At 36.2% G+C, this 72,089-nt stretch overlaps 1 protein-coding gene across 1 annotated transcript; it reads right to left on the bottom strand.

Annotated features, from left to right (window-relative positions):
- Positions 1-39,882: 39,882 nt before the first annotated feature.
- LOC139857565 (probable aquaporin NIP5-1) lies at positions 39,883-43,272 on the bottom strand. Its single transcript, XM_071846378.1, has 4 exons — positions 42,748-43,272; positions 41,347-41,772; positions 40,369-40,430; positions 39,883-40,276 (listed from the first exon to the last, which is right to left on the bottom strand). The coding sequence occupies exons 1-4, from the start codon at positions 42,964-42,966 to the stop codon at positions 40,081-40,083; spliced, it is 903 nt and encodes a 300-aa protein (XP_071702479.1). The 5' UTR covers positions 42,967-43,272; the 3' UTR covers positions 39,883-40,080.
- Positions 43,273-72,089: the final 28,817 nt, after the last annotated feature.

Below are 72,089 nucleotides of genomic sequence, written 5' to 3'. Positions count from 1 at the left end.
ATAAGCAGTTTTCTGATGTCTTTTCACAATAAGAGATCTATTCTGGGTAAAACAGGCAGTATTCACAGCTTCTGCCCAGTAGGAATTCATCAACCCAGACTCAGCCAACATAGATCTTGCTGCTTCAATGAGAGTTCTGTTTCTTCTTTCTGCAACACCATTTTGCTGAGGTGTTCTCACAGCAGAGAAATTTTGGGAAATACCTTTGTCAGCACAAAATTCTTCTAATGTAGCATTTCTGAATTCTGTACCATGATCACTTCTTAGTTGCTTCACCAGTTGCCCATTCAAAAGCTCCATTCTTTTGATAAAATTGATGATTTCTTCAGCAGCTTCACTCTTTTGCCTCAAAAAGAACACCCAAGTGTATCTCGAGTATTCATCAACAATAACCAGTGTATACTTCTTCCCACTACAGCTGGCCACATTCACTGGACCAAATAGATCCATATGAAGTAAGTGAAATGGTTTCTCAACAGATGAGATTTGCTTTGATTTGAACGAGGCATGGTGATGTTTCCCCTTTTCACAACCAGGACACAATCTGTCCTTCACATAAGACATTGTGGGTAGCCCAGACACCAAACTTCTACTGGATAATTTGTGAATATCTTTGAAGTTGAGATGTGAGAGTCTCTTGTGCCATAACCACTTCAGGTTGTCTGCTGCCTTCGAATAGAAACAAGTATCAGTTGTTGTGACTGCTGTGTTCATGTCAATTTGATACATGTTTTCATGACGTTTTGCAGTCAGCAGTGGCTTCCCTGTCTTATCAAAAATAGTACCAATTTTCTTTCTGAATTGGACTATCTTATTCTTGCTTGTCAGTTGGCTTATGCTGAGTAAGTTATGTTTAAGCCCAACTACATATGCAACATTTGAGAATGTGACATTCCCATTTGTCAAAGTACCAAAACCCTTTGTGTAACCCAACAAATTATCTCCATACGAAACTACTGGACCATCCTTTTCCTGATAGTCCATCAGCAGGGACTTACTTTCGGTCATATGTCTCGAACAACCACTATCGAGATACCAGATTTGCTTGTTTTGAATGCCCTGCACAATAACTTAGAGATTAGTTCTTTTTGGGAACCCATCCAAGGATGGGTTCTGAAGGAGTCACCTTTGATGACTTCTTCTTTTCTACTGGCTTGCTAGAAGAAGCAGCAGATGGGGTTTGGGTTTGAGTACACTGGTTAGCCAAGTGAGCTTTGCTGCCACATTTGTAGCATTTTCTCACTTTTGGCTTTTGTGGCTGGTCATGCACAGATCTAATAGGGGCAGTAGGATCGGGTCAACTTTTGGTTACTGCCTCAATTAGCTGGTCAAGCTTGGCTGTCATTATCTCAGTGATAGACAGCTCATCAGTCGAGTCAATTATTGCTTTTCCCTTATGGGCAGCTTTCCTTTTGGAACCAGTACCATGTCCATGGCGAACTGTTTTTCCTTTATCATTTGACAAGTTAGCGTGGGAAGTTGCTGGCTTGTCTTCTGATTCTGATGAACCAGTAGGAATCTTAACTGCTGCCTTAGATTTGCCAGTATTTCGTTTCACTGGCTTGTCTGCAGCTACTGGGTGACCAGTAGATTGGTCATCAGCTGGCTTAGCACTGGTAGAACTCGAACACGAAGGGGAATCAGTTGGTTTAACTTTTCTCAAATTGTTTTCAGTGATTTCCCTTTTAATACGTCTTTCTTTCGGAGTCATGTAGTAGATGCTTGAGGGGTCAGTAGTCTCATCAATTGAGTTACTGGCTTCTCTTGCTCTAACTTCATCCTCCAAAATTTCTTTCATGGCAGGTGGTGGGGACACAGTAGGTCTAACAAATTTGTTCGTCACAACCTTTTTACCTTCAACTATCTTGGCAAAAGTATTTGGCAAGACAGCTTCAGGATCAGTTTCAAGAATCGGGTCCATGAAAGTAACTTCTGCAATAGCAGCAGCAGCAGCATAGTCACCAGCAAAGAAGGCTTGAACTTGGGCAGGCACCTGCTCGTTAACACATTTAGCTGTGCGTTGAGCAGATGTGCACCATGAAGCAACAACTCTTTTGAGATTGTCCAGCTGGGCCTTGACTTCTGCTGCCTCAACGTGAAGAGTTTCTAAAGCAAAGTTTTGTTTTTCAAGTTTGGAAATTGTATCTTTTAAGATCTTAATTTCATCATTTTTGCCTTTGAGTTTTTCATTTAAAGATTTGTTATTAGATTTCAAACTCTCTTCACGTTTGCAGCTTCTGCATAAATCAATTCTTAGGTAGTCAAACATTTCAGCTTTTTCATCATCAGTATAAGTTCGAAAATTATCAACCTTATACATCATTTCAGTTTTCCATTGAGGAGAATCTCTGTTTTGATCAGCTTCCCTCATATCAGCCAAAAACGTACTACCACCATCATCCTCATCAGACTCCTCGACCTCTTTGGCCATCAAACACATCTTTTTACCAGTAGCATAACCAGCACCATCATCATCAGTATCACTATCAGAAGATGAGGACGTGCTGGCTTCATCCCAGTCATGATGTTCAGCAACTAGAACCTTTTCTGGCTGTTTACCCTTCTTGTCAGTCTTTGCACTTTCCTTCGTCTGAGCTTTCATAGCTTTGTACTTGTTTTTGTACTTATCAGCTTTTGAGAAAGAATTAGCATGTGACGTGGAAGGTTTCTTGGACATGCATTCAGCAGCAAAATGTCCAACCTTCCCACAATTAAAGCACTCAGATTTAGGACCCTTGACTGACTTGCTGTTGTACCTAGCATTTGGCTTTTTGCTCCCTTTGTATGACTTGCTGGTTCTACTACGATTGAACCTTTTGAACTGCCTAGCCAGCAGAGCCATACCTTCAGCAAACCCTTCTACATCACTTTCATCTGTACTGCTTTCTTCAGACCCAGTACCACTTTCCTCAACACTATCAGCTGACTCTTGTTCTGCCAGTAACTTTTGAACCAGTAGAGCTTTTTGAGCTTTCTTCCATTTAGCAGCAGCAATAAGAGCAGCATCATCATTTTTAGATGATTTTGCAGTGGTGGGGGCAGACCTAAAGTTTTCTTTCATGTTAAGTTCAAACTTGGCTTCTGCCTTCTCATGATTCCAAAGGGAACTGTAGAGAGAAGACAGGTTAAAGTTCTTTAGGGTCTGTGTGGTTCTTAATGGGTCAGTAACAGGTTTCCATTTACATGGCAGTGCATCAATGAATTTGTTCACTTGTTCAAATTCAGTGTAGGTCACATTTAAAGTGGTCAGGTCTGCTATCAAAGAGTTAAACCTAATGAAGGTTTGCTTAAGGGTTTCATTCTTATAGGCAAAGAACATTTCATATTCTCTTTTAAGAGCAATCATCCTGTTCTGCCTAACTTCTCCCATACCCTCATAGGTGACATCTAGGTAGTCAAGCATAAGCTTAGCATTTTCTTTTCCCTTGATCAGTTTGAACAGTGGGTTAGGCAAAGTTATGGCTAACAGGGTTCTGATTTTTGGTTCAAGACCAACTCGACGTTTATCCTCATCATCCCATCTAGAGGGAGTGAGAATAACCTCTCTGCCAGGGATGGCAGGAGTGTCAGCTGTTGCTGGTGCACTACCAACTGTCTCAGTGGGAACGAAAGGGCCATCTTTGGCAATTCCAGGCATGAGTGAATCCACAGACTCAAGATGGAGCATGAACCTTGCCTTCCAGGTTTCATACTCATCTTCATCAAACTTAGGTGGTCTGTTAGACGAGCCATTCTCAAGGTAAGCTGAGTTTGAATACGAAGCCATAAGAGAATTCAGATCCAAGATATTAATTATCAAGACTGACGCTCTGATACCAGTTGTTGGTCCCTTAATAACAACAGGAGTATTGTAGAGGGGGGGGGGTGAATACAATTCTCTTCTTAATTAACTAGTCAGTTAAACACGATTTGTATTCTGTAGTAAATAAGATAGAGTCACAGGTAATTTTCAACGGTTATTCTTTATTGATTAAATCAGAAAGAATCACAACTATCCTTGGCGGAAATGATAGTTGGTTGATACAGATTACCTAGATTATAGCTAAGAGATAAACTAAAGCTATTACACGGTTTGGACTCTAACAGATAAACCCACACCACTCATTTTTTACAATAGTGGATACAACAATATATATAGTAGTTCTATTAACCGTGTAATTAATCTATTGTCCACTAGTACATTGGATGCCTTGTACTTGTGGGGACAATTGTGTCAGAAGGCGTGCTCTCCTTCTTTCCTCTTAGGTAGCTATTTGCAGGAACACACCAATTCGGTTTGGCATTACCATTTGATTTAAACAAATGGAATGTTGTGTTCCCTAGGTATGAATAAAGTATAACACATGTCTGCACATGCGTTCCACTTCTGCATTCCCACGTGGTCTTGTAAGGTCACTTGTCAGCCGCCGACTCCTGTGCTTTTCTGTTCAACTTTGTCTTCGACTTCTGTTGAATAGTGCGTTGATGTAGACCACTCTGGGAAACTACCATGCTTGTAATGGAGCATGGCTGTCTTGTGTTGTATGCTGATATCCAGACTTACTGGTCCTTCATATGCTGAGTCACTTGATATTCTTGATTTGCTGGGTGCTCATCCTGTGCTGATTCGAAGAATACATTTCTACCTTGTGCTGATAGACTAGGCAGCATACTAAACACTCGACACAGCTATATTAGCTGACTATACATAAACAAACTTGTGCTGGCTGCACATCACACTTTAGTGCAAATAAATATTGTTTTGTCATAATTAAATCCTTAATTATTTTGGGGACTCAACAAAGATCACCAAGGAAATCCATGGAATGAAGGTGGGGTGTGAATACTGTGGTGGTTTACATTTAGGAAAAGATTGTGATGCAGGTTTAACAATGGCTCAGAAAGAAGAAGTGGATTTCATAAACCAAAGGAATAATAACCAATTTCAAGGAAGAGCCCAATTTAACCGAAACTTCAATAACCCTTACAACCCTCAAGGTCAAAATTCCAATTTTCAACAAGGGTCAAGTAGTGGGTTCCAACAACAAACTCCGGGTTTTAATCAAAAACCCCAACATGAAGAGAAAAGTTAAATATGGAGAGTTTGTTGGAGAAGTTAATTGCATCACAAACTCAACTTGTTACCAATATAAGCCAAACGAATGAGAAGAATGAGCAACAATTTAGAAACCAACAATCTTCCATTCAAGTATTGGAACAACAGATGAATAATCTTGCTAAATTATTAAGCGAAAGAAAACCGGGGGAATTGGCAAGCAACACGCAATCTAATCCCCGAAACGAGCAAGCAAAAGCTATCACCACCCGAAGTGGAGTAACCTATAATCCACCAAGAATGCCAGAAGTCTCTGACTTTCGTGTTCCATTAATGAAAGAGAATGAACCAGGTAGTGTAATTGAACCGGAGAAGGAGAAGGAGCCGGAAAATGTGGTAGAAAGTGTTGACAATAAGCACACAGACGGTCAAGAAGACATGGTGCGAGTCAAACTGGTTGTTAAAGCGTATCAACCACCACTCCCATTCCCAAGAATACAAAGATTGGAGAAACTCGAGGAAGAAAAGTCAAGATTCATGGAGCTCATCAAGAAATTTAACGTAAATTTACCTTTTATTGATGTTATTGCAGGAATGCCTAAATATGCTCGATTCTTGAAGGACATGCTCACCAACCGCAAGAAGATGGAAAGCGTTTCATCGGTCACTTTAAATGCTAGATGTTCAGTGCTGGTGTCTAATACACTTCCCGAAAAGCTTCAAGATCAGGGTCTTTTCACTATTCCATGTCTAATGGGTGACCTTGATTGTATGAGGGCATTAGCCAATTTGGGGGCTAGTATCAATTTGATGCCCTATTCGATTTACCTTAAATTAGCCCCTGGGGAACTCAAAACCACGCGAATGGCTATTCAACTAGCTGATCGCTCTATAAAATTCCCTCGAGGAATAATAGAGAATATGTTAGTTAAGACCGGGAATCTGATTTTTCTGGCAGACTTTGTGGTTTTAGACATGGAAGTTGATGACAGAATACCAATTATTTTGGGTCGACCATTTTTAAATACTGCTAGATGTGTCATTGATGTTTATGATCAGCAGTTGACCCTTAGAATTGGTGAAGCTAGTGCAAATTTTGTAATTGACAAGTCATTAAAATATCCTGAATCTTCAGATGATACTTGTTATTTTATGCAAAGCATAGATTCACAGTATGAGTTCTTGCAGGAATTTCCCGAATCGGATGAAACAGGTACATACGATTTGGCAAGTGGAGATGAAGAATTTCCTGAAGAAGAAATGGATGTGATAGCCACATTGATGGCAAATGGGTATGAACCAACTGAGGAGGAGTTAGAACAACTGAACAAGGATAGCGAGTACCGGAGTAAACCCTCAATTGAGGAACCTCCAATTTTGGAGCTTAAGCCACTCCCTGATCATCTTGAGTACGCTTTCCTTCAAGAGGATTCGAAGCTTCCGGTAATTATTTCCTCACTTCTTTCTAAACATGAAAAAGAACGTCTTGTTTCCTTGTTACAGGCCCACAAACCGGCCATTGCATGGAAAATTCATGATATAAAAGGAATTAGTCCTTCTTATTGCACTCACAAGATCTTAATGGAAGAAAATTCCAAACAAGTGGTGCAACGTCAAAGGAGGCTAAATCCTCATATGCAAGATGTTGTCAAGAAGGAGATCATTAAATTGCTAGATGTAGGTCTAATCTACCCAATCTCAGACAGTCCATGGATAAGCCCGGTCCATTGTGTTCCTAAAAAGGGTGGTATAACTGTTACCACCAATGATAAAGATGAGCTTATCACTATACGGACTGTTACGGGGTGGCGAGTTTGTATTGACTATCGTAAGTTAAACGATGCCACTAGAAAAGACCATTTTCCGCTACCATTCATTGATCAAATGTTAGAGAGACTAGCGGGAAATAGCTTTTATTGTTTCCTAGATGGATTTTCGGGGTACTTTCAAATTCCCATCTCCCCCGAGGATTAAGAAAAGACTACCTTCACATGTCCCTATGGCACCTTTTCATACCGCCGAATGCCCTTTGGTCTATGTAATGCTCCTGCAACATTCCAAAGGTGCATGATGGCCATTTTCCATGATATGATTGAAGAATGCATGGAAGTGTTCATGGATGACTTTTCAGTCTTCGGTGACACTTTCGATTCATGCCTTCTAAATTTGGAGAAAATGCTAATAAGGTGTGAGAAATCGAATTTAGTTCTAAACTGGGAGAAATGCCACTTTATGATTAAAGAAGGCATTGTCTTGGGGCACAAAATCTCAAGTGTTGCTATTCAGGTGGATCCAGCAAAGGTTGACGTCATTGCCAACCTTCCACCTCCTTCAAATGTGAAGGGTGTGAGAAGTTTTCTTGGGCATTCCGGGTTTTACCGGCGATTTATTAAGGATTTTTCAAAAATTTCAATGCCATTGAATAAACTTCTCAAAAAAGATGCACCCTTTGTTTTCACAAGTGAATGCACTAAAGCATTCAACATTTTAAAACAAAAACTTGTTAACGCACCAATAATCATAGCTCCAAATTGGTCATTACCATTCGAGCTAATGTGCGATGCATCGGATTTTGCAGTTGGTTCAGTTTTGGGCCAACGGGTTGAGAAACATTTTCAACCCATTTATTATGCAAGCAAGACTTTACAAGGAGCCCAATTGAACTACACAACAACGGAAAAAGAGCTCCTTGCTATCGTCTTTTCTTTTGACAAATTCCGATCATATCTTGTCCTATCAAAGACAATTGTCTTCACCGATCATTCGGCATTGAAATACCTTTTCTCTAAGCTGGATGCCAAACCTCGATTGCTAAGATGGGTCTTGCTCTTGCAAGAATTTGATATCGAGATTAAGGACAAGAAAGGTGCCAAAAATCTCGCGGCTGACCATCTTTCTAGACTTGAAAATCCCAATCTTAAAGTACTCCATGAATCGATTATTAAAGATGATTTTCCTGATGAATACCTCATGCGAGTAGAGAAGGTGGAAGACCCGTGGTATGTTGATTTTGCCAATTACATTGTTGGGGGATACCTAGAAACCGGTTGGTCACATCAGAAAAGGAAGAAATTCTTTAGTGACCTAAAATACTATTTTTGGGAAGACCCTTATCTATTTAGGCGATGCGCAGATGGAGTTATTTGCAGGTGCATTTCGGGGAATGAATGCACTCAAATTCTTCTTGATTGTCACCTTGGTCCAACAGGTGGGCACTTTGGTCCCCAGATCACGGGGAGGAAAGTTTACGAGCCCGGTTTCTATTGGCCTATAATATTCAAGGATGCTCACGCCGTTTGTTAAGCTTGTAACGCGTGCCAACGGGCCGGTCAAATCACTAAAAGGGATGAAATGCCTCAACAAAGCATCCAAGTATGCGAGGTGTTCGATGTTTGGGGAATTGACTTTATGGGGCCCTTTCCAAAGTCTCATTCTTATCTCTACATACTTGTTGCCATAGACTATGTTTCAAAATGGGCGGAGGCAAAACCTCTCCCAACAAATGATGGCCGAGTTGTAGTAACCTTTTTGATGGAACTTTTCTCAAGGTTTGGCACACCAAAAGCCCTTATCAGTGACCGAGGCACCCACTTTTGTAATAAGCAATTAGAAAAGGTTTTGAAAAGATATGGAGTGATCCATAAAATTTCAACATCTTATCATCCCCAAACAAGTGGGCAGGTGGAGAATATCAATTGATCTTTAAAACGCATACTTGAAAAGACCTTTGGTCCAAATCCAAAAGAGTGGTCTGTTAAGTTAAACGATGCATTGTGGGCTTTTCGCATGGCCTACAAAACACCTATTGGAACCACTCTTTTCCGAATGGTATACGGGAAAGCATGCCATCTCCTTTTGTAGATTGAACACAAAGCGCATTGGGCGCTAAGGGCATTTAATTTGGATTACAAAGAGGCGGGTCGGTTACGTTTGACCCAATTGAATGAATTAGACGAGTTGAGGCTTGAAGCCTATGACAACTCTCTAATTTATAAAGAAAAGACCAAACAATGGCACGATAAGCGATTGAAAAATCTAAAAGAATTCATGAAAGGAGATCGTGTCCTTGTTTACAATGCCCGTTTCAAATTATCACCAGGAAAACTCAAGTCTCGATGGTCGGGACCATTTGTTGTTAGAAGAGTGTACCCTTATGGTACAATTGAAGTGGTGAACTGGAAGGGCGACATTTTTAAAGTAAATGGCCACCGGGTCAAACACTATGTCGATGGTCCCCTGGAAATCGAAGATGAGGTTATCCTCAACTTCGAGAACAATGCTTAAATCAAAATGGGGACGAGTTGGGTGAACGACTTGTTAAAAAAGAGTTCACGAGTGTAAATATTATGAATTGTGTGTACGATTTTTTTTATTTTGTGCAAAATGATATACGTTGGGATTTTTAACTTACGAGTGTCGAAAAATTTGATCAGAACTTTTTAGTACATTTGGACGCCGTGCAAAAATACTGGACGCCGTCCCATTCTTAACAACTGGACGCCGTCCAAAAATTAGGACGCCGTCCAGACGGCCTGACCCAGAAAAAAATAAACGCGTTTTAAGACTTATCCACCCCAATTTTCAACCACAAAACACACTCCTCTCTATTTTTCTCTCTCACAAACGAACCAACTTTCAAAAACCCTAATTTCTTCTTTCAATTTCGTGATTTCTTCCTTCAAATCCAAGCTTGAATCATGTTTTCTAGGGTATTGCTACTCCCTTTTCACACTTTTCTTTCTTGATTACTTGATTTGTATGCTTATATGTATGATTTAGTGAAAGATAAGTGTGGGGTGTTTGATTTGCCTGATTTTTGCTTAGTTTAACATGCCTTAGTTGTTTAATTACCCATTATGTCTTGATTTTGCAATAATTACATGTTTAATGGGTGTGTTCATGAATCTAGGGTTTGTAGTGATTAAATCCGAAATTAGGGCTTTTACTTTAGACTTTTGGGTTTGTTTGTGATGTTTATGAAGATTGTGAATGCTTACTATGTTGATGGTGTTAATGATTTCAAAATGGTCGGGTCATAAATTGAATTTTCTTGAATTTCTAGCATGCTTTGAATTGTAATGTTCGTATGAAAGATGTATGCTTGATTTTCACATGTTTAGGCCTATTGAAGTGGATTGATGGTATGGCATGCTATAATGTAGCTGCATTATGGAAAGATAATGGTCATTTTGAACTAAATTGTGATACTTGTGCTAGATTTATGAACGCAACATGCTTGAGTCCTAAGTTGATGCTTAATTGTGAATTTTGCGATCCATATTTTTGAAAGTGTATTTGCGAGCTTATGTTGACTTTGGTTGACTTTGATTAAATATTTTGAGACATATGCTTTTGCTTATATGAATCACAATGCTTATGAACTTTGAATGGAATATCTAATTTCCTTGCTACTCGGTTATGTTTTTAGCTAACACTAACACAACGGTTTCTATATTCTTTTGGTTTGGTGTTATTATGTTTTGCAGGGACAATCTAGCCGAGGTGGACAACTGAAAAGGGGCAGAACATCAAGAAACGTTCCACCACCACCACCACCACAACAACATTATACATCATCTTCTGAAGAAGAAGAGGAGGACCTAAATGATCCTCAAGTTTGGTTAAGACAAATTCAAAACGACGAAGATTACACAGAGACTTTTAATAGGATAAACAGTAGGCCAATAAATGCCACGTGGTATTTTATTTGGGCCCCATTGGATGAGGCGGGTTTGCACGCCCATGTTTCCCGCCTATTAGCCATTCCCTACGATAGGATAATTTCCTACGCATGGGAGCATGTTTTTAGCATCCGCGAACCAATTTATCCGGTGTTATTAAAGGAATTTTACTCAACTTTTAGGTTTAATAACGTTTGTGATCCTTTGTCAAATGACTTTCTTCAATTTCGACTAGGGGGTGTAGATCGAGGGTTAAGCCGAGTTGGGTTATGTAGAGTGTTGGGCATTTTTGAGGAGCTTAACGACAACCAATTGAGAATTTACTTGACAACTTCCGATTACCATGGTCAAGTTCCCTTTAATGAGATAGGTTTTTGGCGAAGAATTTGTGGGCCGAATGCATCTAGGACATTTAAATCAAGTAGGCACCGGTATAATGAAATTGCAAGCCTCGATGATAGACTTCTTCATCGACTTATCGCATGCACTTTCAATGCGAGAGTCGAGGGAAATGAAAAGGTTAAAACATTGGATCTATGGATAATGGATCAAATAAAACGAGGTTGCTATATGGATATTCCGGGGATGATAGGAAACTAGTTTCTAGCCATCGCCACTGAGACGCGGAGAGAAAAGCCTCTTCTTGGAGGCTACTATATCACGAGGATTGCTCCTCACTTTAACATAGAATTCAGCCAATTGATGGAGTGTGATCACTCCATGAAAGCTATAAAGAAAGTTTCTTATGTAAATGCTGATATTCTTATGTACGACGGAAATAGGCGTTTAGTGCCTTTCGTCGCAGGTGGAGCAAGTGGTAGTGGAGCGAATGTTCAACAGGAACAACAAGAGGAAGAGGAAGCAGAAATGGAAGCTCAAACTAATGTTCAGGATCAAGGGCCTTGGAATCCATCCCAAACTAGTTGGGATAATTTGGTTAACAGTGTGAACAACATGAGGTTGAGTCCGAATGAACAGAGGACTCATAATGATCGTATGTGGGAAACTATGCAGAGAATGGAGCAACACCAGATTGCTCAAGTACATGATCAGGGGTGGAACAGTTATGGTATTGATTGGAATAACCATAACACCGAGTTATTTTATTCCAACCTCGATCAGTACTATGGGACAACACGCCTGACACCCACATACTACACTGATCCTGAAAACCCACCTCCTCATTACCCAATTTATGATTCTAACGCTGTGATGCAGGATGCCAGGAACAGGTTTGAGCAGCAATACTCGCAGGGACGCCAAAGCAGAGATGGCTCAGGAAATTACTTTTGGCCGTACGATAACTGAAGGCCTGCGTGCCTATTATCATTTTGTTACATTACTTTGAGACTATTTATTTATTTCTTGTGGTGTGTGTTTAAACAATGTTTGGTTTGTAATATTAACTAATTTGAAAATGGTTGTGGTTGTAGAAACACCATTATTTTTAGTATTATTTGTTTGGTTTGTTATTTTGTGCAGCGTTATTGAACTTCAAAGACATACATTAAGTTCAGCAACATTTGATATTATGATGTATGTTTGATGCTAATCGCAGAGTGGACGATGCTCTTATGCTGGCAGTAAGTTCAGCGGCATCCGTCTACATGTTCCACGATTTACAGGGTAAAATTTTTAAAATTTCTACAATCACCCTATCACTTTGCCCTCTAAATTTAATCCTTTTCTGATTTCATGCAATGAGGGCCTTGCATGATCTCAAGTGTGGGGTGGGAGATAGAAATTTATCGGGAATTCGTTTTACAAAAATTAAGGCGTTTATGATTAAGTCCAAAAACCATGTTACATACATTGTGTTCTAAAAACTAGAAAAGAAATGTTGAGTTATGTTTTAACTTATTAATAGTCTTTGAAGTTGCACTATCATTTAATTATTTGGATGAAAATCCTACTAGTTTAGTAAAGCTAACTTGTAGGTCACTTGTACCAAAACGAGTGCAAACCGTGAGAGAGCGGTGATTGCATAGCTTGGTTGGAACTAGGGCAATGCATGTGCTCGACCACTTTGTATAATCCATAGGAGTAAAGTCTCCCAATCGACACACTTGCTGATTTATTTCAGAAGTTGTAGTCCAGACCAGTTGTAGGGTGACGAAAAATCTTGAAAAGTCATTGCTAACATCGACTGGAAATCTACCAGGCCTCAACATCAAACAGGGAAACTGGTAGTCAGACTTATTTCGATGAGGGAGATCTATCTTGTCAAATGGAGAGCGCACCATGATACATAAAATATCTGTGATTGATCAGATCCTCAGTGGATAACCTCCGGAAATGTAAAATATCAGCTTTTAAGACTGATGAACCTCAATCTTCATGATTGATTTAACGGATTAGATGATTACTTCATGATTATCAATGATATCCGGACGTAATGTGTATCCTCTTAAGCACATTATTTTCTTACCAACATCTCGTGATGTTAGGTACTGTGGAAGGGATTGGCTTGACCAATAGCGGGAAAGTCGCACTCATTTTTTTTCAAAATTCAGAAAATCCGACAAAATCGGAAAACGTGCCTAGTGTAAAAACTAGCACTACATTTTCAAAAACATAAAACGTTTTCATAAGATCCTGATTTTCGTAGGATCAAAATTTTTTGGATACTTGACTCTAATCTCCCAAAAATGTGTGCGTGTGTTCTCATTGTGTATATAGTGTGAGTGTGATTCCAATATAGGTGTGTTGTACTTAAAGCGTGTGTTTCATATAGTGTGAGTTGCGTTTCAAATAAATGTGTGTATTTCGTGTGCTTCGCATGATTGGTGTGATGTGTGTACTCTATATTGTGTAAGTGTGTTTGATATTGTTCTACTTTATAAGAAAGATTTGCTTGAGGACAAGCAAGATTTAAGTGTGAGGTATTTTGATATTGCTAAATTACATCATATATATATCTCTCGCAATATCGTGAGAAATACTCTCGAATCAAGGATAGTTAAGGCGGTTTCTACAAGCAATGCACGAAGGTATGTAAATTGTATCGGAAAGTGGTTTATAAAGAATTTTGATGATTTATGACCATTATATAAAGTTGTGATATCATCATGGTCGATCCCGATACAAGTTAGGGTCAAATTAGCGCTCTAAAATGATAAAACAAGGATGTTGGACTCCGTCCAAAATGATTGGGACTCCGTCCAAATGAAGGGAGAACATTAAAAAACGAGACAGTGAACCTTAGTTCATTAAGAAGCCGTCCAAGAAATTGGGACGCCGTCCATTTCTTCACACCTGGATGTCGTCCAAGAAATGGGACGCCGTCCAGACCTTTACAACTGGACACCGTCCAGAGTCTTGGACGCCGTCCAGAAGTAGGTTTCAGCTGACTTTTTGACTTTTGACCCACTTTACCCACTTTAAAAGAAGATGATTGATAGGCCAGTTAGGGAGATAAGATCATATACGAACCAGAGGAGTTAAAAGACGATTTTAGGTGCTATTTTAGAGAACTCCAAGCTCTTTGAAGAGGCTTAACATCCAAGAATCAAGATTCAACACCTTCTTCATTCAAGATTCATTCTCTAATAGGTTGATTTCTTATTCTTAACAATGAATTCCACTTATCTCTTGATTGCTCTGTTGTTTATTAATATGATTATTGGCTAAACTCTATAATATTTGTCTAGATTAATAACTGAGGTATTGGATGTAATCTTATGGATTGAATGTATTTTGTGTGATAGTTTTAAGTTTGATTCAAGAACATGCTTATTGATGTTAAAAATCATTTTTAACTAGTTAATTGATATGTTGTTGATAAAGAGAACTCTTGTTGATTTATCATATTGATTTACAATCAGCTTGTCTTAGATTGATTGTTTACTAAATCGGACCAAGGGGTAAATTAGATTCAATTGGTTAGACGATATAGAGATGAATTGTATGCAAAGAACGTTTGTACAATTATTGATAACTATGAACATAGAAGTCAAGTTTCAAGCCTTAGAACTAGTTAAGTTATCCGATTACAAATACAAGAACTATAATGAAAAGGGAACCCTTGATCTTGTAATTTTGTTTGTGTGTTTACTTAAGAGAACTCTTGGTGAACCTATTAGATAACTTACACACATAATCATTCAATCGGGTTTTAATATCAAAACTTACATCCAATACCGAGGGTAAAAGATCTAGATGAACATTTCGTCTCTTTGATCTAAATCAAACTATCTTATTTGCTTTCTTTGCATTTGTTTTCATTATATAAACTTAAAAGACCAAAAATATTGTTTTTACTTTTAATCTTCTCTGATTTGGTTAATCGTTAAATAGCTACAAAAACATAATATCTTGTACCTTTAAGTTTCATTTACTTAGTTAATCATAATATAGTTTCTAATTCTAGTTTGACTAATACAATTGTCTTTGGAACGATACACGGAATTTATCATTTACTATACTACTACACGATCGGGTACACTGCCCGTTAGAATGTAACAATCTTTAATCGGTATTTTTCCATACTATTTCATACATCAATTCATATACCACATTTTGCACATCATGAACCATAGGATTTCTGGTGTTCTGCTTTAACTTGAGCACAAACATGACATCTTTCTACCAGTTGAGCAACATCTTTCTTCATTATTGGCCACCAATACATCGGTTTCAATTCGTTATACATCTTGGTACTACCCGGATGGACAGGCAATCTTGATTTGTGCGCTCCATTTAAGATCAATTTTCTTAAATCTCCAAGTATAGGCACCCAAATTCGGGTCTTAAATGTCTTAAGTCCTCTGGAATCGTCAGTCAATTAGTCTTTTATTTTGGTCATCAATTCAGTTTTTAAATTCTCCTCCAATAAAGCTTGGTCTTGAACTTGTTTTATCTGTTCAATAAGGTCTGAAACTATTTCGGTTCTCATAAATTTCACGGTCTCCACAGTTTTCTTACAACTTAAAGCATCAGCAACAACATTCGCTTTGCCCGGATGATACTTTATTTCACAATCATAGTCTTTTATAAGCTCAATCCACCGTCTCTGTCGCATATTCAATTCTTTCTGCGTAAAAATATACTGGAGGCTCTTATGGTCTGTACATATCACAAACTTTGTACCGTATAAGTAATGTCTCCAAAGCTTCATCGCAAATACCACTGTGGCCATTTCTAAATCGTGAACCGATTAATTACGTTCGTGTGTCTTGATAAGCGTACGCGATAACTTTATCTCTCTGCATCAGTACACACCCTAACCCGGCAATTGACGCATCACAATAAACCATAAAGTCATCTGAACCCTCTGGCAATGCTAACACTGGAGCCTAACACAACAACTGTTTCAGAGTCTGAAAGGCCTGTTCCTGTTGGTCACTCCATCGAAAACTTACATCTTTTCTGGTCAATTTGGTTAACGGACCCGCTATTTTACAAAAATCTTTTATAAATCTGCGATAATAACCCGCAAGACCCAAGAAACTCTTAACTTCTGTCGGTGTCTTCAGTGAATTCCAACCCATTACCGCTTCAATTTTTGACGGATCCGCTTTAATACCTGCCTCACAGATAAAATGACCCAGAAACTGCACCTCTCGAAGCCAAAACTCACACTTCGAGAACTTAGCATATAACTGTTCTTTCTTTAACAACTCTAACACCAATCAAAGATGTGTTGCATGATCAGCCTCTGTCCTGGAATATACTAATATATGATCGATAAACACAATAACAAACTGATCTAAATACGGTTTACAAACCCTGTTCATTAGATCCATGAAAACTGCCGGAGCATTCGTCAACCCAAATGGCATAACCAAGAACTCGTAATGCCCATATCTCGTTCTGAACGCTATCTTTGGTATATCTGAATCTGCAACTCGAACCCGATGATACCCGGATCTAAGATCTATTTTCAAAAAGTACGACGCACCCTGAAGCTGGTCAAACAGATCATCGATTCTAGGCAACAGATACTTATTCTTAACCGTTCTCTTATTCCATTTTCGATAATCTATACACATTCTCAGAGTACCATCTTTCTTTTTTACAAACAACACCGGCGCACCCCACGGCGAAGAACTCAGTCTTATAAACCCTCTGTCTAACAATTCTTATATCTGAGACATCATCTCTCTGATTTCAGAAGGTGCTAACCTATAAGGAGACTTAGCCACTGGAGTTGTTCCCGGAAACAACTCAATCTTATACTCTACTTCTCTTACCGGCTGCAACCCCGATTATTCGTCAGGAAATACCTCAGGAAATTCTGAAACCACTGGAATAACAGTAACAGATCTTTTCTCTATCTTAGCATCAATAACATAAGCCATAAAATATTCACACCCTTTAGAAAGTGACTTCTTCGCCTTCATCATAGAGATCAATGGAAAACTGAACCCACTTCGTTCCCCTCGAGTTACAATACGGGTTCCATCATTCAAACGAAAAGTAACAATCTTCTTATGACACTTAATGTGGACCTTATGTGGGCTCATCCAGTTCATCCCTAACACTATGTCAAAACTAGGGATAGGCAACACTAAACAGGACATAGCAAGCGATCTACCATCAATTTCTATACTAGCCCCAGACACATACGTTGTGACTGGAACCGTCTTACCATCAGCTACCTCTACTCTAACAGGCTCAGGCAGCATAGTAGCAGGTAACCCTAACTTAGTACAGAAATCTACAGACATAAATGTCCTATTTGCACATGAATCAAACAATACTCTAGCAGGTATTGAGTTGATCAAGAACATACCGGTTATGTCATCATCATTATTAGTTGCGGCCTCAACTGTCATCTGAAAGGCCCTGGCTTCCGCACTCAACAAGTTCTTTCTCTTCTGTCCACTTCAGGCTGTGGAACCCCCGAAAGATGCCGAACGCGCCCCTGACCATGCCCCAGAACTTGCGCCCTTTGACGCCTGACAACTTGCTGAACGATGACCCGGTTGATGACAACTCCAACAAACATTTTCCCTGAAGTAACACACCTGAGACTCATGACCTACCATAGCGCATCTTAAACACCTTCTCGTTGCCTCGGAGCACCGCCCACTGTGAGAATACTTACAACCTTTACACCATTCTCTCTTTCCAAAGCCTGAACTTAAACTACTTTGATTACCCTTATCCTTTTGTTTAAACCCAAATGATTTCTTAGACTTAGAACCTGACTGACTGGTAGCCTGACTACCCTACGATATAACATTTCCCAAATTCATACCCCTTGCTACTCGTACATCACTTTCTACAATCTTTGCCATCACAAAAGCCTGAGATAATGTCGGTGCTGACCTTACAAAAGTCTTGTATTCCGACAAGATCATATTCACAAAATGCCGGATTGTTGATTGTTTGTCAGGCACCCATTGTTGCACAAACCTTAACTTGTCCATGTATTTCTAAATCACCTCATCAATTGACATATGCGGTGTCATCCACATTTCTAGGAACTCCATCTTAATTCTGTTCATATCGAAAACATTACAGTACTGTTTACATACCTTAGCATAAAACTATTCCCAAGTAATCATTCTAACTTGCTCTGGAGGGACACTAGCTATTATAGAATCCCACCACACCATTGATCTATCTTTCAACAACCTACTTGCGTAAGTCACCTTTAATTCTGGATCACACTGACAAGCCTCAAATGATTTTTGAACCTCCCTTAACCAATTGAGAGTCACAGATGGGTCTGAACTTCTCGGGAAGGGAGGCGGTCCACAATCTCTGAATTATTTAAAGGTGCATCTTTTTGGTGGCTGTTATGGTTGTTTGAAATATTGTTATGGAAATGATTGTCGATATATGGGTGGCTGAACTTGGTTCATCATCATGGAATTTTGATACTGGTAATAATTACGTGGTGGCATGACATGCTGAGGGAATTAATTCTGGAATGGGTATTGGTACTGGTTCTAGTGTATTTGTGGTACAGTGTGTGATTGAGCAGTGGCAAAACCCGACGGTGAATCCTTATTAGCCGACTGTCTAGCTAACTCAAACTCAGCAATCTTTTCTTGAGCTTCCTTAAACTTACTTTCAAGCTCATGCACATATTCAGCATCGTAAACCTCTACCTCATCCTCCACATCTGGAGCACTGAACGTTCTAGGGTGGATCGGGTTTGTAGCGTTCGCATCTCTATTATCTTCCATCTGTGCTACAAAATACTCGCACAAAACCTTAGTGGATAACTGTTAATTTACTAAACACTAACATGCACAAACATCCTACATTCACTTAGCCTCCATCCCACTGACATGTTTGACTTAGCTCAGGATTTAGGAATAAATACGTGCACGTACGTGTTGCTAAACCACGCTCTGATACCAAGTTGTAACACCCTGATTTATTTTATAAAACAGTGGAAGTATTTACATGATTACCAAAACAACCTTAGTTAATATTTACAAACCATAGTTAACAATTAACTTAGTTAACATTCCAAAAGCAACGGTGTTACATAAAACATTGCAAAGAGAAAACATCAGAGTCCAGCTCGTAGTCAAACATGTCTTCTAACCCGTTCGCAACACTCGTCCTAACTAGCAGTACCTAAACCTGCAAGGGGTGGAAATGTGAGGGAATTAGCACAACTGCTAAATGAATGGATACTATGTAATAGACTAAGCATAAGCAACTAAACATGCAAAGGTCACATCCTGAACTAGAATACAACAATACCTGATAATATGAGGATCGGCGGCTTGTACGAGCACACGACTTAGCTGATCAGGCTACAGTCTACCGACAATCCGCTTTACTAAATCTACTGCATAACCGTCCAGACACAACACATGCATCCTTCTATGCTATACTGAACAAGCAGTAACATCATGACCCGACTAGGCTACCACAGTCGACCTCACATCAACCCTACCTTGCCGCCTCGTTTGGTGTCCAACTAACAGTGCGCACATAAGATCACAGATAATCGGTCATCCAATCGTCCTAACTAGCATGGCAATATCTAACTACACATGGTATTCATACATGGCATAGACATAAAAGTAAAGAGTCTAAAGAAGTAGCGTGTCAGCTACTTAATACTCTATCCGGAGATAGACCCACTCACTGAATACCAGCAACTAGCTCAGATAATCTATCACTGAGCTGCTTCCTTATCCTTATCACCTGAACATAAGGCAAATCAATTTAGTTTCTGTCCGTTAGCACAGTACAACAAATCAGTCACAAAAAGTGTCACTAAAGGTCCACCTAACACTTATGCATTTTCAGAATTTACAATATGATTATCATAAGTCATGCGGGCAACATAACGACTAGACATCAACACTTGGTAATATATTCTGCACATAAAGACACTCGGTCGACTGGCTCACACAGTCAGTCAACTGTGTCTACACACTCGGTCGAGTGTCCCCTCACACGGTCGACTAAGTAAAAATAAGTTATCTGGTCAGAACTCAGACACACTTGGTAGAGTGTGTCACTCAACCGGTCGATCGTCTACACGGTCTGTCGAGTGTCAAGAGACACTCTACCGAGTGTGTTCATTTGATGAAGTAGATGAACACAGCTACGGGTTTAACCCAAAATTTGCCATTTCTTGCCCTAGAGCTCGTTTCTTACATCAAAACTGACCAAATCGATTACACTAGACATCAACAAACACAAACCCACAAGATTTGGACACTAACAACATCAAAATCAACCATTTTGACCCAATTTGCACTTTTAACAAACTTGACACCAAAATCTCAATTTCTCAAAGATGAAAGCTTGACACACTTTAATTCTTACCTCAATGAATTTAGTAAATCGTAAGGAATAAGATGATATGAATGATTTGAGCTCTAGAACACAAATTGGAAATCTAGGGTTTGATGGAATGAGATGAGAGTGTACGGGGTGTTTAGAATATTCAAGAATAAATGAAAAGAAAAAGGACAACACTATACACTTAATTGGGGTTAATCCCATACCCCATCACACACGGGTATTTACCAGTTATCTGATAACTTTTGTACTTAATTTGACTGCCCTAACGGAGTCCAAATTAAATAAACGAACCTATTCTATGACCCTTGTCACTAACTGGTCTTAACCAAATAATAAAATAACCTTACATATGTAAATAAAATAAAAGCATAAATAATCACATAAATATGTCTAATGGCAAAATAGTCATCTTACATTTAAGCCCTGTCTGAGGATGTTACAAACCTGACGTAGAGTTATGTAATTCTCCCACTACTACCACCGAGACTCAGCACTTAACCCTCACGGGGTCTACTCCCGGTGTCACACGTCACCTGACTACTCAAAGTCACACAAACCTAACAAACCTTACCGCTCACGCCCACAACTTTCTAGCGACACCCGCTAGTCACCATCCACCTAGGCCGCACAGCTAGCATATTTACCTTTCAACTCATCACTAAGGAGATGCTTGGGATCACCAAGACTTACACCATTTCCAATATCATCATAACCATTAACACGGTTACTCTAACATCAAATCTAATCAACAACCATGACTCTACTCGCATACGCACGTGGTCAAGCAAAAGCGCCTCCCAACATGGCATTACCACGCATACATACTAGGAAAAGTGGTCGACAAATACTGTACAACACTCACCACATAACTTACACGCAAAAGTGGCCGACGAAGAGTGAACAACACTCGCCACACACATTAACCGCCATCGTGGTCAATCGAAGAGTGAAATCTCACGGGATCACTCACCACACTACATCAAGTGGCCAACAAAGAGCGAATCCTTACACCAGGATGTCACTCGCCACCTCATTCACAACGAGCATAAAAACACAACACTCTAGATAAGACGATCACACATTTACCCTCACATAGTGCTAAAACACCCGGTACAAACTAACCCAATAACACACGCACACCAGGGAACGGTACTCGCACAATGACCGAAAGTGTACATACGCCTTGTAACACTAACTCCTATGTGGTATCGAACTCGCGGACTTAAACCCACCTCGCATCCACACTCTTTTGGCCTTAATTACTCAACGAGTAGTGTATCATCGTGCCCTGCTACACTATAATGAATCCTGGCAGATAACACTAACCTACACACGCTCTTTTGGCCTTGATCACAACGAGTAGTGTAACATTACGCCCTGCTACACTATAGTGAATTGACGGATATCACTGACCATACCACCGCGAACAAATAAATCTTATACATATACGCATAATCACTCTACTCACAAGGACACTATCGCATCCAATGTCCTACGTAGGGATGGCACCCGCGGGTAATGGGCACGAATTCTATATACCTACGACCCACCCGTCAGGTTTCTTTTTTGCACGTTGATACCCGTTATCCGCCCACGGGTAAAACCTTTCGCCCATGCCCATGACCCGCGAATACCCGGGTAACCCGCGGGTAATAATAATATACTACTTTTTATTAAAAAAATCCAAACTCTTTTATTAATTATAAAGACATATGTACAAGCTTGATATGGCCGAAACGGACTGTTTTATTTGTGCGGTGTCGTTAGGTCACAACACGTCAGAATCAGCTACCAAGAGGGGGGTACTGTTTTAAATTTATATTTAGCGGGGCCTAAATCGTACTACTCCTTATTATGAGTAAGGGAAGTATGACCTAGAGTCGTATTTTTAAGATATCAGTAGAATCGAACCTATATTTAAAGCTAAAGATAGTTATGAAGGAGTAGTGGTTACCTAATTTTTTGTTTTTCTAGTTTATAAGATAGATAAAGTAAATGCAATAAAATTCGTAATTCAGATAAGGTTAAAACAAGTGCATACTATGATTTCATCAGTTATTCTGCCGAGATTATGGAATGTTGGCTCATGAATAGGCAGAGGCCTTGTATTCATTACACTGGTCCTAAACGCCCCTGTCGTAAGACATGTCACTGGGTAATGAGATAGGCTTAAAGATTCTGAATAGATAGCAACATCCCTTACCCTCGACGCCCGTGCAGTCTGACTACAGGCATACACATTCAGACGACTCATCTAATTGAGCGACTCGGTTGGGTGACGTATTAACATTCCATAAAGGTCTAAACTTTCTTAAGCGTAATAGAATACAGGGTTTACCATATCCGAGAGACGTGATGTGTTTCAATGCTTTCGTTAATAATTGGTTTTAAAAGATAGTTAGGCCCTTAAAAAGAGTTCAACCATAAAGAACACTATGGCTTCGGTTATCCTAACGGTCCAATCCTTTATGTGTTTAAACAAACAGTTCCTTAATTAACTAAGAATCCCTCAAGTGGGGTGCAATTCTTGAGACCGCGTTATGGTGCAGTGTACTAATCAGCACTGACAGGGTTCCATGGCCTTACTTAGTAGAGGTACAGCTTACAACAACCGATGTACTTCAGCATGCATGTAAGAAGTTTATATGCTTAGTGACTACACTAGCATGGTCTAGGACCGACAATGTACTAAGGGTCTAGTCAGATGTTTCACTGTGAAAGAGTCCTCAGTCGGAGTTCAAAGCTTGATAGACTTAATACAACAGGTGTGCCTCGGTCGATCTTACATTGTATCCGATAGACTTCTCTTACCAAGGGGTGACACAGATAGTGTACTCTGAATCGGGGTTCGCGACTTCCCAATAACAGAGCCAATAACTATGTTCTATTAGTTGGAAAAGCCATTGAGTTTAAAGCATAATCGAAAAGTATATTAACAACATACACAAACCATAACATTATTTCAGCATTATAACTGGTTACATCATAGCATACACTAAAGATAACTACTCGATAATCATGGCAACAACATCACAGAACATAATGAAAGAAGACATTATATAAAGATAAAGGATAGAAGTACCAGTAGATTAAACGAGTTCCGAATACAAAAGTGATAACTTCAAACTCCAGATCGCTCATAATACAATCTTCGGCGTTCTTCTCCGGGTACTAGGTTTCCCGCACGGAGTCGAAGACCTTGAAAGTATGACTAATATTGTACAAGAGAGAGAAAGAAGTGAATTGAAGTGTGTGTTGGAATGAATGACAAAGACCCTTTAAATAAGCATGAATTTTGCCAGAGCAAGCCGTTTGCAGGAGCCGTTTAACTTAGGCATGTGGCAGGCCATTTGAAAGCCAGGCAAGCCGTTTGGCAGGCCGTTTGGCTTGCTGATTCCCTGGATCATAACTTGATTTCTTGTCTTTCACCGTTTTCGCTTTAGAATCTTCGTTTTAGCTCCGATTCTCTTGATTCTTTTTGTACCTTCTTCGTAATTACTTGTTCTTCAATTATAATCTACGAAGTGGGTATTTTGCCGATAAAGTTCGAATCTTTCTTGTTTTTGGGCCTTAATACTGGAGTGAAAACGTGACTTTTTAGCTGATATCAAATATCCCACACTTAGACTTTGTTTGTCCTCAAGCAAACTCTCATTTTACCTTAAAAAATCTTTTCGGAGTTTCTTTTCTAATAGCCTAAGCGGTTTGCTTTTTATTATAAGAGCGAAAGATAAGGTGACTCATCTATGTTAGGATTGAAACTATCTCTGCAAGCATGCGAGGAGATTACATGACTTAGGATAGCTTTCACGGGTCACTCAAATTACACAAGTATTTAGAGTTCCCTATAGATCTAAGAAATGAATTCACTCATAGCCAGTCATGCTGCACCCATCGTCATAGGCTTGATAAAAACTCAAATCCTTGCTACTAATGTGAGAACGGTAGTAACCATAGCTTCTAGGTCATTTGTCAATGATGGAAAGCATTTTGAAGTGGTAGTGAAGTTGTTTTTGAGGGATGAGAAAAAGGGTAATACAGTCCTTACGCAGACTTTTATTCGGATAGATAGGAGTGCTGAATTTTTTTTTTTAGAAGCACTTTTGAAATTTTCTTCATTTGATAGTCATTTTTAGACAAGTTCTTCTTCAACGTTTCTCTTTATAAGTTCTGCTCCTTTTTTCAGAACTTTGAAATCTTTTTTTTTTTTTTTTTTTGAGATTTCATCTCGAGAAACTTTTTGTCGGTAAACTTTTTCAAGACCTTGGCCATGATACTTGAGAGGTTTATAATATCGGGTTTTCGGAAGAAATCTCATTTTCTGGATTTTTTTAGTGATAGTAAAGATGATGTGCATGTGGTGGTGAAGTAGAAGTAGTGGAGGTGCGAAAGGCTTATTTTTGACAAATGGCTAGCTCTTCTGATTATAACCGAATCACGTTTCGCTGCTTTGGAAATGTAGATCTAAAGCAAGTTCTGATTCTGAGCACAGACATCGGCACTCTCAATGAAAAATAGTGGAGCATTAAAGATGAATGCTGGTCTTATTTAGGTGCCTCACCATAATCAATTTAGGTCGATAATGCCTTAGTCATGCAATGCTCTATTAGAGATTTGGTTTAATCTAACAAGATTTCCACCCTACTTAAGCCTTACTTTTATTTACAAACGTTATAGGTTTTCAAAATTCTTTTTCGGAAAGGCTTTCTCTTGTTAAAAATTTTGAAATTTGGATTAAGAACTTGGAATCTTCGTAATGGGTTATTTTAATACAGCATAAAAAGATTATACCAACATCCCACATTTAGACGAACATTGTCCTCAATGTTCCTAGTGTATCCCACACTTAAGAGTTTTAGTTAAAGATTTGAGAGTATTTGTCTAGTGTTTATTTGGGATAAGATCCCACACTTAATGATAAGCTAGGATGTGGCATAATTTAAAGTTTGAGCTAGTAGCGGGAAGAAAGAAGTACCCCTGGCGGATATTGCTTGATACTACCTGGCTATCAATCCTTGCGTCCTTTATTGATCGGCTTATCTTCTACTTTATTGCACGGGTTGCCTCCCTAGAAGTGCTTTTGTTTAAGGTCGTTGGCTCGACCGTAGTGATGCTTTAGAAAGAAAATGTTCCTCGCAGGTGGTTGTAATCTAGGTCTTCTCGAGGGAATGTGAGTTTTGGTGGGTAAATCCTGAGAAAGTGTCGGACCAATAGTGGTACTAGATCTGGTATTCTCTTCAAGATCTTCTGAAAGATAAGTAATGTGCATTTTCGGCTCGTGATAAATCTTGAAGTCAGATGAGAATATAATCCACGGCTCTACTAGTTGACCCATGAATGTCAATCATAGAGGCAGTGCTGGTGGTGATTATTTCTTTAATGGGATGCTCATTTTGGAGGTCTTCAAACAATGTTAGAAATTGTATCTTTAGTATCTCGAAATCTTCGGAATGGTGATCTCCACAGTAAGAGTCTGTAGCTTTACACAGATTAGTCAAAAGGCGGAGCTGAAAAGAAGTGAACAGTAATCCTGACCCGAGCATCAACGTCATAGTTTTTAAGTATATCTCCCGACATCCGGCATTGAATGTAAAACTTGGATCTGTGGATTCGTGGAAGATATGTGATATCTGCTTCGTAACATAGGTGACAATGTTGACTCGATCTAGTTCAAGATGAGAGAACGGATTGTTGTGCCTTACTTCCTCTGTAACTGCGTCTCGTAACTCTTTGATAATCAAATCAGCATGGTGATCAATTGTTACGTAAATCACTAGCCTGTCTGGTGTGCTTTCGAAATTATCTCTTTCCAAGAGAGCAAAAAACCTGTGAATATCCTCGATCATTTGCAAATCAGAGTTGTTAGATCCCTTGCTTCACTTGCTAGGATCATTTGATCAAGGAACAAGCATCGATTAGCAATTTGAGATTAAACTAGTGATAAGAGATGATGAACAAGAAGAACAAGCATAATAACCCATTTAGATTAATCAATAACAGCTGATTCAATGCCAAAATTACATGTATTAAGGATAATGAACAATTACAAGATCATTACATGAATTTAAACAAAGAAACATGGGTTATCAAGGTGATTGGAGCATCAATTCACCTTGATTCCTCCCCACCATGAAGGTGAAGAGGAGTGGAGAGCTTCTCTAAGCTTCCATTATGCTCAACTCATCAAATGAACAAGGAAAACTCTATTTATAGTGTCTGTCATCTGTCAGCTCACACGCAAGGTTGAGGTCTCAACCGTACGGCTGACAGTCGACAGACCTATATTACACGTTTGGTCATATATGCTCCTGCGACATGAGTTTTCTAGTTCAATACTAACCCTAGGTGTACAACGTAGACCTAAACCATTCTTAGGTTGTTCGACAGCGACGGACAACTCCATTTTGTGCCCTAACAAGAGTGATAAGTCGGGCGTCCGTGGAAGATCCATGCTTCCGGATGAGAGTCAGTAGTGCTCGTTGGTTTGCTGAGAACGGAAGTGCAGATCCGGCTAAGGCGTTGTAAACCTTAGAGTAAATGATCTTCTGATCCTGACAGAATCTTGTCTCAAGAATAGTGCGAACCACTGAATTGTGCTCTCGTTGCCTCTCTTCTCGGTAGATATGATCGTGAAGAGTGTTGATAAAGTCTTGAATGCGTTCTTCTAGGATTTCAACATCATTGTTTTCTCTTTGGAGATAGATGTTGTATTCTTCTCGAATAGCCATAATTCGTTCCGTTAAGCGTAGCATGTAATCAATTGTTGATTTACGGATGGCTTCGAGAATATCTTCAAATTCATCAGTATCATTGTTGAAGGTTATCATGTCTGCATGTGTAGATATGACCAGAATCTGATCTGAAGAAGAGTCTGGCTCCCCTAGATCTGGTTCGGTTGGAGAATGTTGCTCTTCCTCGTCATCATCGGTATAATGTTCTTCTGAGGATGCGTCTGATGAACATGTTTCTTCAGTATTCTGGTTCTCCATTTCTATATCTTTAATATCAACCTTGTCAGTCTTCTTCTTGAAACGAATGATTAAACTGTGATCTTCTGTCTCATGCCTCATTATTTCTTCATGACGCTTAATGCTTTGAGAGGGTATTGTCGTAGTTTCTTTTACGTCTTCCATTTCTTCTTCCTCTTCAGATTCCTCCTCTTCCTCTATTTCTTCGTTGGGATCCTCTTCTTCCATTTCTGGGTCATCTGCAGACTGTGATTCGACACTCATTTCGACATCATTGGCTAGTGGTGAAGACTCGTCATCGAAGGTGATCCGTCTGATGGAAATAGCAAACAACTCTGCCTGTCCAGAGAGATCGGTAGGTCGGTCAATTTTGAAGGTAACGCTCTCCCCATGTGATCGCAGGATCAAGGTTTGATTGTACACATCAATGACAGTCCTAGCCGTATTCATGAAAGGTCTTCCCATCACTACTGGTGTGTGTAGGTCTTCCTTAATGTCCATTACTACGAAATCCGTAGGATACAATAATTTGTCAACTTTCACCAAGACGTTCTCAACTATGCCATTAGGATATCGAATTGTGTGATCGGCAAGTTGGATTGTCATTTTAGTTGGTGACAAGTCTCCTAACTCTAATCTCTTGTAGCGAGAGTAGGGGATTAGGTTGATACCTGCTCCTATATCTACTAGTGCATGAATGGTTCCAGATTGGTAGATCGAGCACGAAAAAATGAATCGAACCGTGTCTCCTAGCTTTGGCGGTAGAGAGTTTCTGAGTAATGCTGAGCATTCTTCACTCAGTGGAATTTTTCTAGAATCTGGTATCCTCTCCTTTGTAGAGAGAAGCCTTCGGATGTATTTCTTCTGGTTGGGAACTTTAGACATGGTGTCCAGGAATCTTTCATCTAGTTTGAAGTAATCAAGCTTGGATGGTTCCTCTTGTAGCCTTCCAGGATAGGGTACACGAACTGGAGTTGCAGAGGTCAGCTTCTTAGTATATGTCGATTTGTTCTTGAGCCTAGATGACCTTCTCCGTGGTTCTTCCTTTGGGATTACGGAATCCATTTGCTTAGCTTCCTCTATGTGGGAATTTTGGATAGTATTACTATGTAACCTTCCCTGTGGTCGGGTTTTAAGGCGTTGTGATAACTGTCTGAGCTACGTCTCCAGGCTTTTGAGCAGAGCCAATTGATTTAGTATATCCGTCTGGTCTTGTCTGGCTGCAGTTCTCTGATTTAGCTGTTGTTATCCTTGAATGAACTGAGTCAATTGATCATTAGCTCCGAGAGTGGGGTTGGTTACTTTTGTAATTTAGGTGGTTGGGGAATTTTCCTCGACTTTCTACGTTCAAGAACAGTAGCAAATAAATCTGGCCACGTAAGATTAAATTCTTCAGAAATTAAGAATCTATCGATCTTGCTAAATTTGATGCCGTTATCGCATGCCCTTGTGAATTTTCGACCACCGAGAGGGATGTCTAACAGGCAGGAGTTATTGATGAATTCATCAAAACGATTAGCCCACGAAGGATTAAAAACTGAATTGAATCTTTTACTTTGGTATCTCACCTCATTGAAATCCCCGTTTATTAGCCATGGCATGTTGATATTGTAGTTTAGAAGCTCTTCTAACTTCTCCCAGAATCTCAGTTTCTTTGAATTGGAATGTGAGCCATAGACATTTACAATCGCTATCTCTTGATTAATTCCTTCCCAGTGTCCCTTTATGGCTATATAAAATTCTCCTTCAATTGCCTCGTTTACTTTGAAATCTGAAGGGTCCCACATAAGAAGAAGACCACCTGAAAAACCCACAGGATCCTTTTGAATGTATTTATAATTATCCGACCCCCAGAAGTATTGTATATACGAATCATTTATACTCTTACACTTAGTTTCTTGCAGTGAAAGAATATACGATTTTTCCATACGACATAAATCCTTAAGGCACTTAATCTTACCCTTATGCCCTATTCCTCGAATATTCGGAGAGATAGCTATCATTATGAAACTTGTTAAAACGAAAAAGATCGGACCAAACAAGTTATTGTTTGGTCACCCAACGGACCCCTAGCTTGCTTCTAAATTCTTTAAGACCTACACTGTTTGCTGAGTCCGTTGTTTCCATTCTTTTGTTTAAAGACCAGCTGCTAGACTTTGACGAGTTGTTTTTGCTGGTTGTGACTTTGGATTTTTGTTTTTTCGGTTGTTTGGATCTGGCTAATTGTTTGAGTTGTAAGAATTTAGAAGAGCCTGGTCTTAAGGGAGTTTTGATTGATCTTTGGTGATGGGTTGTTGACGAATTTGGAACAGGATCAACAGCTTGTGGTTTGTGGTGTTTGGAAGTGTTCTTGGTCAGGTTACGATTGAGCTGATTTGTGGGGGAATTTCGATTAGGTTTTGGATTTGAAGGATTGTTTCCATCTGTTGAAAATTGTGTTTCCTCTACTTCATAAGTATCTAAGATTGGGGATTCAGATATATCATGAACTGGGCTTGAATCACTTATGTTTTGGGGTGTTGGGCTTTTGGTGTTGATTTCATTGCCAATGGGTTATGGTGTTGGGCTTTTGGGATCCTGGATTGGGCTTGAATCAATCATTATGTTTTGGATTGTTGGTCTTTTGATAATGGTTTCGTTGATAATGTGTTGTCGTGTTGGGCTTTTGAAATCCTGGACTGGGTTGGGCTTGGTTTGGAGTTGTTTTGGACTGGAGGGTTGGTTTTCGATAAAGGGAGAGTCTGTATTGTTTTCAAATGAGCTAGGTATAGGTGATGGGCTGTTAACGGGGTACCGATGGCCAGAAGGATTGGTTTTAGGGTTTTCAGCTGAGTTGGGCCTGGAAGAATTTGGTGTTGGGTTAGTGTGTGGGCTTGGGCTGATATTTTGGTTAGTGTTTGAGGTGTTGTGGGTTGACTCGTTTTGTGTTTTGAAATAAGTTTGTTTTAGAAAATTAGTTTTGTAGAGGTTGATGGGCTGGATTGGGGAGTTGGGCTCATTATCTAAATGGGTATGTGGATTGGGTGTGCGAGGGGTATTGGGTGTAGTGAAACGATTGGTTGTTTTAAATTGGCCGTTATTTATTTTTTCTAGGTTTTTGGGACCGGAGAATGAATCATTAATGTCAGAAAAAGCATTTGTGGTTTCAAGGTGTCTAGGGCTTCGATTACCTTTATGACTGCTGGACTCTTCATCTTCATTTTTCCGGCTATGATTCCGGCAAGGACTTTTACCGATATCGACATCTTCATCCCAATCTTCATCAGTATTCCAGTTATCTTCGAACCTTTCATCCTGATCCTCATTTTTTCATGGTTTTTGAAGAATGATTTAACAGATGAATCATCACATGAGGACTTTTCATCATCCTCGTTCTGTCTTCTTTTTCTTCTACTGGTTTTACCTGCATCTCTATCTCAACTACATCACTTTCTGACACAAAGATCGGGTACTTTTTATTGCCAACTACCAGTAGTAAATTGTCCCTGATTAGGTTGGGTTGTGAAGTTTGGATTAGAGCTTTGCCAACGATTAGAGATTGGTTACCCTCTAGATTGCAGTTACTCGTGGCTACCACCTTGCCCCACCATTTAGCAATGGATTTAAAAGTGTTACAATTCCATACTGTTATAGGGACCCCTATAATGCTTATACATGTCAGCCTTTCAGAACTCCACTGATTAGGATCCCATAATTTGATGTTTACTAACCAGTTGTATAGAAAATGGTTAGGGTTTTGAACAATAGATTTTGCTATCTCAGGTTTATTGAAGACTAGCATGAGATTGAAACCACCAAGATACTTTATATTGAAATTGAATAGTCCTTCTGCAACACAAATCTCCCCGAATTGTTCTAAATACTCCACTTTTTTAACTGAACCAGTGATAGCATGATTAAGAATGAAGTTGATTGAATCTTCCTGCCTTGCATGAACAATATAACTTTTTGTATCTTTTCTTTTTTCGTTTAGAATTTCTCTTGCATCGACAACATGTTTGTATGATCTGCCATCGTTGAGGTTGTTTATGAAATGTTGGTTGATGGTTTTTTGGTTGGTTTGTGGTTGGTTGACGGTTTGGTTGACGGTTTTTTGGTTGGTTTGAGGTTTGAGGTTAGTGTTCATCTTTTCGTTGTTGGGGTTTCTTTCTTGATTGGCGACATAAACCCTAAGAATCTGATCACCTGCAGATGCAGTACTTAGAGTTCTAGCAAAGAGTTCCATGTTACATTCAGCGATTCCTTCATATCTCACAAAACCGAAGCGTAAACCGCTCTTCAAACGTTTGAAATGGGGTACAAAAATCTCTCTAACCGACCCATACTTCTTGAAAACTCTCCATAAATCTGTGATATTCCAGTTTTCTGGAAAATTATAGAAGAAGAATGACTTGATTCCCTTGTTACCCGTTCCCCTCGTGAAGTGATGCTCAGCATTGCCCCTTCTGTCTTCGTCTTTCCCACCGTAACCTGCTGTGCGTGAAGCTTCATGAAGCCCCTTGGTTCTCTCACTTGATTTTCTCTCACCACTCTCTCTCACCCATTTTTTTCTTGTGTTTAGTATATCTGAGTTACAATTTCTTATCTACATTCGATATACTCTACATTTTGACCGAGTACATAGTTTTGGAATATTTTACCAATTTTAATTTTCACCAATTAACTATCATCTTTATTCACTTAATACTTTTTAACAGGTGTATGAGTTGCAAATGAGAGGATACAATATCAAAATTATCCTTTTGATTATTATTATTATTATTATTATTATTATTATTATTATTATTATTATTATTATTATTATTATTATTATTATTATTATTATTTTGTTTTTATGATTGATCGATGTCGTGTTATCATACTGATCTTTAGACCCACTTTTTATAGTTCAATTTTGTATTTCTCCAATACGTTACCAATTACGACACGATTTTAACTATATTACCCATCTTCTATTAGAGGAACTAAACTTTGCAACCCCATTGGTACATGTGGCAGCCCCCTCACATACTTTTACTGTTCACGCTTGGACAACTCTCCACCACACAAGAAATATTTTATCAACAGAAGAAGGCGTGCTAGGGTAAACAAAAGGCCATATCCTCTGATCTTCACCATCTCCTCTGATCCATCACCATCCGACATCTATCATCATATAGAGGGTAAAATAAAAAGTCGATCTATCATCTTCTTCGATTGCATACACCATCTTCAGTTCTTTTTTTTTTTTATAAATAGATACCACTTTTGCTGGAGATATATTCTCCCATCTTTTGTTCTCCACAGGTAACATTCGCTCCTTTTAGTTTAGGGTTTGTGTTTTTAATTGTTAAGTTTATTGTTAATTTTCCACTGCGAATCCTTCTCATCTAGTTTCCTAATTCCACAAGCAGTTGACACTTCCAGCAACGAAGCGATGACAATCGATTGTCACCACAACAACAATAGTAGATCTAGGGAATTTACTTTGCTGTTTGATTTGGGATTGGTAAGTTTAGGATTTCTTTGAATGATTTTGATTTAATTTTGGGGTTTATGTGTTTTGAAAATGTTTATTAGCATGTATTTCTGAAAATTGTTTCAGGTGATGATGATTGTTTTTTTAGGTGTTATTCATGCCGTTATTGGAAGTCTTCAAGTTGTTTTCGGCTGTCAATGTTTCCAACGAATTTACGAACTCAAAGAGGTAATGTATCGTGTTGGTTTTTAATGTTGTTATTCATCCCATTTTTCAATTTGATTATTAAATAAAAGCTCGGTTAGATATAGATTGTACGCTTGGTAATGTTAGTTTATGTGTTTTAAATTTAATGTTTTCTTTGTAGGGAACATGATTAAAATAGCTACTAGAACAAAATTTTTTATATCTATCTATGTAAGAAAATTTATTGTTTTATAAGCATACCAAGTTAAGATTGATGAAATGCCTAAATGCATGACTAGAACTTACTACCACATAGTAATACACATTGAATATTTGTTTTTGTTTTAGCTACACTGAACTAACCAGTGTTTGATGAATCAACAGTGTTTGATCGTGTAATAGAATGGAAAGTATCTACTCATGCTGGTTTTGGTTACTTCATCAACTATGTAGAGTGTTGGTCAAAATATTTATGTCATTGTTTGTTTAGTCTATTATATATGTAACGGAGACATTTATGAACCTGTAATCTATTCTCATGAACTGCTCCTGTTTTTACATCTACGAGTGGACAATTACAAATTTGAGCATTGAGTATAAAGGTAATTAGAGAATGGGTGAATGAACATGATTATTGTACAGATGTCATAAAGCCATGGTAATTATCAATAGCATATATGCAATCTCTTAACCATCTCTTAACACATGAACTCTTCTTATTCACTCACATTCTTTGTTACTTCAATTGATGTTTGTTTGGTTTATGCGTTTTGAAACAGGGTTTCTGAACATGTTCATAGCAAGTCCAGTCTGTCTCGATAAAAAAGTAGAAATGCATAAACTGTTTCAAGCCTGTTAGAGTTGCCGAGCAATGAAGAAAAACCATGTGGTATGTATTAACTGGTTGCTCACATCCTTAGTTCTATTTATTAATCTACTGACTAATTTTTTGTTCTTTTATGTGTTTCTTAATACAAAAACTGATCAAATTTAAATGATTATTGGTGTTAGATGAATGCCAGAATAGTGTAAATTGGAATTTCATAACAATCCGAATTTCATAAATTTCAATTGTATTACATACTCTTGTTAATTAAATATTAAATTTAGTTTTTTTTTCGGGTCTCAGTTACATACATGCTTAGGTTCTTTTTTAGAGTGTTCATCAAATTATACTTTCCTTTGTCGTTCCTTTTTGTCGTATAATGTATGTGCTTATATATATTGGTTGTTGTGCAGGCTTTAATGAGTCAAGGTCTTCTTTGTATGTATAGATAATTCAGGTGGAAATATTCAGGACAATAATGAGATGCTCAATGACCCCGTTATTTCTTATAGACAAGTCGCGATTAGGAGTATGATTTGATATCGTAACACTCTTTAAATGGGTCAACCTTTTATGGTTACTGTTAATGCTTAAAATTACCCACTTATTTTTATGATATATTTTCTTATCTACGCCTATCATGTGGTCCACTATTTAACCTCTGTTTGTTTCTTTATTTACTAATAGGGACGAAAGTATCAAGATTGTAGAACCAAATGTGCTCATGTTTCATAAGTTTCGAAAGTATCGTAACTTCTACTTTATTAATTTCAATTTCAGTTGTTTTCAAACAAATTTTGTAATTTCTAGATGAAAGCACGTCCTGTTTATGGCACCAGTGGAAAGGCCAAAGATCCAATTTTCGATCTTACAATGGGTGGCAGTTCTCAATCATCCACAGATGTTTTTAGCTACTTTTAAAAGTATTTATGCTTTTTTTAAGTGTCGCCTCCATCATACGAAGAAACTAATCTATATTTTATTAATATTAACTATTTTTATCTTATGTTCGTTAGGCTTATTCGTGTCACAAGGTGTTACCACTGCTATCCAAGGATTATCACACTATCGCTTTTGATTGGTTCGGTGAGCCATTACATCATGTATTTATCTTTGAATGTGCCTGGTGATTGTTTTTTAGGGCAGAAGTTCACATTATAATGATAATATTTGCTTGGTCCTTGATGATATCTTTTTGCTTTTTGCAGGCTTTAGGTATTCAGATAAGCCGCAACCAAAATATGGATTTGATTACACCTTATATGGTAATTTTTAACTTCATAAACAAATGAAATGATAATTTTACTTCAGTTGTGTTTTGTAATGTGATTTCATAGACAAAAAAGAGATTAAAAGCTTTAACATTTTGAGTATTTTCAGGTATGCAGAATATGTGTCGACTCTAGCATCTGTTATTGATGAACTTGGTGTCATCAGGTATGCTTGATCGATTTCATCTCGATTTATATTTAACGATCTGTTTTTTTTTTTTTTTTTTTTTAAATTTTGTTTGTTATTGTAGTCTGAAAATCGAAATCACTTTTGAAGCTGAACGATTTCGTTACAGGTATGCTTAATCGATTTCATCTCGATTTATTAACTGTTTTCTTTTTTGTCTCTCACTTTGCGTTTCAGGTTAACACGGATAGTTGTTTCTGTGGTGTTTTAAGGTTTGTTGCGCCTTTCATCGTTCATGCTGGTAAGAACCTTTTTCCATAATTAGTATAAGAGATAAATAGTTGTGCTGTTTTATTTTCCCTTTTGTTGAGTATATTTTTATCTATTTTTTCTTTGATCCTGTAAAATCGGCTACCCTGGGAAAAGTGAAGATCCTCCCCGAAAGGAATGTTGTTTTAATGGCTGTGACTAGATGTTGATTTAATATTCATTGTATGAATGAGGTTTTTTGATTTGTTATTTCTTCTATAACTCAACACCTCTTAGTTGAATTCTCAACTTCATATGTAATATGTATGTAATCTTAACTTCCATCCATTTTTGTTTGTAAAAAATGGACTTTGTAGGTGATGTATGAAAAAATGGATGCGGCCACAATGGAGCCGTTTTATGCACTTTCCTTTCATAGCTTGCATATGTACCTAGAAGTAGAACATAATGCTTTTATTTATTTATTTAGCTTTTGTAATTAACCTTAGTAATAGCAATTGAATGAAATCAACTATATGATGGTAAATTTTGAACCGTATAATACTTTGACAAGCGTTATGTTTAAAAAATAGCCATCAATAATTTTATCAATAATATTTAACCGCGTAGCGCGTACCTTCAATCTTGTTTGACCCGTTACCAAAACCATCAAAAAAAAAAAAAAAAGTATTTGATGGCACAACTTATGAAAGTAGATTTTACTAGACCCAAACAAAATGAGCATGGTCACTTTGTATAATTGCTTAGAATTATTTGTTTGTTTCCTCCTTTATTTGTCTTGTCAAAATAAACATCTTCTTCTCGTAACATTAGCCATAACACCTGCTCCAACTTGCATTATACAGGCAAATTCTTTTTTCTCACTTTTTTGATATTGATAATAAATTAAATAATAGATAAATAAATTACTGCATCCTAGAACGTCGACTTCACATTATTCTTACGATTATTTTCTTTCCGAACCGTCCATTTAATAAATAAAATTAAAGTACATCAGTCGTTAAATGACTTGTCTTTAACTAACGAAGAGAAAGGGATGACTTTCTCTACCTTTGAGAGTGTTTTCACTCTGGGTGGAGAAATGACTTGTCTTTATTCTTCGGATAAGAGAAGGATTGTCTACATCTCACCTCCCCATACACCACTTATGTGGTATTGGGTTTTGTTGTTGTTGTTGTATCAGTCGTTAAATATGATCATGATGTAATATCAAGTGGGATTACTTTTAGTCTTTTGACTTATTTATTAGTAGAAAGAGTAAAAAGAAAGCTCACCATGCTTACAATAGCATATTATTATAAAACTAGTGAAATGACCCGTGGAACCACGAGTTTGTTTAAACGAAACAGTCTAATGATATGTTTTAGGTATTAAGTGAACGAAAATGCTAATGTCATTTAGTTTAATGACCCGTGGAACCACAGAGTCCGACTAAAAAACTCGTCAACTGAACATTTCATCAAACATCTAAAATGCATATTAAACAATACACATCCATTCATAAGAGATAATATTGGTTGTCATTTTATTTTAAAAGTGTAAATTTAAATATAAATTTAAAATTAGTTTTCTTCTGCCTAGCGTTTATACCTTCTTGTAGTCAATTCAAAATAATTAATTAAAATAATTCAAAATTATTTAATTTTAATAATTTAAATAATTATTAATAAGATGTAATAATAATAATTAATTAATAAGATTTAATTTTAATTTAAAATTATTTAGATTAATGACATCACTCACCATGCCTAGATTTTTTTCATTTTCTTTTTAATTTTTTCTTAACAAAGAAATTATCCTAATAATGACATCATTATTATAGCATTTTAATACTAACTATAGATTATGTTACTGATGATATCTTAAAGTATTGCTACATTATCGGTTAACACCTTCTCTCTAGAGTATAATAAGGAAAAAGGTGCTTCTTTAATCATTGACTAAAACCTCCATTGAAAAGAAAAATTAAATAAGTTGATAGAAACCAAAGACAAATCAAAAAGAGCAAACTAACTTATAAAAAATTGGTTGCTCACTTGCCAATTTGATCATTGGCGCATTGTTCTTTTGATTTGGACATGCCAATTCTCAAAAAGATGTAAATAAATAAGGTTTTTATCTGTTCGAGTTACCGCAGAATGACAAGAAATTTTACTCATATGTACAATGCTTAAATAGTGTGCAATTGCACATGGTCCAATATCCAAAAGGGCCCAAAATAAGCTCAACATTACATACGTAGGTTCATTTGATGTGATATTACGTTTTATTCAACTGTTATTTTGATTGATGCTAATATTTACGACGTTTTTTAGTATTATTGAACTTATTATTATTATATATATATGAAAAACTTTCGTATATGAAATACCCACTTTTATGTATTGAACACGGTCTCGGAGACCTCTTATAATGATATCGTAATCCAAACCATTTAGCTATCTTAATAAGATAAATGTTGACAATTTAAGTCATGTGTTATGTGGTGTTGGACTTGAACTTGTGACCTTTTGATGGCTAAATTATTTATATATTACTAAAAAAATGAGGACAATTGTAGTTTGCATTGGATATAGTGCAATTTAATGATCATGATTCATGAGTCATGTATGCTGATATAAGTAACTTCATAACCGAATTTGGTATCAGATCCAGACAAGTAGCAAGGCAAACCCCATTTAGGCTCCACTAAATCACTGCTTTTAAGAATGATTCCAGCCACTAGTAACTAATCTTCTGTTCACAACAAATTAACAATGCAATAGATATTAGCATATGTGATACATAACTTGGGCCATTGGCAATTCATTTGATCATCTTTTACTTCCTTTTTTATACCTCAGAACAGTTCTTTCTATATGTTTAAGCTACACAAAAGTCGGTTAAGGGCTTTGCTACTGAGATAACTTGTAATAAATAAAAAATTTTACCATTAGCTAGAGAGACTCATTAAATGTCACATGATATGGTTAACGGATTCACAAAAGTAGTTTATAAGAACTAAACTGTCAGCTCAACGTCACATCAGCACTTCATATATTGTTAAGTTATATATATTTCACAGGGCCTATGAAATACATTTGGTACCCCTGCAGTCTAGCATGAAGCAGAGGATATAAAGATATAGCCAACGTTTGATTTTGTCGATTTGTATGTCTTATTTAACATTCTAATTAGGTGTTCTAAGAACATATTGGATAGAAGAAGAAAAAAACATGTCAAAAGTTGGTTGAGACATGAGAATTATAGCACACATACTTTAACAGGTAACAATTGAGTTATAGTCAATATAATATACATTAGGTGTTCATAATCGCAACCTTGTTAATACTCATCGTTTTATCTTCAACAAGATCTCACAGCATCATGAGGGATTAGGTCAAGTCTATCTGTTTTAATCTTTAAAGATTCAGCATGATCAAATTAAACGGCAAGTTTTTTTATTTGCAATTAATGTATGAGCTGTGAAATAGAATTGTGTATCTATGCCAATACATTCTACTACAGGATAAGTCAACATACTTGTATACGCGTACAGCAAAATTAACTGTAGTTTAAGGAGTTAGATATTAAAATCTGTAACTTTAGTGCCTGCCTGCTCTAAATATATTTATATTTATATATCACAGATCCTAGTTAATCTAATAGGAATTTTGCTGTTAACTAATTGAAACCATTAATGAAATGGCCTGCAAGACTTATTTTAAGGGGAGAGTACTAAGATATGTGTAAAATAGGAGTTTTATTCAACAAGTTATCATCTCCAAAAACATTTTAGGCATAATTAGACAACAAATGTACTCATCAATTTAAGTAAGCCTTCTACTCATTATGTAGATAATTTCTCTTATAGATTAGAAAGAACAAAAATACCACTACTCATAACATATGTAGATCATTATGTTTGAATGTACTAGCTAGAAAATAGACTATTACCATTAAAATTTGAAAGAGTGAAATACACTAATGGTTATGTCCTTTTTTTCCTTTATAGCTATGTATGATTCCATTTAGTGGTGGCCAGGGAAGCGCTGAAAATAGCCACAGAGAGTGATCTTGTTAGGCTGCGTACATTAGAGTATGAAGACAGATTACTCGGTCTTTCGGGTAGCCTGAACAGGGAAAACCTTCTACCTTTATACTATGTATGATTCGATTATAGCGATATTGGAAGGCGGATCATATGGTTTGCGTATTAGCTAATTTTATCGTTTAGGGAGGAAGGGCGTTTGTACTAATTTACCATTCATCAGCAGTTTAGCACATGTACGTTGTAACTTGTAACTAATAGGGACATTTTTAACGGAAAAACAAAGCGAAATTACGTAGTTACAGAACACAAATATCATAACATAAATTGTTACATGTGAACATGTCCATAAACTCTTTAATTAATTACAACGAACATCACATTAACAAGTAAACGATACAAAATACATGTCTATCTCGCGTCACACATTCGGCCAAAGTAAACACATCGATCAAACCCCTTTTATTAGTATTATGCATTCAAATAGCTGACGTGGCAATACTTAACGACGAAAGCTTCGGACTTCACGTGGTAGCTCACCCTCAGCTGCTTCAAGTTTGACCAAAGTGTAGACTCCAGCTCCAGTAAGCGCTCCAAGTGTCGGTGCCAATAAGTATACCCATAAATCCTTATAGTTCCCTGTTGCAATCGCTGGACCCAGCGTACGCACTGGATTCATCGATGCACCACTTGATGGCCTGCCATAAATACGATTTTTATTTCATGAGTTAATCGGAACATGGGGATATTCATGAATAAAAATGTACTGCAATTAACTAGTTAACCGTACCCTGCAACAAGAATGTTGAGCAAAACAGTTGCTCCAACTGCAATACCCGCCAATTCTCCCACCTGAATATACACATAAATTATTTAGACTACAGCAAGATCTATAAAAGATTACTAATTTTAGGGAAAATGGTATGGGATGCTAGCAGTACAGTTCGTAAGTATTGTTACACATTGGAGTGTGCACACTCTATGTTGTAACCAGTGGAGTAAGATTGTGTCACCCAAAAGGGTCTCCGGTCCACCTGAATTTAACGGGGAAAATTTTTTTGCAAATTATTTATCTATTTTTTTTTTTCAAAAAATAAGGGTTTTTTCTAGTGTTTACCCCCTGCTCACAATGAAAAATTTATTAAATTTTTACACCCGCCCCATCTGTATCCGGGTTAAAGTTCCGCCACTGAACTTCTAACAATCAAGATTGCAAAATCGCTTCTCGGGGAGTACTCAGTCGGGACTTTTAAGGAGTACTAAACTCGGGGAGTACTCGGATGTTGACCAAGTTTGACTTTGACAAAATTTTGACCGATATATCGAGTAATCCCGAGTTTTGGCCAAAACTCGGCCAATTTTCCCAGTAATCCTGAGTTTGAACAAGTTTGACTTAGACCGAATTTTGAACGATATTTCAAGTAATCCCGAGTTGGCCGATTTTCCAAGTTTTGACCGAGTTTGACCGATATATTAAGTAATCCCGAGTTTTGGCTGATTTTCCGAGTAATCCCAAGTTTTGACCGAGTTTGAACAAATTTGACTTTGACTGAATTTTGACCGATATTTCAAGTAATCCCAAGTTTTGGCCGATTTTCCGAGTAATCCCGAGTTTGGCCGAGTACTTTCCAAGTACTCCTCGAGTTGCAAAAATCGAGTACTCGCTGAGTAATTTCGAGTTCTGCAACACTGGTAACATTACACAAGATGCGTAGTGCTAGCAACACAGACCATACTACTAAAAAAATATAGCAAAGATTATACGTACAGCTCGAGTATCAGTAGCAACAGCTGTAACAACAAACAGAAGATTAAACGTAATGATGAACTCAAGTGCAAAAGCTTGGCCTGTGCTGACATCAGCATGAGGAACAGTGACACCACCAGACATGAACGGGTGAAACACGCCTTTTAGAGCAAACGAAGCACATATAGAAGCTGATACTTGTGCTAAGATGTATGCTGGGACTTGGGCCCAAGGGAAATGGCGTAACGCTGCAAACGCAATCGTTAAGGACGGGTTCAAATGGGCTCCTGATATATGACCTGTTGATAAGATTATAATCATAACTGCTAGCCCTGCACATGCTGCATTCCCAATTAGTGACTCTGTTCCTGAGTATTTTTGGTTTACTATCGGTCCTGCTGTTGCCGCGAATATTAGTATAAACGTCCCCACAAATTCGGCACCTAACTGGATATATATACACATAAAATACCACAATCAAAATTGAACTTTGTAGTCATATTAACAATAAATCAGAATAACAAGGGTTGACTCCATATAATAGCAATTTACTTTTTAAAAAGTACCAATATGGACAACATACTCTGTAACTAACGATTATATTTTCAGTATTGCTACGTCGAATTAGCCTCAAGGGCTTGTTGTACGCCATTATACCTGGCAATTTAGATCCATACTCTCATATTTGGTTCAATCTTTTAAGTCAATTGGGTCTTGAAAAAAAAAGCATAGCAATGTAAACCCCAAACCTTAGAAAAAACAGTCCTAACGGGTTTCTCTCCAACCTATTGAGTCCTATACAAAATATAATGAAGCATGTCTAACGGATATCATTCCTAAATCTCAATAGATAGAGATAGGTCTAAATGTGTCAAACGGGTAGAGCATAAAGATCAGAATAAGTTTCATCGGTCAAACATTTATGAAAGCATTCATGGTTATATCGTTTATTACGTATATTAATAAATATTTCACATATATAATAGATACAGATATAATAAATAATGAATGATAATAACTAAAATATTTTTCTACCCATTTGGCCCATGACCCGTTTTGACCCGTTACCCAACCTGACCCATTTGGACCGATTTAACAAACTGACCCATATGACCAATGACTCATTTCAATCCAAAACCGTTTTGACCCATTACTCAAACTACCGAACATGACCCGTTTGCCAGGTATACATGCCACATCATAGACAAGTCACAAAATAGATTATATCCAGTAAAGAAATTGCAGAAGACACTAAATCAGAACAAATTTCAAAAGTTTAATGCGCATCAGATATATATGTACTATTTAAAAGTAGTGCTATTATATTGCTTTAACCCTGTTAACAGTGACTCTGATCAGCATCCAATAGCTAATGCAAATATCAAATTGACCATTAACTGATTCGAGTAGAATGAAGATTACCTTTCGGGTGAGAGAGACATCAGGAGAAGGAAAATCAGTGAAGCAAGTGTGATGTGCACCGAATGACGGTGCAGCAAGAGGCAAACACTTGCAACGTGGCATTGACTTGCGGTCATAGGACAACGAGTCGACTCGCATAGACGTAAACAATGGACCACCTGGTGTGCCAGGTGTCGGTGGGGCTGATACTGGTGGTGTTTGTCCATCCTTGCCTTCCATTTTATATTAAAAAAAAATTAGTATCTTCTTTTTTTTTTTTTTTTGGTTTTTTAGTGGAGAGATGGATGGATAGGCTGAAGTTACATACTGGGAAGATTTTTATAAATGTTGAATTAAGGAAGAGGAAGTATGAAGGTAGCCAGAATAAAAAGAAAAAAGTGTACTAGATGATGTACAAATTGAATTTCAAAATTATAATCATATGATATAACTTTTGTTAGATGTATTCTTGAAAAAGGTTTTGTAAAAAACAGTTGTTTGATAAATATATGATCAAAGAAGAGAAAGAAGGGAGTGATTGATGTTAAATATGAGTGATGTTTATATAGTGTTGAAGATGTTTGTTTAAATAAGCAAAAAAGTGAAACTTGTAGATGAATTAGTTGAATTGGGTTGTATAATACTATCATGCATGTGGGTCAAGTATGTATATAATTATGTTATGTTACTCCGTATTATATACTGTATTATATATATATATATATATATATATATATATATATATATATATATATATATATATATATATATATATATATATAGTATATAAAATATAATAATATGTTAAAAATAATTTATGAATACAAGGGAAAAGGTGAAGAATGAGAAGGTCAACTCTTAGTGCAATCATCTAACACCAGCCTAATATCAACCATGTTAATATCACATGTGGGTTAATAGGGATGGCAATGGATCGGATATGGATCGGATGATGCCATATCCACATCCATATCCATTTATGTTTAGGTCATCCATATTCATATCCATATCCATTTAATTTCATTTCATCCATCCATGTCCATATCCGATGGATTAAGCGGGTTAATGGATATCCGTTGGATATCAATTGAAATGTTAATCTAACAACAATTTTATCAATTAAATATTTATTATAACAAATGTAAATATTAAATCTTTAAGTTTTTGATTGGTTTCACATGTTTTGATTGTAATTTGTCGCCGATTGTGAATTTAATTGAGTAAAATATGTTATAATATAAGTAAAAATACGCTTAAACTAATCTAAGTACGTAACTTTGAATATTGTTAGTAACAATTTAATAATTGTCACTATAACAACCCTTATTTTCATTAATAATTTAAGAATTTGTAGGTTATATGTATATTTATATCGATATGTAGATGTATATGCATATATTTTAGTACGTATACGGGTGATAATGGATATATCCGTGGATGATAAATTGTCATCCATATTCGATCCACGAAATATTTAGGTCATCCATATCCATATCCATATCCATATCCGTTAATCGTCCATTTACATCATCCATATCCATTATAAATGGATCGAATCGGGTGGATGTCCATGAATAAAACATCCATTGCCATCCCTAGGTGGGTACCTTGAACTCAATTTCAAGCCACAACCTTTTTGATAAATCAATAAAATTTATGCATTAAAAAGTTATACTATACACACATATAATACACGAATTCAATGGATATAAAAAAATATGTATTATAGATACATACCTACCCTTTCGAAAAATGTTGATAACCGGCAACAATAATCAATTTGTATCTTTCTTCCTAAGCATGTAAACAAGCTAATAATCATTGATCTTAATCTGAAACGCCGAAGTCCATTAACAATTCGTTTGAGGGGTGTGGTTCTTGAAATTGTAACCTTAGGAAACGTGACAATTAAAATTTATGATTTCACTAATTTAACTGTAAGTAGCATGTATTGTATATGACAGAGTGACCTTACTGCCACGATCTACACAAATTCACACACGTGTTGCTCAAATTCGTGTGTGGTTAACAAAAAAGAAAACTGTACCAAGTAGCAATTATGTAACTCAACTGAAACTACTATATTACAAATATAATCTTGACAAAAACAAAAGGATCAATGAACTAGAAAATGCTAAAACTAAACCAACTAATGATTCAACCACCAACTAAGGAGCCACATAAGAAAAACATTCCCAATGCCAAACAAATGAAACATCCTTTGCAGAGGAAACATTCTTAGCGACAATCACATTAAATCTTCACTAACGAGTAAAATTCCCTGGGTGATGAGCCCCGGACGACGAGACTCATACCCGGGTACATATACGTATACATAATGGTCAAGTCAGATTTTTCAAATCCGTACGAAATAGTATACTCCCTCCGTCCCAGATTAATTGTCCTCAGACAAAAAACACACAGTTTTAGGAAATCCCACTAACTTTATTTCTCCACCAATGAAATATCTTCTCTCTCCAGATCCACCAATGAAATATCTCCTTTCCTTTCTATTTATGGAAGTAGACAATTAATTTGGGACATCCCAAAATGGAATACTGGACAATAATTTAGGGACGGAGGTAGTACAAAACAATAATTGAGACAAATAATCAATACAATGCACAAATATATGCCTTTAATTATTAATTGACCATCGTTATAATAAACTACTATTTGTGTGTGCACTTTCTTCCCACTCTCATGTCATTAATCATCATATCATATATTCTCTTTAAATTAATGGTCGTATTTCATCTCTAAACTAAATAAACGTCCCTACCCCCCATCACACTCTGTCGGTAAGTTTTGACTTTTGCTATATTAATCTATATACATCCTACCTTCATTCATTCATGTTTAGCATTTTACACATAAATTTAACTATTAGTACAACAACCCTCCAAATACACCATCATGATAAGTTTAGAGCATTTGTTGTTTTCTCATTCCTTTTTCTTTGTCCTCTCAAGATTCTTGCTTTATGTAACCTCACTCACAACAACTGCCCTACATGCACTATATACTATATAGCCAATCTTTTTCATTAGGATATAAATAGTAAATCTTAATCTTATTTTAGGTGGCTAATTGTCATTAGGCAAAACATCGATTTATGATGTATCATAGCGGTAACTATGAAATATTGTACTGTAACACCCATCATCAGACATTGAATTGCCAACCACAAGCGACGTGATCTTGACATGTTATATACAAAGCATCTAAAAAGAAAATGTAGCATCGCTATCAAATGACCATTGACCTAGCAGTAATATTGTGGTGCTTTTTTAACCATGAAGTTGGGATTACAAGTAGACACACAAATGTGTATATATTCGGGATATGTTGTAGGTGCGTGTAACTATGTAAGTATTGGCCTTTCTAAAAAAAATGCATCATCACTAGAATAACCTATTGTAAAGTGGTGGTGGTGCTATAAAGATATGCAACATTATTGTATAACACCTTCTTTAACTATTAAGTAATGTTTAAAATAAAATAAAATAAAATAATGATTATGATAATGACTAATAATAATAATAACACATCATAGGATATACTAACATAAAGTTTGTATCTTGAACTCTATAAACTTAAGTAACCAAATATAGATTAGACACCCAACAACCAAAAGGCAGGGAGTTCTAGTTTATATTGGATCTGGAGAAAATTGATGATTCTGCAACATTTAATATAATAACTTGTGTATTAATCTGGTATAAAATCACATTGAGGCTCCACCACTCAAGTGAAATGATTGCTATTAAGAATGATGAAATCCACCATGAATCAAAAAGTCATTAGCACTATACAGAAACTTCCAGAACTACTAATCACAAATCATTAGCAATAGATAAATAACAAATATATTCAACATACTACCATGGAAACCACTTAGAGCATTGCTTAAGTGGTTACCAGGATTTTTTGTAAAACTGTAAGTCTCGGGTTCAGTCCTTGACAATGTCCTCTTGAGCATAATTAGGGATTTACAGTGTGAGGTGTTTTATATACCACAAATTATGCAGCACTAATGAGCTTCACCTTACACTTGTGAGTAACAATGCAAAAACTAAAATGTTTCTATTTTTGTTCAGCAATCAATCTCATCCATGTACATATACATACATACAGCTGTTTGATATTATTATGTTCCCTTGTAGTGCCACTGTCTCACCTAGCTATATTCTATACCACAAATTCATGTGTAATTTCAAGGGTTATCCACTAACAAGGGATATCAATGATCATAAAACTATATAGTAATTGTATTGCCATCTTAGTACAACCTCTTGCATATGATATTTTAAATTACATATATTATGCCACATTATTCTCATTCCACGATTAAACACGAGTTTCCTAAGCGACACATACACCCCATACGAAGATGAAAGACTAGTGCTCTATAACAACAAACTACAAATTAAAGTGAAAGTGAAGGCATCTTACATCAAATTCTATCATGTAGATAAGCAGAATATGTTAAAGTTGTTATACTGATTGAAACGGCTAAAAAAAGGCCCGCAAGAAATGGGAGTTGATCCGTACAACACCTCTTTTTTGTCATACACCACAACACTAAAATTATGGACCATTTTACCCTTATGAACCATTTACTATTCTTTAACTTAAATTAAATATACGCCCAAAAGTTGGAACTCTTCCCTGCTTGCTCGCTTCTTATCTTCTTATTTCAAAATTTTGTCACCACTTTTCCAATCATTTAAATTAGACAAAATTACTTCGGTCATCCTTGAACTTGTACCAAAATCACACAGGTCGTCCTTAATCTTTTTTTTTTACTTAGGTCGTCACTATCCTTTTAAAACGTACAACCCGTCATCCTTCTGTCTACTAGCCGTCCACTTGATCCGTTAACCCACCTCATGTGCGTCCCACGTGAGGGTATTTATGTACTTTTCACCTTGTTGTCCCATTAATACCTCTCACCTGCAGACAGAAGGATGACGGGTGGTACGTTTTAAAAGGATAGTGACGACCTAAGTAAAAAAAAAAAGATTAAGGACGACCTGTGTGATTTTGGTACAAGTTCAAGGACGACCGACGTAATTTTGTCTTTAAATTAAAAACATATTCTAATCATGATAAAATAATAAACCCGAAATTGTTTCTCATGTTCCAAAAATGTGCCCAATTAGCGAAGATAATTGTCTGTACCCTAATCTGCTTCGAAGTTTTTCTTCATACTTATATTTCATTTTGTATATATTTTTCAACATAAAATGTAAATTGGTAAAACACTTTTGACTATTTCGGTATTAATATTCTCTCATGGTTGAAATAGCTTATCCAATAGCTTTTTAGTGATTTAATCATCTTTTTTGAATTGTTATTGATTTAATAGCCCTAAACATCCAAATGTTTATTGCGTGTTTCATAATAGTACACTATTATCACGCTTTTTATTCTGCTACTTCAAAATTTTGCTCTTAATCCGTGACATATTTACCGATTTGCTATTCTATATGGTGATTTAGTTTTTGGTAAGACCAATTGATTGGTAAAGGTTTTAATTTTTTGATAGGTAAAAAGGGTGATTCGATTAAATTTGGAAAAGGGTAAAATGGTCCAAAAGATAAATTTGGTGGTGTACGACAAATGAGAGGTGGTGTACAAATCACCTACTGCAAGAAATAATTCTCCGTGTTAGCAAACCGAATCCCTGCATTTAAAAACACAACACTTTAATAAAAGCACCACAAGGTTAAACAACGTTATCAATCGAATCTAAGAACATTATCGAATCGAATCTAAGAACTACCTTCACTTGTTCCTTGACTAGATTGACTACTTGCTCATCAATCGAATCTAAGAAAATCTTCCTAACGTCCTCAAGGAAGGCCGTGTGATGCCTTTTCAAAATGGCCTCAACCTTGGCCGTAAACTCGTCGTCCTCACTCGTACCTCCGTCATTGGTGTCGTGTCCATTTCTCATCTTCATTCTATAAAACAGAATAGGTTAAACAACGAACGAAAATACATGACACATATAATAAATATACACCTCACCGCCCCATCTTGCTCAATAATCGTCGTACATCGCTTGTTTGACACGATTTGAACTCGTAACAATGGTAGCTAGTCATTGTTACGCGAGCACATCGCGTTAACTTGCTAGTACAACGTCTATCTCGCTTGACGATTGCAAATACAATACAAAACAATTAGCGCAAGGTTAGTTCACATAAACCTAGGCGCTTAACCAATCCCGGTCCGACCCGTCTCCTACAAGTCCCGCATACAACGAATACACAATAAAGTCTAAGTTTAGGCACCTATCTCAAATCGCCTAAATCCCTTAGACCATGCTCTGATACCACTTGTAAAAATCCAAACCGTTAGCCAACGCAAAACAATTTAAAAATAAAAATAAAAATTGGGCAGCCCTGCCTAACAGGCTTGACCCGCGGCGCGGCTTAACAAAGTTCCAGATGCCTGAAACTCTTGAAACCCTCGACCTCTGATTCACGTTTTAACCCGCGGCGCGCCATTTATGGCCGCAGCACAGCTTCCCCCTCGACAGATTCTTACTTTTACAAATTTACTCAAGTCCCAAATTCCAAGTTAAACAACAAACATTATATCAAAAGGCTCCCGCCACATAGCTAAATTAAGTTTTACAAGTTTTAAGACTCCCTTTCAAGTGCGTGACCACCAGGCATCATTTGCCCATTACAATTCAAAAATATAAGTTTCGACCGACAGTTTAAATACCAAACAAAAACCCGAGCATGGTGTTTGGGATTAAACTACCCAAACCTAGGCCGAACTTCAAAAGTAATGCACTAGCATAAATCATTAAGGGTTCCGCTATTCCAAGCAATTACCACTGCCTTTATCCACGCCGGAGCCTAAAAAGGTAAACAACGAGAGGGTAAGCAAAACGCTAAGTGAATGCAATGATTATACACATACATATATAATATACCTACTTGCATACACTTACACACCGTATAATTGCTAGCAATAACAATTAGCATACAAACTCCAAGTATAAGCTAATCACCCCCAAATACCACAACTAGCATAACCAATAGCATATTCACCAAATAATATATTATGCTATGCAACGACTCATGCACAAACTATATGGTTAACCATTTTCGCAACATAGTGCTACCGGCTCCGTGGTTCACACCATACGTAATGCTATGACGCTACCGGCTCCGTGGTTCACGTCACTATGCATTTGAGTCATACTCTTTTATAGTGCTACCGGCTCCGTGGTTCACACTTTGGTGTTACCGGCTCCGTGGTTCACACCCCATTTTATAGTGCTACCCTCTCCGTGGTTCACACTTTAACGACTCGTGCTATAGTGCTACCGGCTCCGTGGTTCACACTACAACACACGTACCATGATGCTACCGGCTCCGTGGTTCACATCATAGCACACTCGCACATACTATGGCACTACCGGCTCCGTGGTTCATACCATAGCATACAAATAAATACACTATATACATACATGCATAATTATTCCACTCACCTTACGCCTTCGGTGAATGATAAACCAAGCTCGCAACCTTCAATGTAACGCACCTATTACATTATGCATATAATCAATCACACAATCAAGTTGGTCAACCAACTCACTCACCACCCTAGTGTCATTTGACTCATGGTGCAAATGTGACCCATTTGCACCCTTAACTCCAACATTAGGTCAACTCCGCCCAAAACCCTAACACTAGCCAATTTTGGTCTTAATATACCTTTTAACACAAGGTCATCGCATTTTCACACCCATTAAACAACTTAGGTCATCAAAGACTCCTTTGACCCATTTCAAGGTTAACACACCCATTTGGGTCACCACCATACCCAAATAACACCCACTTACTCAATATTTAGGTGTGCTAGTAATTAACTAACCAATTAAGACTCTTAAACAAATTTATCATTTCAAAACCCTAGGTTAGTCATCTTTGAGTCCTCATGACCCAATCTTACCCAAAAACCCCCAAATCACAAGTTCATCACTAACCCAAACCCTAACCCTTAAACAATTAAAGTAAGGAAATCAAGGTTAAGACTTACCACCACAATCAAAACGTAGATAGGAAGTAGATGAACAACTTTACAACTCGAGCTTAAACCTGAAACTAGCTTCTTCCCCTTTGGATTAAGCTTTCTCATGAAAGGACCCGTTCATATACATTATAAACGATTCACAATAGTTGATTACATTGCGAGGTATTTGACCTCTATATGATACATTTTACAAACATTGCATTCATTTTTAAAAGACAATCTTTCTTTACATCAAAAATTGACAGGCATGCATACCGTTTCATAATATCCACTATCCAACTATAAATTGATTTAATAATAATCTTTGATGAACTCAATGACTCGAATGCAACGTTCTTCGAAATATGCTATGAAAGACTCCAAGTAATATCTTTAAAATGAGCAAATGCACAGCGGAAGATTTCTTTAACACCTGAGAATAAACATGCTTTAAAGTGTCAACCAAAAGGTTGGTGAGTTCATTAGTTTATCATAATCATTTATTTCCATCATTTTAATAGACCACAAGAATTTCATTTCCAGTTCTCATAAATATACGTCCCATGCATAGAGACAAAAAATAATCATTCATATGGTGAACACCTGGTAACCGACATTAACTAGATACATATAAGAATATCCCCTATCATTCCGGGATCCTCCTTCGGACATGATATAATTTCGAAGTACTAAAGCATCCGGTACTTTAGATGGGGTTTGTTAGGCCCAATAGATCTATCTTTAGGATTCGCGTCAATTAGGGTGTCTGTTCCTTAATTCTTAGATTACCAGACTTTAATAAAAAGGGGCATATTCGATTTCGATAATTCAACCATAGAATGTAGTTTCAATTACTTGTGTCTATTTTGTCTAACATTTATAAAAGCGCATGTATTCTCAGTCCCAAAAATATAAAGAGTAAAAATGTAAATGAAACTCACCATACTGTATTTCGTAGTAAAAATACATATAACGTCATTGAACAAGTGCAAGGTTGGCCTCGGATTCACGAACCTAAATTAATTATATATATTTATGTGTTGGTCAATATTTGTCTAACAAATTAGGTCAAGTCATAGTGTACCACAATCCTAATGCTCGAGACTAATATGCAAAAGTCAACAAAAGTAAATTTGACTCAAAATAATTTCCAAAAATCTATACATGATTAATATATAGTTTAAATATCGTCGTTTTATTTTTAAATATTTTTAAAAGATTTATTAGAGTAAATAATATAATTTATTTATTAATAAATAAAGTTTTATATTATATTTATATAATAAAATATACTTTTATATATATTAAGTAATTATATTATATTTATATAATAAAATATACTTTTATATATATTAAGTAATAAAATTTATAGGGTTCATTTAATATTATAAAGATAATATGATAGGTATTATTAAAGTAAGTTATTACACGTAGTAAAATATGTTTGTATCAAATATTTATTTGATAAAATAATATCTATAATGATAGTAAGTAAAAGTTGTATTATTTTGTATTAATAATTATTATTATAAAAATATCAATATTTATAATTACTAAGATGACATTATGATAAAACGATAATTCTAATTATGATAACTTTAATATTTACGATAATTTTTAATATTATCTTTAAAATAATAATTCTATTTAAAATAATAATAATAATAATAATGATATTTTATAGTAACAATGACATTTCTATTAAAATGATAATTTTTGTTAAAATGATAGTTTTAATACTAACGATAATTTTAATAATAATAGTAATGATAAAAATAATAAGAATGATAATTTTATCTAAATCAATATCTTATAATATTTTAATTTCATCATGATACTCTTACCCATTATTTCCTAATCGTTTCGTTTAATAGCTTTTAATCGTCTTTTATATCGTGTTGGTAATAATGATAATAATAGTAATCAAAATAATTAGGTGTTACAAATATTTGTTTTAATTACACTAATATTAATAATGATAGTTACTATAACATTATTAACGATAATACTAATAATTATCTTAATGATAATATAGTAATAATAATAATAACAATAACAATAACCATTTTTAAATAATGATATATATATTAATAATGATAATAAAAATAATAATACCAATAATAATAATAATAATAATAATAATAATAATAATAATTGGATAATAATAATAAAACTAATTATAACTTTAACGATAATAACGATAGTAATAATAAAAAAATAACATTTTTTAATGATAAATCCTTTTATTAATAAAGATAATAATAATAATAATAATAAGATAAAACTAGAACGACGATAATAACGACGATAATAATAATCATTTTTAATAATAATACAAAAATTCGATGGACTATAACTTCAAATCCGTTCATCGAAATCATTCGATATCTAAATGAAAAGTTCTTAATTTTTCACTAGCTTTTCAACGACATGCATATCTTATACCTTATCTCAGTTGCATATATAACTAATTCAGGATTCAACATAACCTAACTAAAGGCAATATCAAAAGTACAAACATGCATAATCCTATATACTTGAGCACTAGTCAGGGATACACTATTAGTATGTAAAAGTTAAATTATGAGTACTCACGTATCAATATTGAGATTCAATATTGCAGGAAAGGTACGTAGACGCAACAGAGATGATAAACACTATATTGACCTCACGAGCATACCCATGAACCATACCCAATCACATCCATAGCTATAACCCATAATTTCCTTAATCCAATCCCACTCGAAAAACAATTTCGAAATCACTCGGACAGCACTCTGACGTAATATTTTATGTATACTAATAATATCTTGAAATAATACGGAGTAAATATATATATGTAAATCGATTGAGAGAGTTTAGAGTTTAGAGAAAAATATTTTCAAGTTTCTATGAAATAATGAAACCTATTGAATTCTATTTATAATAAATTTTTGAATTATTAAAGTGAATTATTAAAGTATGAATTATTAAAGTAAATTATTAAAGTATGAATTATTAAAGTGAATTATTAAAGTATGAATTATTAAAGTGAATTATTAAAGTTAAAGTAAAGTAAAAATAAAGTAAAGGTAAAGTTTAAGTATAGTAAAAGTATAAAACTATGTACGTATAATACGCGTATAAATATATATAATATTAATTTAAATCGTTATATATATTTAATAAAATAAAATATAAATATCGTTATCTTTATCATACTGGTTAAGTAATGAGTTGTCAAAAGTGGTTCTAGATATTTATAAAAGTTATATACTTTTTAATAATAAAGTTCTTTTTAAACTGAAAACGTTTTTGTACGTTTGAAACTAAATCAAATAAATATAATAATTTTGTTTTCCAAAACCAAATATATTTTTAAGAATCATTTTGTTTAAAGGTTAAAATAATGGAATCGTTATATATCATAAAATGTTTTAGAAAAGTAGAATCATATATATTCATAATAGGTTTCAAGTTTTTAAATTACAGTTTGTTGGTGAAGCATGGGATAAAGTTCAAAGGTTAAATAAACGTATGAAATCATCTTAATGAAAAATGTCGAGTTACTTAACTTGTCGATATCCAACATCTAAGTTATTTACACTTCACGTTCTTACTTATAAATCACTTTACCATTTTCCGAATGTTGTCAAAAAGAATAGATTTCTTAAATCACAGTGGACCTCATAACATAGACCCGTAATGATATCATAATGTATCTGATAAATCAATCATTTGATATTATCTTCTAATTCCATCGATAAATATATTGAAACAAATACGTTCATGTAAAGTATTATACGTTTAATACTTTATTAATATTCTCAAGTTATAATATATATATACATATATATACATATTTATTTATATATAACGGTTCGTGAATCGTCGAAATTTGGTCGAGGTTATAATGAATGTATGAACACAATTTAAAATTCTTGAGATTTAACTTAACAAACTTTGCTTATCGTGTCGGAATAATATAAAGATAAAGTTTAAATTTGGTTGGAAATTTTCGGGTTGTCACAGTACCTACCCGTTAAAGAAATTTCGTTCCGAAATTTGAGTGGAAAGGTTGTGAATGATAATAAGTATGTTTTCATGATGCATACAGGCTGAAAATTAGAGTTTTATCATCAGCGAATAATTTGGATAAACAATCCATTTATATGAAGAGTACGAATGAAGCTAACATAGAAGAGTGTAATGAGTAAGTGTAGATTCATCTTATCATTTGACGTAGATATGATTGTTTTCCAGATTTCAAGGGATTTGAAGAAAATCTTTGTAATAAGATTTGATTCTCCGGTAACAAAAGGAATTAGGATCCGCTTTAAATGCGATCGTCCATTTTAATTGTTCTGTCGGAGATTTTCTTATAAATTCACCTCCTTCGTTTTCTTACAACTCACACCTTCTGTTGATGCATTTTATGCAAGTCCCTAGACATCTACCCACGTCCATTGCAGGTACAACAGTTTACAGGACACCATGATCGTTCGTTATTATCCTATCCGGGTTTGTATGTGGTTACAGCAACTGCAGGAACGAGATTTAGATGTTTGACTATGTTAGACTTAGTCAGACGTCCGAGTGAAGCCTCACTCGTACGGCTGACAGGCTCATACGCACGGTTGATGCTGAGCTAAGTCACAATTACAACCAAAATGAGAAGATACAAGTGAGTGATCACCCGTACGGCTGATGAAGCCAACTCGTATGTGTGATGGATGAATCGTACGGGTGAGTCAATAGCAGGGGTATATAAAGTCTTATGTTCTTCATTTTAAGTTAAGCCTCTCATTTGTTACACACACTCAGATATGGTGAGCTCCTCCGATTTTCTCTCAACCCAAATCAACCAGGTGGTGAATAATAGATCTAGGTGTTGATCTAATCATACTTGATTTAGTTGTGGTATGACTAAATTAATCCCAAAAAGCTTAACCTATTCACTAGAGGGTTTGATTCACTTATTCCGTCATTGTGTGAGTTAAATCTGTTGATTTCTAAGTTCCTAGTCATGTTTCATCACCTTCTATTCTTTCCCCCTCAACTCATATTTTAAAGTATTCATCAATATGCTCCATCCAGTTCTGATTCTCGATATACTTATAACTTTCATATCAGTCATTCTTCTTTTTCATCTATCGCCGGAAGAATCTATTTACTTCTACTATACTCTTGGGTTTATAGTGTTTCTAGTTCTCCCGTGTCTTTATATCGCTATATGCATCGATATATATGATTTATAATTTTTTTGGTTTGTCGTTGGGCTTTATATCTTCCCTTATATTTCAAAGTTTCTGTTTCTATCTTCTATAATCATTGGCATCCATAGTTAATGCTCTCTTTTATTTGCTGCAATTTATACCCCAATTTCTATTTCGGAGTTTTGTCCTTTAGTTTCTTCTTCTTGCGATTAAGCACCGCTTGTAATGGTCCAGAATTCACAGATATGAATTTCAGAATGAACATTGTTAATGTTCTAGGAAGAAAATTGTGATGGCACGATCTTGACTTGTCAAATTACTAGAATACCTTGGAAAAGGCCGAATCATCAAGAAATATTTTCTTGATATTTTAGAGGTTAAATAGAATAAAAGAGTCGTATAACATGGCACATGATGATTTTATGATCTGTGAATCATCACGTTCCATTTAGAAACTCAGCATGAATTACTGTAATATAATCACGTTGATCAAGTGTCATTATATTATACTAACTCATGCTTCAGTTTCCAACACTACTTCAAAAACATTCATATTTTAAACTCAAAGGTTTACAGAGTATAGGAACTAAACAGTTTCCTTTTTGATGTAATACAGATAGCGCAAAGAGATAAATGATTCCAGATAAGAATAGTTATGGAAATATCTTCAGAAATATGGAGTATATTTATAATGAAAGATACGATGATATCTTAAAATTTCTAATATCAGAGAATGATGAAGAATATTATCTGTAAGGGTTTAGTATCAGGAGCAAGGTATTTGTTAATGACTTCAGCAGACACTGAATCATTTGGATTCTTTGAAGGCAGGTTCAGTCTTTGTGATTTGTCCACAGCCTCCTTCATACTTTGCTCAATCCGTTTTACAATTCCAAAACTTCTTTATTTCTGAGCTTTGTTAATACACTAATCTTTATCATCAAACTTTTTACTGCTAAGGTCGTTTACAGTTTTTGTTGCTTCATTAGCATTTCGAGAACTAGTTCGCGGTTCAGAGTGTTTTTCAGAAACTTCACATTCGAAGTATGTAAGCCTTGGAAATAGACGTTATGTATAACTGTTGGCGTCAACATGCTGTGAGATTTCAAAATACTGATTGCTAATTCCCAATGATTCATATGGAAATTCTCGTTACAAGAGGCAGATGAGTAAATGATGAGGTTTCGATAAATATAAAGATTCTTCGGAATGCCCAAGATCAGTGAAGTTGTTGGTAAGTTTATTGCTAATGTGGTGGAATATGAAAGGTTCTCCGGTAACAAAAGGGTAATCACATATATCAAAATTATGATAAGGCTACTCCGAATAAAAAAATCGAAGTTGTCTTGCTGGACCTGTGATATAATTTGCTACTTTGCAAAGGAATTGCAAGGTTATTTTTGCTAATAAATGCCAAAAGATCTGACACAGATATGTGTTGAATTATGACTTTAGTTTCGAGAGTTTTTTAAGTACATAACTGTGGGTAATATGTGGTTGGATCATCATCTCGATTGCTCATTATTTGAAGTGTCTTCAGAGATTTTCGAAGGGTTTGAACACAGATTGTAATCGTTTGTATACATTTGATGTTCTAACACACTTTTGAAGTCAAAGTATAGCTTTGAAAGATGTAGGAATCTAAAAGTGATGGTACCGGTTATATCTCGAATTGAATTCTGAGATTTTAAAAGCAGAATATGTAATTGGGTTTGAATGAGTATGATTGTTTTGATTTCTATGAAAGAATGTATATTATTGTGAAAGTAGGAAGTATAATTGATAATTTGCTTAATCTGATTCGAAGAATATAACATATTAATTGTGAATTTATATATATCTCTCGGGTATTACCTACCCGTTAAAAAAAATTTCACAATTAATATTTTGTACATAAGAATTTTATTACAGTCTTTATGAAAATATATATGTATATATTCTCCTCAGATGTAACATAGATTTTAATGAGTTAATACTAAATTAAACTCATTCGATTTACGGTTGGAACTAGAATTGAATAATTCCTTGAAGGCTTTAGAGGTTACATAAGTATTTCTTCAATAATATTGAAATTATGAATCAATACTTCGTTATTTGTTGAGATGTGATGTTGGTTTTCGTTAAATTCTTGTGAACTTCGCAAAGTACGAATGATGTTATCTGAAAAGTTTCGGTTACATCAATGATGAAGTGTAAAATCAAATATATACTTGATTTATTAGGAATTGGAATGAATTGAGACAGAGATTGTAGTTAACGATGATTAAGTCGCGGGCGAGGGACGTACATTATTGCATATTTGTAATATGAATTAACCGAGTAGTTAAGATTCACACACAATATATATATATATATATATATATATATATATATATATATATAATATATATAATATATATATAATTTCTTCAGAGGGAATGAGTTAATTCTTCATAACTTGTTGATACAATATACACGTTATTGATTCGTAATGATGTCCACAGTGATTCTTGAACTGACGGAGTTTGTGATGTTATAGGTGTTGTTGATTCTGATGTTGACTGTACTGACGATGCTGGTGACGTTGACGGTACTGTTGATGCTGTTGGTAAAACAAGTTTAACTTGTTAATCACACACCATTTTTATCAGGGTTTCTACTCTTCCTTCTATCATTTTGGTTCGCTTAACTGATTTATGGTTAGGGCTAGATTAGATAATCTCTAAGACTTTAGAGATTATATAATCGCCGCAGAATGTTTCTCCAATGAAGTTATGAATTAATACTTTGTCAGTTATTGTTGTTGGTACTCCTTGGTATCTATGGTGCGTATGACGTTGATGCTCGTGGGATAGATTGTGAAGTTGAGGTTTACAACGCGGTTGTGGTTGGAGGTGGTAATGGTACTGTTGGCGTTGATGATGGTGGTACTAGTTATGTTGCTGGTGCTGCTGCTGGTGTTTGTAATCTCTGCACCATATTCTCCAAAGCCACTACCCGAGCGCGAAGTTCGTTGACTTCTTCTATTATTCCAGGATGATTGTCGGTCGGAACGAGCGGATAAATAAAATCTAGAATTTGATGTAGTATATAATCGTGATGAGATACCCTGGAAATGAGAGAGAAAATGGTGTCTCGAACAGGTTCGCCGGTAAGTGCTTCAGGTTCTTCGCTAAGAGGGCAATGTGGTGGATGGAAAGGATCGCCTTCTTCTTGTTTCCAATGATTGAGGAGGCTACGAACCCATCCCCAATTCATCCAGAATAGGTGATGTCTGATTGGTTGATCCATTCCGGTCACACTGCTTTCGGAGCTTGAGTGAGATTCCATTTCGGAATCCGAGTGACTTGAACTGATGACAAATTCCATTTCGTACGATTGGATAAAGGATTTTCGATATAAAAATGATTTTTCGGCTATCGGGTGGTATTCTATTTACATAGGATATCAATATATAGAGATCAAAAGATTTCATAGATTACGGAGGAATTTGCGGGATATGTCAGGCAAAGTTTAAAGTAACAGATACGATAAGTTATGATTTAGCAGATACGCTAAGATATGAATTTTGTCTATACACTACTCATGCAATTAATGTAGCAAGACTTGTCTAGACTAATAATGATAAGCAGGTAATTTCCTATGGATGATAAGCAGATGATTTCTGACTAGAAATGATAAGCAAAACTTTTGACATGCAGACACGGTCGAAGTCCAGACTCACTAATGCATTCTAACGACTTATCAGTTAGACACACTAATGCAGACCTGGTTCGCTAAGACCACCGCTCTGATACCAACTGAAAGGACCCGTTCATATACATTATAAACGATTCACAATAGTTGATTACATTGCGAGGTATTTGACCTCTATATGATACATTTTACAAACATTGCATTCGTTTTTAAAAGACAATCTTTCTTTACATCAAAAATTGACAGGCATGCATACCATTTCATAATATCCACTATCCAACTATAAATTGATTTAATAATAATCTTTGATGAACTCAATGACTCGAATGCAACGTTCTTCGAAATATGCTATGAAAGACTCCAAGTAATATCTTTAAAATGAGCAAATGCACAGTGAAAGATTTCTTTAACACCTGAGAATAAACATGCTTTAAAGTGTCAACCAAAAGGTTGGTGAGTTCATTAGTTTATCATAATCATTTATTTCCATCATTTTAATAGACCACAAGAATTTCATTTCCAGTTCTCATAAATATACGTCCCATGCATAGAGACAAAAAATAATCATTCATATGGTGAACACCTGGTAACCGACATTAACTAGATACATATAAGAATATCCCCTATCATTCCGGGATCCTCCTTCGGACATGATATAATTTCGAAGTACTAAAGCATCCGGTACTTTGAATGGGGTTTGTTAGGCCCAATAGATCTATCTTTAGGATTCGCGTCAATTAGGGTGTCGGTTCCCTAATTCTTAGATTACCAGACTTTAATAAAAAGGGGCATATTCGATTTCGATAATTCAACCATAGAATGTAGTGTAGCGACCCGACAAAATTGTCATTTACGGCGTCGTCTACTTAGGTCCCGTTACGTGGTCATAAGTCTTTAAAACAACGTTTGACCAAAAGATATGTCGCATTCATTTCAAATGTAAAGATTGTTTAAAGTTTACGAGAATAGTTCCACCACAAGTTACGTTACAAAGTTATAAGTACAAATGAAACTTATGCGACATAATTTAAAAGTAGCCAAAAGACGCTCCATGTATGCATATATACTCGACATCCAATGCAAGTATCAAAATAATGAGCGGAAGCATGTATCACAAAACGTTCAGGGACCTGAGAAAAACATAGAAATCTGTCAACGAAAACGTTGGTGAAATCATAGGTTTAAGTAAGTAAGTGAGTAAAAGTAAGTCGAACCACAAGATTTACATCAAAGATAAAATAGTAATACATTCTAAAAGTTAACATTCACGAGCACCCAATTATCAAGGCTTAACATTCCGTCCGTTGATACCCCATTCATAGTGCTAGAACAACACTGTTTCTCGAAAATATATTTCATCTGTGGACGGTAGCGAACCGTCCGAGATGAGGGTTTGTCAAACCCATATGGCCATACAACATAAGTTCACGCCTACACTTACACCCTGCAAGTGTAACTAATGATAATCGAATTGAGGATTTCGTTCTAAACTCGTATGTAGAATGTTTGTTTTCCTGTACTTGTGTTCACTTAGTAAAAGAAATGTTTATGTTTTCTCATCCCAAATATAAGTTCAAAAAGAGTAAAAGTGGGACTATGATCTCACCTTGAGTGCACGAGTAGTAAAGTACTTCAACAAGTAAACGTGTGCAAAGAACAATGCTAGTCTTGACCTAAACAATAGGTTGTATCAATAACGGTACACACGATAGGTCAAAGATGTTCAATTAGTCCTATGGCTCGTTAAGACTCGATCATAATAGCATGTGAATCAAATTGTCATGTTTCATGCAAGGTACAAGTATAAAAGCATGTTAGAACGATTTCACAAACATTTGGTTAAGTTTGATTAAAAGTCAACTTAGGTCGGGTCAAAGTCAACAAAAAGTCAACACGTTCGGGTCGGGTCCCGAACTATTTTTCTGAGGTTTTTAATCATATATGAGTATGTTAGAACAAGTTACATGTGAATCGGAGGTCCATAGCATAGCAAACATTTTTCGTAAAATGACCAACGAAGACAGAGGCCTGCCAGTGTATCTGGACGGCGTCCAGATTTTCTGGACGGCGTCCAGCTTTGAAGGCTGGGACGGCGTCCAAATATCTGGACGGCGTCCAGCTTTGAAATATGGGACGGCGTCCAAGGATCTGGACGGCGTCCAGGTTGGTATTCCAGTCTGATGCAGTAAGTTTCTAAGTACACGAACCAAAAACCAAATAAACACAATTTATGATCCGCAAACAATCAAGTCAAGTATTTTATACCGTTGGGATGGTAATTTGACGAGGAAGACAACTAAACACATTTCAACAAGTAATTTAACACCTACAACAACCCAAAACCGCATTAAACGTTCATAATCAAAGGTTCAAGTTCTAAAAACGCATTTCATGATTCGGGTAACCAATTTACATGTATGATATGCCGTTTCGAAGGTAATCAAACACACGTTGCAACAAAACACTTATCAATAATATTTCATAGCATTTGATACATCAAAAGTTCATATAAATCTTATCAAACCCTAACCAAAATCTCAAAACCAATAATCATGTTAATGTAAGGTTTTCATGTCAATCAACACACCAAAACGAAGTTAATGGAGTAACTAACACTTTGAACACACAACCATTAACATCTAAACACATTTTATCATTCAAAATCAAAGGTTAAACTAACCCATTTCAAGTGTTCATGCTAGTTACACCAAATAACAAGATCGAGCCTACAAATTACATACACGACATCACAATGAGCCATAGACACTAACTAACACCATTTCAAGTCAAAAACACGAATTTAGAGAAATCTAGAGTTTTAGAAATGTTACCCAAACGCGATGAAGTTGGTACCAAAATGAAGAGGATGAACAGAGGATCACGAATATGTAATTTATTTTGTTGTAAGCCTCCTAGATCGAATTTAGATGATGATTGAATGAATTTGGTAATTGTGTGTGTGTTCTTGCTTGAGAGAAAGAGAGAGAGATGGAGATGGTTGAATGGTGGTGATTGGGGTGGACTAGTTGACCTAGTCAACTAGTTTGCCCCGTGTCTATTTTAGTCCCTCAAGTTTGAATCGGGTGCGTGAATTACCTAATCGAGATAATTTAAAACGCGTATTAACGAAAGATGTTATAAATATATAACGGACTTTAAAATAGTTAAACGGAAAGTAACTGGAAAAAGGCGGGATGTTACATTACCTACTCCTTAAAAGAAATTTCGTCCCGAAATTTAAGTAGGCGTAGTAGTCGTTGTTCCTTCCTCGAGATCTTGCGTTTCCGAATTTACGAATAGATGAGGATACTTCCTTTGCATTTGATCTTGTCTTTCCCAAGTAAACTCGGGTCCCCTTTTGGCATTCCAACGGACCTTGACAATTGGAATTCGGCTTTGTTTTAACGTTTTGACGGAGGTGTCCACAATTTCAACCGGTTCCTCCACAAAATGAAGTTTGTCATCGATAGTAAGCTCCTCGAGAGGGATGACGAGTTCGGGTTCGGCTAAACACTTTTTCAAGTTAGATATATGGAAAGTAGGATGAACGGAACTCAGTTGAGGCGGAAGATCTAAACGATAAGCAACGGTTCCAACACGCTCCAAGATTTCGAAAGGACCAATATACCGCGGATTTAGCTTCCCGCGTTTCCCAAAGCGGATTACACCTTTCCAAGGTGCGACTTTTAACATTACTCGGTCACCGACCTGAAATTCAAGATCGTTGTGTCGTTTGTCGGTATATCTCTTTTGACGACTTCGGGCCGTCCTAAGCCTATCTCGGATTTGAACGATTTTCTCGGTGGTTTCGTGAATGAGTTCGGGTCCGGTGATTTGCACGTCGCCTACCTCGGCCCAACAAAGAGGTGAACGACATTTTTGGCCATATAGCGCTTCAAAAGGTGCGGCTTTAATACTTGCGTGATAACTATTATTGTAAGAGAACTCGGCGAGAGGTAAGTGCTTGTCCCAAGCTTTTTTGAAATCAACCACGCAAGCTCGTAGCATGTCTTCCAAGGTTTGAATTGTGCGTTCGCTTTGTCCGTCGGTTTGTGGATGATATGCGGTGCTCATGTCTAAACGCGTTCCCAATGCTTCTTGCAAAGTACGCCAAAATCTAGAAACAAAACGGCCATCTCGGTCGGAGATAATTGATAAGGGTACACCGTGTTGGGCTACGATTTCTTTGATGTAGAGTTGTGCGAGTTTCTCCATGTTGTCGGTTTCCTTCATGGCTAGGAAGTGCGCGGATTTGGTGAGTCGGTCAACAATGACCCAAATAGTATCATAACCGCCAACCGTCTTTGGTAGTTTGGTGATAAAATCCATCGTTATCCTTTCCCATTTCCATTGAGGGATTTCGGGTTGTTGAAGTAGTCCGGACGGTCTTTGATGTTCGGCTTTGACATTGGAGCAAGTTAGGCACTTTCCAACATAAGTAGCGACGTCCCTTTTAATGTTCGGCCACCAATATTGTTCTTTGAGGTCGTGGTACATCTTATTGGCACCGGGGTGAATCGAATACCTTGACTTATGGGCTTCGTCTAAAATAAGGCTTCGCAAGTCCCCATAACTAGGTACCCAAATTCTTCCGGCGAAATATCGGAGTCCGGTTTCTTTAACTTCGAATCGAGAGGTGAGGACGTTCAAGTGTTCGAGAGAGATGTTTTCGTCCTTGAGAGCCTCATCTTGGGCTACCTGAATTTGGCTATTAAGGTTTGTGTGGATGGTGATGTTTAAGGCTCGGCCACGAAGAGGCACCGCTCTTTCTTTTCGACTTAAGGCATCGGCTACTACATTTGCCTTCCCGGGATGGTAACGAAGCTCGCAATCGTAATCGTTTAAGGTTTCAATCCACCTTCGTTGTCTCATGTTTAGTTGCTTTTGATCGAAGATGTGTTGAAGGCTTTTGTGATCGGTGAAGATAGTACTCTTGGTTCCATAAAGATAGTGTCTCCACATTTTAAGTGCAAAGACAACGGCTCCAAGTTCGAGATCATGAGTCGTGTAATTCCGTTCATGAATTTTTAGTTGTCGAGAGGCATAAGCAATGACTTTCTTCTGTTGCATCAATACACACCCAAAACCATGTTTCGAGGCATCGCAATATACAACAAAATCATCATTGCCTTCGGGAAGTGACAAGATAGGAGCGGTGGTTAGCTTTGTCTTCAAGATTTGAAACGCGGATTCTTGCTCGGTCGCCCAAATGAATTTCTTTCCCTTGTGAGTTAATGCGGTTAGAGGACGTGCAACCAAAGAGAAGTTTTCGATGAATCTACGATAGTACCCGGCGAGACCCAAGAATTGACGAATGTGAGTAGGAGTAGTAGGAGTCTCCCATTTACTAATGGCTTCGATTTTCGTTGGATCGACTTTAATACCTTGGTCACTTACAACATGACCAAGAAATTGAACTTCCTTTCACCAAAATTCACACTTGGAGAATTTGGCATAGAGTTGTTCTTGTCTTAAAAGTTCAAGCACAAGTCGGAGGTGTTCCTCGTGTTCTTCTTCGCTTTTTGAATAGACTAAAATATCATCGATGAACACGATAACGAATTTGTCAAGATACGGTTTGCACACGCGGTTCATAAGATCCATGAACACCGCCGGTGCGTTAGTGAGACCAAATGGCATTACAAGAAATTCATAACTACCATAACGAGTTCGGAAAGCGGTTTTGGAGACATCTTCCCCCTTAACCCTTAATTGATGATAACCCGAGCGGAGATCGATTTTTGAATATACACAAGACCCTTGTAATTGATCAAAGAGGTCATCGATGCGAGGAAGAGGATATCGGTTCTTAACCGTCAATTTGTTTAGTTCACGATAGTCAATGCACATTCGTAGGGATCCGTCTTTCTTTTTAACAAACAAAATCGGAGCGCCCCAAGGTGAATGGCTAGGTTGGATAAAACCACGATCAAGTAGTTCTTGGATTTGACTTTGCAATTCTTGCATTTCGGATGGAGCGAGTCTATATGGTGCACGTGCTACGGGTGCGGATCCCGGAATAAGATCGATTTGGAATTCAACCGGTCGATGAGGTGGAAGACCCGGCAATTCGTAGGGAAATACATCGGAATAGTCACTAACAATTGGCACATCATCGATGTGCTTCTCATTGGACTCGACTTTCTTAACGTGTGCAAGGATCGCAAAACAACCCTTACGGAGTAGTTTTCTAACTTTAATACACGAAACGAGGTTGAGTCCGGTGCAACTCTTATCGCCATAGACGATCAAAGGTTCACCATTCTCGATAGGGATTCGGATTGCGTTAAGATCACAAAGGATGTGAGATTTCGTTTTGGCTAGCCAATTCATACCGATTATTACATCGAAGCTACCTAGTTCCATGGGTATCAAGTCGATTTCAAACTCATTACCCAAAATGTTTAACGTACACCCCCGGTAATATGTGTCGGCACTCAATAGTTTTCCGTTGGACACTTCAATGGTATAAGTGGTATCTAGTGGACGTGGTGGAGTATTAAAAGAATGAGTCAAAGTCTTGGATACAAAACTCTTATCGGCACCCGAATCGAATAAACAAGTAACATAAGTGTTGTTGAGAAGAAACGTACCCATGACCAATTCATTATCATCTCGGGCTTCCTCGGTGTTGATGTTGAAAGCTCGGCCGCGCGTATTGGGGTTATCTTTCCTCTTCGGGCATGCATTTCTATAATGGCCCGTTTGGCCACATTCGTAACAAGTGACCGTTTTTGGAGGATTGGGCCCCTTTCGAGCGATGGGGGCGGCGCTTGTGCAATTGTTGGCATTATGACCAACTCCTTGGCACCGGTGGCAAATTAGCTTTCCGCATTCACCCGAGTGGTGCTTGTGACATTTGTTGCAAAAAGGTTGAGTTCCGGCATAACCTTTCTTGCCGTCGTTGTTGAAAGGCTTTTTGGTGAAGGTATTGTTGTTGTAGTTGCTTGATGGAGTGGCTTCCCATTTTCTTTTGTTGTTACCCGACTTGTCCTCGGCTTTAAGTGCCGGTACTACGATTTCGTCCACCGTCTCTATCAATTTGCGGGCCATGTTCAAAGCTTCTTGATGATTAGGGGGTTTGATGACATTACTCCGTGTTTGATGCTCTTTGGAAGACCATCCATGTAAAGTTCAACCCTTAAAGACTCGGGGTTCACAAGGTTTGGGCACATCAAGGCTAGTTCAGAAAATCGTTGATTATAGGCCTTGAGATCGTTTCCGACCGCTTTTAGAGTTCTTAGCTCTTGTTCGAGCTTTCGGGTTTCCTCGCGCGGAAAGTATTCAGTGATCATCTTTCCTTTCAAATCGGACCAAGAGAGAGCGTGGGCTTCATCGGTACCCACCGATTGTACATAGGTGTTCCACCAAGTGAGAGTGACGCCGGAGAAAGTGTGAGGTTTGCACCCCATGAAAGCTTTATAGGAGCATCCCTCGTTTGAGTTACCGGCTACATTGTTGTTGTTGTTGCTGTTGTGGTTGTTATTATTATTGTTGTTGGATGAGTGACCGGCCATGGCCGCATCTACGGCGGTGGCTATCATGCATTGTAGAGCTTGTTCGGGAGTTTCACAGCGTGGCGCACGGCGAAGAGGCATTGTTCCTTCAAAACAAAAGAATACCGTTGGTTAGTATTCTAAATAATACTAACCATGATATGGAATAATGATAGAGAGAAAATTTTCCTTGACTCGCCTTAAATTCTTTATGCCACAATGTCGGAACGTTCATATGAGTCACCGTAATATAATCCCGGAAATTATATTACCCTGATTCATATGTGCATTCGACATCATTTCATATAGTCAAGGTGGCGTGTCAATCAAATTAAACAACGTGAGATTAAGATGAACTAAGAGTAGATATGAGTAGAAGCGTTCGAGTATAAATGCACAAGTAGTCAAGTAATTCCTACTTCAAGTCTATATGCCGGTTGTAGTCTAGACTCACCAATGTACCCTATGACTCGAGGTTGACACCAATGAACTCTAAATCCCTACAACCAACGCTCTGATACCATCTGTAGCGACCCGACAAAATTGTCATTTACGGCGCCGTCTACTTAGGTCCCGTTACGTGGTCATAAGTCTTTAAAACAACGTTTGACCAAAAGATATGTCGCATTCATTTTAAATGTAAAGATTGTTTAAAGTTACGAGAATAGTTCCACCACAAGTTACGTTACAAAGTTATAAGTACAAATGAAACTTATGCGACATAATTTAAAAGTAGCCAAAAGACGCTCCATGTATGCATATATACTCGACATCCAATGCAAGTATCAAAATAATGAGCGGAAGCATGTATCATAAAACGTTCAGGGACCTGAGAAAAACATAGAAATCTGTCAACGAAAACGTTGGTGAAATCATAGGTTTAAGTAAGTAAGTGAGTAAAAGTAAGTCGAACCACAAGATTTACATCAAAGATAAAATAGTAATACATTCTAAAAGTTAACATTCACGAGCACCCAATTATCAAGGCTTAACATTCCGTCCGTTGATACCCCATTCATAGTGCTAGAACAACACTGTTTCTCGAAAATATATTTCATCTGTGGACGGTAGCGAACCGTCCGAGATGAGGGTTTGTCAAACCCATATGGCCATACAACATAAGTTCACGCCTACACTTACACCCTGCAAGTGTAACTAATGATAATCGAATTGAGGATTGCGTTCTAAACTCGTATGTAGAATGTTTGTTTTCCTGTACTTGTGTTCACTTAGTAAAAGAAATGTTTATGTTTTCTCATCCCAAATATAAATTCAAAAAGAGTAAAAGTGGGACTATGATCTCACCTTGAGTGCACGAGTAGTAAAGTACTTCAACAAGTAAACGTGTGCAAAGAACAATGCTAGTCTTGACCTAAACAATAAGTTGTATCAATAACGGTACACACGATAGGTCAAAGATGTTCAATTAGTCCTATGGCTCGTTAAGACTCGATCATAATAGCATGTGAATCAAATTGTCATGTTTCATGCAAGGTACAAGTATAAAAGCATGTTAGAACGATTTCACAAACATTTGGTTAAGTTTGATTAAAAGTCAACTTAGGTCGGGTCAAAGTCAACAAAAAGTCAACACGTTCGGGTCGGGTCCCGAACTATTTTTCTGAGGTTTTTAATCATATATGAGCATGTTAGAACAAGTTACATGTGAATCGGAGGTCCATAGCATAGCAAACATTTTTCGTAAAATGACCAACGAAGACAGAGGCTTGCCAGTGTATCTGGACGGCGTCCAGATTTTCTGGACGGCGTCCAGCTTTGAAGGCTGGGACGGCGTCCAAATATCTGGACGGCGTCCAGCTTTGAAATATGGGACGGCGTCCAAGGATCTGGACGGCGTCCAGGTTGGTATTCCAGTCTGATGCAGTAAGTTTCTAAGTACACGAACCAAAAACCAAATAAACACAATTTATGATCCGCAAATAATCAAGTCAAGTATTTTATACCGTTGGGATGGTAATTTGACGAGGAAGACAACTAAACACATTTCAATAAGTAATTTAACACCTACAACAACCCAAAACCGCATTAAACGTTCATAATCAAAGGTTCAAGTTCTAAAAACGCATTTCATGATTCGGGTAACCAATTTACATGTATGATATGCCGTTTCGAAGGTAATCAAACACACGTTACAACAAAACACTTATCAACAATATTTCATAGCATTTGATACATAAAAAGTTCATATAAAGCTTATCAAACCCTAACCAAAATCTCAAAACCAATAATCATGTTAATGTAAGGTTTTCATGTCAATCAACACACCAAAACGAAGTTAATGGAGTAATTAACACTTTGAACACACAACCATTAACATCTAAACACATTTTATCATTCAAAATCAAAGGTTAAACTAACCCATTTCAAGTGTTCATGCTAGTTACACCAAATAACAAGATCGAGCCTACAAATTACATACACGACATCACAATGAGCCATAGACACTAACTAACACCATTTCAAGTCAAAAACACGAATTTAGAGAAATCTAGAGTTTTAGAAATGTTACCCAAACGAGATGAAGTTGGTACCAAAATGAAGAGGATGAAGAGAGGATCACGAATATGTAATTTATTTTGTTGTAAGCCTCCTAGATCGAATTTAGATGATGATTGAATGAATTTGGTAATTGTGTGTGTGTTCTTGCTAGAGAGAAAGAGAGAGAGATGGAGATGGTTGAATGGTGGTGATTGGGGTGGACTAGTTGACCTAGTCAACTAGTTTGCCCTGTGTCTATTTTAGTCCCTCAAGTTTGAATCGGGTGCGTGAATTACCTAATCGAGATAATTTAAAACGCGTATTAACGAAAGATGTTATAAATATATAACGGACTTTAAAATAGTTAAACGGAAAGTAACCGGAAAAAGGCGGGATGTTACATGTAGTTTCAATTACTTGTGTCTATTTTGTCAAACATTTATAAAAGCGCATGTATTCTCAGTCCCAAAAATATAAAGGGTAAAAAGGTAAATGAAACTCACCATACTGTATTTCGTAGTAAAAATACATATAACGTCATTGAACAAGTGCAAGGTTGGCCTCGGATTCACGAACCTAAATTAATTATATATATTTATGTGTTAGTCAATATTTGTGTAACAAATTAGGTCAAGTCATAGTGTACCACAATCCTAATGCTCGAGACTAATATGCAAAAGTCAACAAAAGTAAATTTGACTCAAAATAATTTCCAAAAATCTATACATGATTAATATATAGTTTAAATATCGTCGTTTTATTTTTAAATATTTTTAAAAGATTTATTAGAGTAAATAATATAATTTATTTATTAATAAATAAAATTTTATATTATATTTATATAATAAAATATACTTTTATATATATTAAGTAATTATATTATATTTATATAATAAAATATACTTTTATATATATTAAGTAATAAAATTTATAGGGTTCATTTAATATTATAAAGATAATATGATAGGTATTATTAAAGTAAGTTATTACACGTAGTAAAATATGTTTGTATCAAATATTTATTTGATAAAATAATATCTATAATGATAGTAAGTAAAAGTTGTATTATTTTGTATTAATAATTATTATTATAAAAATATCAATATTTAGAATTACTAAGATGACATTATGATAAAACGATAATTCTAATTATGATAACTTTAATATTTACGATAATTTTTAATATTATCTTTAAAATAATAATTCTATTTAAAATAATAATAATAATAATAATGATATTTTATAGTAACAATGACATTTCTATTAAAATGATAATTTTTGCTAAAATGATAGTTTTAATACTAACGATAATTTTAATAATAATAGTAATGATAAAAATAATAAGAACGATAATTTTATCTAAATCAATATCTTATAATATTTTAATTTCATCATGATACTCTTACCCATTATTTCCTAATCGTTTCGTTTAATAGCTTTTAATAGTCTTTTATATCTTGTTGGTAATAATGATAATAATAGTAATCAAAATAATTAGGTGTTACAAATATTTGTTTTAATTACACTAATATTAATAATGATAGTTACTATAACATTATTAACGATAATACTAATAATTATCTTAATGATAATATAGTAATAATAATAATAACAATAACAATAACCATTTTTAAATAATGATATATATATTAATAATGATAATAAAAATAATAATACCAATAATAATAATAATAATAATAATAATAATAATAATAATAATAATAATAATAATAATAATAATAATTGGATAATAATAATAATACTAATTATAACTTTAACGATAATAACGATAGTAATAATAAAAAAAATAACATTTTTTAATGATAAATTCTTTTATTGATAAAGATAATAATAATAATAATAATAATAATAATAAGATAAAACTAGAACGACGTTAATAATAATCATTTTTAATAATAATACAAAAATTCGATGGACTATAACTTCAAATCCGTTCATCGAAATCATTCGATATCTAAATGAAAAGTTCTTAATTTTTCACTAGCTTTCCAACGACATGCATATCTTATACCTTATCTCAGTCGCATATATAACTAATTCAGGATTCAACATAACCTAACTAAAGGCAATATCAAAAGTACAAACATGCATAATCCTATATACTCGAGCACTAGTCAGGGATACACTATTAGTATGTAAAAGTTAAATTATGAGTACTCACGTATCAATATTGAGATTCAATATTGCAGGAAAGGTAAGTAGACGCAACGGAGATGATAAACACTATATTAACCTCACGAGCATACCCATGAACCATACCCAATCACCTCCATAGCTATAACCCATAATTTCCTTAATCCAATCCCACTCGAAAAACAATTTCGAAATCACTCGGACAGCACTCTGACGTAATATTTTATGTATACTAATAATATCTTGAAATAATACGGAGTAAATATATATATGTAAATCGATTGAGAGAGTTTAGAGTTTAGAG

This window comes from Rutidosis leptorrhynchoides, chromosome 7 (genome assembly GCF_046630445.1).
Source record: "Rutidosis leptorrhynchoides isolate AG116_Rl617_1_P2 chromosome 7, CSIRO_AGI_Rlap_v1, whole genome shotgun sequence".
Taxonomy (NCBI): domain Eukaryota; kingdom Viridiplantae; phylum Streptophyta; class Magnoliopsida; order Asterales; family Asteraceae; genus Rutidosis; species Rutidosis leptorrhynchoides.
This window is presented reverse-complemented; position numbering and strand designations above follow the sequence as displayed.

Excerpts from the sequence above, each read along its gene's own strand:
- LOC139857565 (XM_071846378.1), bottom strand. The coding sequence starts at position 42,966 with ATGGAAGGCAAGGATGGACAAACACCACCAGTATCAGCCCCACCGACA. Across the intron at positions 40,431-41,346 it reads TTGCTACTGATACTCGAGCT|GTGGGAGAATTGGCGGGTAT; the intron begins GTACGTATAATC and ends GTGTATATTCAG. Across the intron at positions 40,277-40,368 it reads CTCAACATTCTTGTTGCAGG|GCCATCAAGTGGTGCATCGA; the intron begins GTACGGTTAACT and ends TATTTATGGCAG.